We start from the raw sequence: 72,089 nt of genomic DNA on the forward strand, positions 1-72,089 counted from the left end.
TGTTTGCTCTGAGATCAGGAGTTCTCCCAAACAGCATTTTGTATGTTACTTAAGAATGTAAGTCTGCCTTTCCCAGCAGCCCTCAGAGATCACCTGTCATGTATGGCAAACCCAAACCCCAGGGGATTGACTAGATTCCTATCTAGACGTGCTATTCTACCTTTAACAGACACCTTTGGCTTTGGGCCTGGCCCTCAGCTACTCAAGTGCAGCCAGGACTTACTGAAAGAGAATCCAGTAACTTCCACAGGGGCAGGCAAGAGTGCCAAACGTATACTCTTGGGGAAGGAGCCGATAAAGAAGGAGCTTGACATAGTCAGACAGGCCAAGTCAGAACCAGATAACAGGAGCAGAATCGTTAGGCAAATTCTGATTGTGGCCCTGCTTGTGAGCAAAGCCCTCTGAAACATGTTTTATTTTGTAAACCCGGTTTGTTATAAATTAATTTGTAGTGCTGCATAACTTGCAGGTGTATATAAATAAATCATTATGATAATGATGAAATGCACATGCACATAAATGCAGGCTGGTTTCATTGTTTTTGCCAGGGATGATATTGACTCCCAGACTGGCTCTTGGCTAATAAATTCAATATTTGGAACTAGTTCAGGTTGTGAGCTATGTTCTGTACAGCAGCACTGTTATCAGTTGATACTGTTCCAAGTGACAGATTTGTGAGGGAAACAACCTCTGTGCTGTTTTTTTAAATGAGACCTATAAGTTAAAGTCATACCAGGAGTCCAGGATACCTAAGATAATCTAATTTGTAAGTATAAAGGATGAATGTAGTTAATGATAAATTGTGCCCAGCTCTAGTAACAGTTGAATAGTTTAATTGGTATATTTCCGTCTGAATAATGTAAGTAAACATGGTATTGTTTGCATTGTTTAATATATATGTATGGCTCTGCCCCATCTAAATATTAAAACAAATAACTGGAAGAAACTGAATGTGGATCCCTCAGTGTCAATATACAAATATGAAAGCCACTTTTCCTTTCAGCCAGGGACCAAATACATTTATATAGACTTTTTTCTGACATGAGCAAAATAACAATACATTATGCTGAAAACACATTCTGCCTATTGTTTTAAACAATCCATGTGTTCTACTTTATTGTGTATTATAAAGCAGCAACTGAGAATTTTTGTTGCTTTCATACTACACCCCCTGAAATAATCTGTGCAAACAATCCCTTCCTTCACTACTTGTAAGAGTGCTGAGATCTTGCTTTAGAACTCACCTATTTATCAAAGCTCTTTTTTAAATATTCACTATCTGGCCAGTAGATTCATGTAATATCCGATATCTAAACTGAAATAATCCTGTATTTCCCCTAGGTATTACTATACAACCAATCATTTCAACATTCTACCATCCTCATGTATAAGAGAGGTAATAACTTCACATAAATAAACACCACCCATTTATATAAGTAGAAAACCATACCATAAAAGAACCCATATAATCGAATACTAAAATTAAGACCCAGTGTATCTAAATGTATTAAATGGAACCAGTTTATCACCAAAAAATTCTCATATTTAAATCAATAATAAGACCAAAATGAGTTAGTGTTCTTATCTAAAATATGCATTTACTTTCTTTTTTCAAAGTTTTTCTCACTAAATCCCTCTCCAGTCAATTTTACCTATAACAGTAAATCTATGGTTTTGTTGGTGATTATCTTGAGACACTTTGCAACATGATACCATACCTCCCAACATTTTGGAAACAGAAAGAGGGACAAAAATATTTGGCGCACGTAGCGTGGCGAAATTTTTTGACCAAGCCTATTTTTGTAACCCCCTAATTACCATGTTCATTTCATTCAGGTTATGAAAGTTTGAACACATTTCTGTGGTTTTTATGTGTTATTACAGTCTTGCTAATGGTGGTGAATTTCCCGTTAAGATGCAAGTCAGTTTCCTCAAGAGACCTTATCTTAAATTGTAACAAAAGTATCTAAGTTTCTATTCTGGGATCTCAGCTAAAAGCCAATTAAGTTAGAAGATGTATTGGCCTTCGTGACACGGCCCTGACCTAGTTCTCTTCTTACCTCATTAATTGTTCCTTCAGTGTCTCCTACAATGGAGTAGCATCTTCTCCCCTTCCTCTTTCTGTTGGGGTTCCTCAAGGCTCTGTCCTGGGCTCCTTATTTATATATATACTTCCTCCCTCTGCAAACTAATCAACTCGTATGGTTTCCATTACCATCATTACCACCTCTATGCTGATGATACTCAGATATATCTCTCCTCTCCTGATCTCAACCCAGAACCCCTAACTCGGGTCACCTCCTGCCTGTCCGATATCTACTTGGATGTCGCAACGCTACCTTAAATTAAACCTCTCTTAAACGGAAATGGTTATCTTCCCTCCAACTATCCATCATAGCTAACAATTCCAATATCACCCCATCTCACCCCATGTCACTTCCACCTAAGGAACATATCCAAAATACGATCACCACCAAAGATGCTGCCAAAATTCTTATTCGCTCTCTCGTCATATCACGTCTAGACTACTGTAACTGTAACTCTCTTTTAATTGGTGTTCTCCTCCAGAGACTGTCACCTCTCCAGTCCATGAGCCGCGAGGCTCATAAACCTCACCAACCGCTCCTCCTCTGCCATACCACTCCCTACATTGGCTTCTGCTACCTTTCATAATAAAATTCAAATTAATGACCCTGACTTTCAAAGCACTTCATAATTCTGCCCCACCCTACATCTCTGATCTCATCTCTATATAGTCACCCAACTGATTGCTACGCTCCTCTACTGACCTGCTACTCAACTCTTCTGTCATTACCTCCTCACATTCAAGACTTTGCAAGGGCTGCACCCCTCCTCTGGAATTCTCTCCCACAGTCTGTTCGACTTTCTCCCAACCTTTCTGCTTTCAAACGATCTCTTAAAAAGCACTTCTTTAGAGAAGCCTACCCTCACTCTGCTTAACTACCAAATGCAATACCACATACAGTACCACATCTCTCACTCACTTAATTCTGATCTTGCCCACTCCCACACCTTGTGTCTTATTCCCTTCCCTTTAGATTGTAAGATCATTTGCACAGGGCCTACCTCACCTTTTGTACCGGTATTGGTTGTGATGTATGTAACTCCATATGTTCTATGTATGTAATTCAGGTGATTTGGTTGTATAAACACATTTACTTAACAGGGCTGCAAAATATGCTGGCGCTATATAAATAAATGTTAATAATAATAATATGCAGAAATAATAAACCAGGACCATTTATTAGAAGTTAGAACAAGTATCTATGTCACTTTTGAAAATGAGCTGGGATAGCTAAATAAATTCATGTCTCTCCTTGTTTGTGAACAGCAAATATATAAAATTCTTCATGTCTGTTTCAGATGGATCTCAAAGTTTTAATGGTTTTCAGTGTTCTCTTCCTCTTTGCTCCCAGGAACTAGGTAGGTAAAAGCTGCTTCAAAACAGTGAGCTTTTATCTCAAAGTCGTCTAAAACAGTCTGCTTTGCTTTGGATGTTTTAGCTGAAACAAAAAAATGTAGATATGTGATATAAAAATAGAAATGCCATTTATAGGCAAAAAAATATCTTTTGATATAAAGAATTTATATTCCCTGTCAGGGAAGGTAGTGTGAACTAATTAATGATTGTTCACCAGTATCCACATTTGAAAGAAAATAACTCTTTATATTTTCTTCTAACTGTTAACCCTTCTAGCTGTAGGGTTAAATGACAGCTAATATCCATAAAACAGAAAGTGTATGTAAAGTGTATGTAATGTGCTCATTTTAAGTAAGTTTACATACCTTCCAACATTTACAAAATGAAAAGAGTTACATAGACTTGTGCTGCGTGCCGGGAAATTGTTGGCCATGCTCATTTATGGCCACACCCTCTAATTACCATGTCCATTTTACAAAAGTTTGAAGACACTTCTGGGAGTTTTAGTGCAATGTTTTATGTGTTATAACAATTTTACTAATGAAAGTGAATTGCCCTTTGAAGTTGCTAGACTGTCTACCAAGAGACTTGCTTATCTTAAATAGTTACAATTATTTCTTTGCTTTTCTTAAATTGTTACAAACGTATTTAAGTGCAGCTGCTGGCTGTTCTGGGCTCTTATTTTATTTAAATTTCAGAAACTTTGTATCTTTTTCTCTAATCCGTGCAGGAGATCGAAGAGAAAGTCCAGACGGGACAGTTCAGCAAGAAACCGGAGACTGCAGGCTGAGCTGTCAAAATCGGGACTGTCCCGCAGAAAATGGGACAGTTGGGAGGTATGAGTTTATATTAATTTTCTAATTTAGATTCCCTTTAGTATAAGCTGGAAGGCTGTAGTTTGGACACCCTCTATTATAAAGTTGATACTCACAAGCAAGAAATAAAGTCCTCTGTTTTTCATTTAAAACCCCCAGAAGCAGTATATCTGTCTCAGTCTTAAATGATTGCAACTTCACTTTATCTAGAAGAAATAAGAAGGGCATAATGTTAAAACAGACTGAATGGATTAAATCCTTAGTAGTTGTAATATATAGTGAATAAAGTACCCCCTCTTGTAAAATATAAGGATATTATAAGTTACCGAGGAGTTTCATGATCATATAAAAACACGAGGCCGAAGGCGGAGTGTTTTTATACAGGTCATGGAACTCCGAGGTAACTTCTAATATCCTCATATTTTACAACTGGGGGTATTTTATTTATTATAATACACAAGTTTCAGTGAGTCATGTGACAGAAATGACATCAGAACTCACCGTTTATAACTGATGACATCAGAACTCACCGTTTATTAGGATATAATTTACAGGATATTCATGGCTTTTGTGTATTATACGACAATACATTATTACTCACTTCCAGTCGTTCCGTTCTCATATTTCAGCTCCATCAAGATCTTCTCATCCCCTCTATAATGACAAAATAGTTGGGTGTGAAAATAATATGAAAAAAATGTTGCAGAAAATGTGGATCAGGCAACAAAAATGGCAGATTAGGGTTTTCTCATTCATATTGCATTATAGATGTGATCTGTAATTTGTCTATAATTTATCGACTTTTTGCAGTTGTGGTTACATCATAAGCATATATATATTTATATATAATTTCCCCTATTCTATAATAGGCTTTTACTTTTGCAATTAGTAATTTTTGCAGTTGGCATATAGGCAATAGAAAGGATAATATATTTAATTTTTGTCCTTGTCAGCAAAATCAAGAAAAAGCCAAAGTAATATAAGTTTGAAGTTTACTTTTTATTATTTGACATTTTTTAAAGTAATATTACATTTTCTTTTTCAGAGGCCTTTTTTTGCAGATTAATAATTAAGGACTGATTATTCATGATAATAAATAGATCAAGATAGCCTGAACATCTGGATATTCCACAAAAGATATAACCAGCTAGAAAATCTGTAAATATAACTCACACAATCTGGATCTCTTTGACTGTATATGCTTCTTCTGTTTTACAGAGCTCCAGTTTAGCCGAGTACAGCATTCTGATATTGTAATTTCGATCAGCATAGTTTGAAGCTTTGGCAACAAGCCCCCATGTTTCACATCCCTGTTATCATGAAAGGAGAAATAAGAGAATGTAGACAAATAAATATTAAATGTATATATTATTGAATGAATGGTAATGTTGATTGAGGAATTTCTGCTAGTAGTGAAATAGGTCATTTATATTTGGGGAGCACCACTAAAAAGTTTACTGTCAAGCAGTGGCATGACTATTATTCAGCAGATCACGTGACTATGGGGGGCTGAACCGGTCTCAGTAATCTGTGGTACAGCGCACCTTTATCTGTCTCTCATTAAGTGAGTGCTGGGGCCATCTTCAGGAGACTCTCCTGAAGAAGGCCCCAGTTAAGGAGCCGAAACATTGAGAATAAAAGTTAAACTTCACCTTTATTTTTCAAAATGAAGTCCTTGGGAGTGTGGCTTGTTTGTTCACTGTATAATTAGACTTTTTTTTATATATATATATATATATATATATATATATATATATATATATATATATATATATATATGATGTGAATCAACATTTCGTGCCTACCTTTTTGTTGAACTTTTGTTCCTTAAAGAACATATTTACCAGTAGAGTTAAAGGGGTTGTTCACCTTCCAAATTCTTTTTCAGTTCAGTTGTTTTCAGATTGTTCACCAGAAATAAAGACTCTTTTTAATTGCTTTACATTTTCTACTGTTTTTCCAAAATCTAAGTTTAAAGTTGAATGTCCCTGTCTCTGGTGTTTCAGTCTGGCAGCTCAGTAATTCAGATGCAGATTCTGAATTGTTACAATTTTGCAACATTTATATGATTTCTCAGCAGCATTAGCAACTATCTAGAATCAATTGAAACCTCTAATGAAACTCAGGGATTCTGCTCAGCAGGGACAAAGAAATATATCAATTTAGAACAGTTTTGAGGGTCGGCGACCCCCCCCACCACCGGAGCTGCTTTAGAAGGTGAAAAATTAAACTTTATACAATATTAGAAAAATGGTGACAGAAAATAGAAAGTAACTGGAAAAAGTCTTTATTTCTGGTGAACTATCTGAAACCAACTGAACTGAAAAAAGTGTTCGAAGGTAGACAACTCCCTTAAAAAAAAAAAAAAAGAACAAACCTCGATATCTTTTAAATCTTCTGAGTGTTCAAAAAGGTCATAACATTCTTGGGCTAAAATGGAGAGAAATGTTATCACATTACAGTGCTGGTAAATGTTTTCAAATGTACAGCAATGATAAAATTGAAATGTCTGTGTAATCCAGATCCTGCACATACCGTCATTGACAGTACGATTATAGACTGTAATATTAATCAGATTGTTGCATTTGCTCCACTCTAAAAACGAATCCAGCTCTTCTTTTGGGACTGATGCTGCTCTACCTAGAAAGAGAATATTTTATAAAGTTAAGTCTTATTTCCATGTGGAAGATTTGTTCTGAGATATGACACATGATGTAATCGCATCTAATCAACTGCTTAGATTTTGTGTAATGTGCTTGGATTAAAAGATCAGGTTACCAATTTACCCAGTAAAAAATAACAATTATATTGGGAGTCTACCATAATTTTTCAGTTTATTTACAACTACACAACTTACATTCAGTTGACCGTTGTGAATTATGATATTGGTATACCCTAAGATCTACCATAGAGATTTAGTAATTTCATTCTGATAAAGTCTGACATAAGGGTTAACTGAACAGCAATAGCGTAGGACATATGTATAGGGACTCATTTAAAGGGGTGGTTAACCGAACTTTTAGTATGTTTTATAATTGCTAATTTTAAGCAACTTTTCAATTGGCCTTTATTTTTTTTTATAGTTTTTTAATTATCTGTCTTCTGATTCTTTCCAGCTTTTAAATGAGGGTCACTGGCCCCATCTATAAAATAAATGCTCTGTAAGGCTACAAACATTGCTATTGCTCATTTTTATTACTCCATTTTCTGTTCAAGCCATCTCTGTTCATATTCCAGTCTTTCATTCAAATCAATGCATGGTTGGTAGGATAATTTGGGCCCTAGCAACCAGATTGCTGAAATTGCAAATCTGAGAGTTCCTGAAAAAAAAAAAATAACTCAAAAACCATGAATAATAAAAAATGAAAACCAATTGCAAATTTTCTCAGAATATCACTTTCTACATCATACTTAAGTTTAATTTAAAGGTGAACAACCCCTTTAAACCCACATACAAAGTCGTTTCCACGTCCAAAATTTGGACTTATTCACTGTTAGTCAAGTCCCACAAACTTTATTTGGGAACCATATTGCTGTTCCATTTGTTAAGTTTTTATTGTCTCTACCAAGATCTAAGACTGCAATATCTTTGCTTTTTTCAGGTAAATGCAGTAACAACAGGGGTTGCAGGTTTCTTACTTTACCATGAAGCAAATGCCCCTTTTACCAGTTAATCTGATGAATGGAAGACACTTAAAAATGCAGTTGGTAAGGCTTCTACTTTTTTACTAGGCCACATGCTTTTTCCATAGGGTTACATATAACTTGGTAGGAATTCAAACGGGCAGCACTCCATAAAATAAAAGCCTTTATTTCTCACATGCAGGGCAACAGCAGAGCAACGTTTCGAGCCGCCTGGCTCTTTATCAAGTTTGTTGCCCTGCATGTGAGAAATAAAGGCTTTTATTTTATGGAGTGCTGCCCGTTTGAATTCCTAACAAATATCGTATTCGTGTGGAAGGACACGTGGGAAAAGTGCACCCGTGAACAAAGTTGCAGACAAGTGAGTGCGACCTAATTGATTTCAATTACATAACTTGGAAACGTAGCACTGAAGAAATTCTAATGTTGGTACTTCAATGTCAGCACTGCTCATTCCACAATCTATAACACAAAAATGGTTAAACTGGGCAAATCCTCAGGACTGAGGTATTTGTTTTTAATATGTCTTGTTGCGATTGTTTAGCAATGTTAGAATGTACAAAGGTCCCTTCTGATATAGAGTGCATTTATCCTCTGTTTAGGTGTCCAGCTAAATACTTACTGTGTATATACGCTCCATTTATTTCATCATTGGCTCGCTCGTAGCATATCAGAATGTCTGGATGTGGCTGGAATAATATGGTAGTATAAACCTCTTCTAAAACTAGAAAAGGAGTTGGAAAGCATACATTTGATTAGTTAACAGGCTAATCCTCTGCCTCTGCCTGTTAGCACACACACATTCAGTAAGGCAGCGGACCTGATTTTTTAACCAAAAACATTTATTTTACAGTTATGATAAAGCAGAAAATAAAAACTGTATGATGCAATGGGTAAAAGGAAATTTTTTCAACTAGTTCCAATTATTCTTTAATGAGTTGCAACACTGATTTTATGTTTTAAAAGAGATAAGTTATATTGTGTCAGACTTGTCAGCCAGCATGGCAGCTTCAGTATGTACGTGTGTATATACAGGTATCAACTATAGAGGGCTAGGATGTGATTTTATATCGGAGTGAAACACAATATTAAACTTCTCAAGGACAATGAAATATCAAAATGGTAGTAGGCCTGAAGCCTCTCCATGGGCAGTGAGCTCTCTGGGTAGTAGTATTGACGGATGCAAACAACAAGTGTAAATTGAATGTGTAAAATGTTTTGTAATGTACAACTATCTTTCAGTATCTGTTTTTTTTTGGGTAAATGGTGTGTCTCCATAGTGTGCACTCTAACCCTCAAAACATATCAACCCTTTATTTACGGAAGTCACTCTAATTTGCTCCCCTCTCACCCGGTCACCTGTAGTAGCATCTGAATTTTACTTACCCACTGCCACCGAAAAATATTTCATTATATACATGATCACAGTAATACAATATAATAATAAGAATTCTGATCTTACCCTCTGTGGATATGTATTTATAGGCCTGAGTTCCTGGTACTCGTTCATGTCGATAGAGCTGTCCATTGGTGTCTGACATTCTGTAGTTTTTAATTAATAAAAAAGAGGTAATTGTGATTAGTGTGCAACATGAAATGTTATCTGTTATTTAGGGAACCTACAGTACACTGAGATTCACAGAACCAGATGCATACAATTCATAAATATCCATGAAATGAGCACAAGTCCCCAATATGCAATGTCCAATGTTTGATCTGACAGTGGATTACATTGTCTTATAAATACTGCACACACTAGAGGGTATTGCTCTGATATAACTGAGACAATGTTTTTTCTGGCCTGATGTGGCTTGCTAAGTATGGAATGGGTTAGATTCCTGGGGATAACAATAATAGTCTCCTCTGGCCTTGGGCAAGTTGTGTTTTTTTCCTTGTGCCTCAAACACTTTGTGAGCTCCATTGGAAGGGGACTCATTATGACTCAATCTATCACCCTTTGACAAGTGTATCATACATATCATACATACATGGTCTCAATTCGGCACTTGTTTTCATCAACTTTTTTGTATTTTAAGCTTTATAAGCTCCATAGCTTGACCCCAAGCGCATTTATTTAACCAGAAACCCTTCAACTTTAACATGATGGGAACTCTAACATGATACTTACCCTGCTGCAAGTATTTACCCATAATGTTTCCAAGGGTCTTGAATGTCTTTCTGTTCTTTTTCCTGACATAATTTTCCCCTTCCTTTTCTCTTTCTCTCTTGCTACTAAAGTAAATTTGTTTAGCTATTCTATTCTCCCTGTGTGTCTTTCTTTTGCTCCCTAGCACAACCTGGAAGGCTGCTAGAAGATCTAAACCGAATCTGACTAAAACAATATTAGAAGTTTTAATTCTCCTCTACAAATGCAATTGGCCTTGGTGAGGGAACTTATTATTCACAATGTAAGGTATATTATACTATATTTAATTGTGTTGTGTTGGAGTTGTCTTTGCACTGTTCCCCACTTCCTCCCCAAATTTGCTTTCCATGTCCGAGGTGCAATTAAATCCCTTGTGCTTTTATGCGTTAGAAGATGCAGAGTGCAGCAGCACAAACCATGAGCAGGACTGTATGGGCTGTAAGTGCTGTAGCTTGTACTCATTGTAAATGAACCCAGCTTGTGTAGTACAAGCAGAGGTTAAAATTAAGATGAGAATACTTACGGATTGGAGAAGACAGCAAAAGTAAATTCTGTTTCATTGAATGACACCTTTGTATAGACATAAGCTATTTCATCAAGTTGATACTTAGCATTTGGACTAAGAGAAACTGCAATTAAGTTCCACAATCCAGATACCTGTAAATGAAAATTACACATGAAATTATTATAGTCCCGTCATCCACCGTTTAAACAGTCTTTCATTAAATTTTGGTTGTTTTTTTTCCCACAAAGTGAAAAGTATGGTGTGGGTAAATGTTATGGTAAAAAGTAGGAAGGAATAGTCAAATACATCTGTGTAATAAGCATTCAAAGTAGAGGTAACATTTGGTGGTAAACAGAATAAAGGCACTCAGGAAGATTAGAATGGCTGAATAAATGAGACGTATAAAGGACTAGAGATTTTCATCAAAGGGCAAGGAGAAATCAGGAAAAGGACCGAGGGGCATATACTGTATATACAAAATTTAAAAGATGCTGTTGCATGAACAATGTTTCGGCCCTCACTGATTACACCATTGTAGTGTGTGCACGGCTTCAAAATTCAAATTTTGTGTATGTGTGTGTGTATGTGTGTGTGTGTGTCAACCTTTGTTTATTTCTATTTTAAGTCAGGGCTATATTTACTATACAGGCACTCAAATGCCCATACCTAGGATGGCAGCTTCCCAGGCTGCCACCAGATACCCCACACTTTTTGTATCTGTTTAGAGAGCCAATAGCAAGGCCTACTGAGATGCTAAAACATGAGAGGGGGTATTGAAGTGCTCCATTGTGCAATTCACTTTCATGAAAAACCATTTAACCCTTTAAGTTCTGTCAGTAAACTGTAAAATGGATGAGCTTTTACCTTTGGCCTGTGATGACCCCTCCACCCAGGAAAAAAACCCCTCCACCCAATTAAAAAATTGTAATATGTCAATGGGGCTAAAAAAAAAAGATCCTTCCTGGATATTTACATAAAAAAAAACTATAGTTAAACTGACCCCTAAAAGCATAATTATTTAAATAAAAGCTCATCATAGTTCTACAGAAATTTCACAGTTCTCAATTCACTTCACAGGGTTTGTAGGAGAATATTTATCAAATGCTGAACTCTCACTTTCACTTTTATGCTCCTACAAATCCCATACAATTCAACAGAAATTTGTGCAAATTCTCTCTAATTTTCCTTTTGAAAGCTATATTATTTCCTAAGGGTCTTCCATTTCCACTCTGTATACTGTGTTATAAATATAGTAGCCATCTTGGAATAGACAACTTTGGATTTTATTAATTATTATTATTATTTTTTTTCTAAAAAAAATGTTCTAATGTGATCCCCTTTTTCTCCCCCCAAATTCCATGAGTTAAGGTGGCCATACATGGACCGATAAAAGCTGCCGACAGACCGAGTCGGCAGCCTATTGCACTGTGTATGGGGCCCCCTGACGGGCTTCCCCGATCGAGATCTGGCCGAAAGTCGGGCAGCTCTCCGTTGGATCGCGGCCGCATCTGTTCGTGATGGTCCCGCGATCCGACCGCCCTCTCCCGTTCATTAGGATCCGATCGTTGGGCCCTAGGGCCCACGATCGGATCAGCCCGATATTGCCCACCTCAAGGTGGGCATATCGGAGAGAGATCTGCTCGTTTGGCCACCTTTAGTCACAGCCTGTTATATCATACACAATATATTTGGCATTCTTACCTTTGCAGGGTCTGGCAAGATCCCTTGGGGTTCCCCAACACAGTCAGAGGGGCTGCCATGGGTGACTGCTAGGAAACATGACAGAAACAGAAAAAAACTGAGGACACCCATCTCCAGATAAGATAATGACAGTCCCGTGAAATTGCCCCTTTTATAAGTCCTGGTGCTAAAAAAGGACAAGGTGATCATAAGCAAATGTTTGCAGACCAAATATTGATCAGGACAACACAAACAGAACTGCACTTTGGTTTCTTAGTACAAATTTAATCCACCTCCAAAACATCTAATTTTGTTATAATAAAACCACAAAACGTGTCATGTTTTTATTGGATTTATTGAATTTCAAAAAATGGCTCAAGTACAACCCGACAGACCCGTGGGTCCCACGGGTATTGGGCCGGCCCACACATCACTAGGAAGTACACTTCACTGCTCTTAGAACCAGGGGAAGAAGCTGGTACGGGTTTGGCGCGCGTCCTACAATGGCAACATTGGGTCTGGTTAGGGTCAGGTGAGGGTTAAGGTATTGCAGGTCAGGGTCAGGTGTGGGTTTAGTATTTCCTGACACGCACATCACTAATATATAGTATGTAACAGTGAATGGAACTGGAATGCCAGAGCCCAACACATTATGCAAGCATAACAGTGACAGTACAAAGACACAATATACATGCAGGTACCCTATATACATATTAGAAACAGCACAGATTCCATCACCCACCCCCACACACAGTTACACAATAAAAAGTAAATAATGAACTGGAACATGTCAAATTTTAATCCTCTCCTTTCACTCATAACACATGAATACTGAATTAAACTAAAGAATGATACCCATGCCTTATTATGCTATAGAGCAGGCATATCAAACTGAGGATTTGGGGCCACTTGTGAGGGACCTCTTGTTCTTTAAATGGTAGCCCAGATACTTCTCATGCTTTACTTAAATACAGCCCCAACTGTTTACACCATATCAATTAATTTTTTTTGTTATAACGGATTAATTCCGGCAACAGAGCTGGGGGCACCTGAATTTCCGAGAAGGCACACTCACAATACCATACTGTACATCTTCTGCACATGTGATATTAGGCTTGGGGGCATGCTGAGGTTACAGTGCCTAAGATGGCATCAGGGCAAAATACGGCACTGCTTCACAACACATGGATGAATAGCTCCAGATCGACATTGTCACAGGACACTACAGCTGTGTAATGTAGTAAACCACGGATCCTAATAACTGTCATATTAAATTGCTGAGTTAACCATTTATGGAACACACAGCTTTTCCAGTCTCACTTGTTCACACAATTCCCAATAACATTATCATAAAATACAGTTATGGGATCTCTTATCTGGAAACCCTTTATCCAGAAAGCTCTTTTAAGCAAATAATTCTAATTTGTAAACATTTATTTCCTTTTTCTTCATGATAAAACTGTACTTTGTACTTGATGGTAACCAAGCTGCATGAACAGACCTAAGGTATGGTGATCCAAATTATGGAAAGATCCCTTATCCAGAAAACCCCAGGTTCCCAGCATCACTTATAGCAGATCTTGTAGTTGTACAAGGTTTTCCAGACTACTTGTCCCCAACCCCCTTCCTTAAGCTGGCCATAGACTCAAAGATTAGTTTGTTTGGCGACATCGCCAAACAAGCAGATCTTTCCCCGATATGCCACTAACAGCATGGCTATATCGGGGGTAATTCGAACGTTCGGCCGTATGGCCAAACAATCGAATTACAATATGTCAAGGGGCTCCGACGGTTAAAAATCAAACCTTCCCGATCGATATCCTGGCCAGATATCGATTGGGAAGACCCGTCGGAAGCCCCCATACACGGGCAGATAAGCTGTCAAATTGGTCCAAACAACCGATATCGGCACCTTTATCTGCCCGTGTATGGCCAACTTTATTCTCTCCCTTCAGATTAGGCAGCTCAAGTTCTTCCAGGTTTCTGACACAGGAGAATTTAATTTCTAATTGCCCTCTATGGGACAAAAGGTCCTACTTAATCCTAACTCCCTGTACATTGGGTCACTGACTGGCGATGTAGAAACTGATTAGAGTCAGCTCAAATAAACCCTGAATTTTCCAAAAACAGGTGCACGTACCATCAGTGGTCCATCATCCACCAGGAGCAGCCAAACAAAGAAATCTTCGTACAGCACCTTATCGTTAAAAATGCCTTTATTCAAAGTTTCATGGCAAACCTGGTCAGCAACGTTTCAGGCCGATGTGGCCTTTTATCAAGCTACTGCTACTGACTGGCGATGTACTGCAGGGGTCTGACCCTCTCCATATTCCTTGTTGGAGCCTCAGCTGCTCAGATAGCTGGCTTATCCCGATCTCTCACAACCTACATCGAGCTCCACAAATCTGGTCTTCCACTAGATAACCTAACTTGGTACCTCTCTTGGGTGACAGATCTCATGCTCCCTCCCTGGTATAATCCACTCTTATCTTCTTTACATCAGCCAATGAGGAAGGAGAAAACTGCTCTCCCACTTATACAGCCTCCCAAGGGAAATCCCCTTCTGAGAGCCACTAAGGAGAAGCTGCTCAAGGGGATTCCCTACCTAATAGTGTTCTGTAGTGAGTGCAATAATAACAATTCACAAAATATACGAATTAAAATATATCTACCACTTACAATAGTTAATGCCACTTCAGCAGTTCACTAAATGGCTTGTGTTGCAAATGCTAACTGAGCAGTGAGGTACAATGTGTAGAAATAGGAGGTAAAGTTAGGTCCATAAATATTTGGACATTTTGGTTCTGTACATCACCACAATGAATTTGAAATGAAACAACTCAGATGCATTTGAACTGCAGACTTTCAGCTTTAATAATTCAGTGGGTTTAACAAAAAGATTAAAAAGAACTAAAGCCTTTTTTACTTCATTTCAGGGGCTCAAAATTGGACAATTGACTCAAAGGCGGGCAGGTGTGGGCAATTCCTTTGTTATGTCATTATCAATGAAGCAGATAAAAGCCCTGGAGTTGATTTGAGGGGGGGAGCTTGCATGTGGAAGATTTTGCTGTGAAAAGACAACATGCAATCATGCAGTGTGATGGCTTGGGGCGTGCATGGCTGCCAGTGGCACTGGTACTGCCACTGTCGATGATGTGACACAGGACAGAAGCACCTGAATGAAGTCTGAGGTGTTCAGAGACATACTGTCTGCTCAAATCCAGCTAAACGCAGTCAAATTGATTGGGAGGTGTTTCATAATACAGATGGACAATGACCCAAGATATACAGCCAAAGCAACCCAGGAGTTTATTAAAGCAAAGAAGTGAAATATTCTTGAGTGGCCAAGTCAGTCACCTGATCTGAACCCAATTGTGCATGCATTTCACTTGTTGAAGACTAAACTTTGGACAGAAAGGCTCACAAACAAACAACATCTGAAAGCGGCTGCAGTAAAGGCCTGGCAGAGCATTAAAAAGGAGGGAACCCACAATCTGGTGATGTTCAAGACTTCAGGCTGTCGTTGCCAGCAAAGGGTTTTTTTAACCAAGTATTAGAAATGAACATTTTAGTTTTAGTTTTTAATTTGTCCAATTACTTGTGAGCCCCTGAAATGAAGTGATTGTGTTAAAAAAGGCTTTAGTTCCTCACATTTTTATGCAATCTTTTAGTTCAACCCACTGAATTAAAGCTGAAAGTCAGCAGTTCAACTGCATCTGAGTTGTTTTATTCAAAAGTTGTCTGTCCAAATATTTATGGACCTAACTGTATATGTAAAGATCTGGGGAGGGGGAGGGTCCAGGGTACCTTTTTTTCCTGCTGGGTAGGTTGTAGTTCCAGTTTTTGTATTTCACATGTAGGATGTTAAATTTGTCATCTATTACACATGCATTATGTATTTTTTATATACGTTTGTCCTACTCTTCCACAGCAGTGGTAAACTGAAAACAGAACCTTTAAGCTCTGCAGCTCTTATTTGTAGTGGCAATATGACAGCCTTGATTCTCACAGAACAACCCCGTGATTCTTTCAGTTAAAGTAAGGCATTCAGAGAAGAATCAATAAAGCAGTTTGCATGGGGCTGTGGTGGGCTTCGCCTGGTGCATTGAAGGGGCCTATGTGCTTTGTTGTTGCTTATACTCTCTGATGAACAGAGGTTTCTCCACCTCCCCACCAAAACATTATATTTGTGTCACAGTTTTGCTGTTAAACAATGGATAAAGCACTGCACTGAAATTGTGTCGAACTTATAAAAGCAGTCTGGTTCCTGTTGAAGTTATACAATATCTGGCACGAGGTACAGTGCACAGGATCCGTTGACGCATGCTTTAAAGGCGAGGAATAAAGTGAGAGAAAACCAGTTGGTCATATCTACCCATAAGAACACAGATAAACTCTTGCTTTTGTTCTACATTACAACTTGTATTTGGATATTCTTCTTGTACTGCATCAAATTTTAGCATCTGAATGTATATAATTTATGCATTTTTTAAAAGCTAATTTCTACATCTGTGTATAAATTTCATACAAATTGAACGGTGGAGCTCATTTATCAAAAATGGGCAAATTTGCATCTGGGTAGTTACCAACAGCAACCAAACATTCACTTTAATTTTTCTACCCGCAGCTGGCTGAAAAAAAGCAAATGACTGTTTGCTATGGGTTACTGTCCAGGTGCAAAGTTGCTCAGTGCTGATAAATAACCCCCAGTAAAATGCAGATAAAATGTCCCAGGAAATAACATTATGTGAAGAAGTATGTCTCACTTCACTTGTTCTGCCAGTCTATTGAGTTCTTGTGACAAGGCTGTAACAGTCCCAAGCACTCGTTCCCGATCTCCTGCTCGAAGACGACTTCCACATCGCTGAAAGAAGCGATCAGGATGCCATGTTACCTGTTGGGTCCGAAGGTAACGTCTGTATGTAGTAGGGGTTGAAGAGTCTGCGCCTGCTGCTATATACTGTGCCATCTCCTCAGCAGTGCCTCCTCGCACAGGCCAAGGTATGTCATTGTACCCCAACAGATTGGTACCTGACACTTTATTGCCTTTGCTACTATTGTCTTCTCCCATTTCTGTATCTGTTTTGTGAATGATTCTCTGTCCATCCACATCTGCCGGTTTCATGTCACTATCTCTGTCCGAGCCCACTCTTCCAAAGACTTCCTCACACTGTTTTTGATACCGCTTTCTTTGTGCACTGCGCAGCTCATTGGTCATTTGTTTTTGTCTGTCCAGATATTTTTGCTCCTCCAATTTACTGACTGTATTGCCAACAAGACCCCTCTGTGCTTTGGTTCCACAGTCCTGTGACTGGCAATGCCTAGCCTGGTACTCCCTGTAAATACGATCAGCCCAGTCCTCAAAAGTTTCAGGTTCAGGTAGGATTTCCGAAAAGTCATCTGCAGAATGAGAAATATTTCAGTCATACAAAGACATCTGTGAATGTTTTCACTACAGGAGCCCTGCTGAAAATAATGTAGAGCTGGGCATACATGGGCAGATAAAGTTGTCAATCAGGTTGCTCCCAACGAAGTGTGCAGATTATTGACACACATTAGAGGCCCACAATCAAAATTCAGGTCTACGATCAGATTGGCCAGGTTTGGCTCAGGATGTGTGTGACCAAATCAGGCTCAGATCCACTTGGTTGGTGATCTTGCCAAACAAGTGGGTCTGGCAGTGTATGAGCAGCTTATGCTGCAAAAATCATCCTTTTTGTAGGAGCCAAGTGGAGAAAAAAGGACAAATGTGTGTCAGAATGAGACATTTACTGTAGTTAGGGATCTCAGCTCAAATTGTTCTGCATTATATGCATTACTCCCACAAAAGTTTATTGCAAATAACGGATTTAAACCAATCTATATATTCTGAGACGAACATAGGACATTAGTAGATCAAATCCAATAGTTTAAATCACACTTGATAAGGGGTACAAAAACACACACTATTGTGCAATCTTGTGAATATTGTGCAAGCAGTATCAGAGTGGGAATGTTATCACTTCCATCATGTGGTCATACTCAGGGCATTAGCATTCAATGTGCTTGAAACGTTAGTTGTGGTTACTGATGCAGGAACCCTGTAATTATCTGGACATGGTGGTAATTCCAGGGTTTCTAGTGACAATAAGCGCATTCAAGTACAATTCATCAGCAGGCTGGGCAATTGCATTGGCCCTTAGAGCACACAAACAAAAGTTCAAGGAGCATGTTTGGGCATTTTTTGTTAATTGGGTCAATACACATAGATTTGCATCCATTTTGGGCATTGCATGTGCTGTCGTAAATGATGCTTTATATGGGTGAAAAAGTAATTTTGATAACTGATTTCAGAGTGTCTTATACTCATCTCAAAAATTTAAATAAGACAGAGACAAGCATAAAATCCCTCTAATCCTTTTTTCTGTTCTACTGCCACACAAGGCTGTTTCCCCTGCCTGAGTTCATAGGTTTATAAATGCAGCTAACCCCCCCACCTTCCTGTATCTGCACTGACAGGAATGGCATTGGCCTTTGTACAGACACAGAGGGGTCTGTCAGTGCAGATACAGGCAATAGAGGATGGGAGCAGATCAGAGGAAGACTTTGATTGATTCGTAATGTCCTGTTAAACTTCATCTCCTCACATCCTCTTTAAATACAATTCGAGGAGTTATTAATTGGCTCTCTCTTTTCAAAACACTCCACTCAACTGCATAATTTCCTTATATTGATCTCCCATTTTCTAATTATGTCTCTCACCCTCATAAAGTCCGTACATCTCCTGATACTCATCCATGCTCTCTGCCATAATCTTCAAATTCCAGTCTGCCTTATCTGAAGAGGATGGTTCTCTTTGTGTCCATGTGGAACATGCTTGCTGGGGTTGATCAAACTGCAGAGTAAGATATAAATAGTCAAGTTTCCTTTCAATACTCAGAATATATTTTTCCCCATATAAATATAAAATTACTATTTCCTTAAGGCGATATACAAGTGGGTGATTATGTAATTTATTTAAAAGCCAACCATATATGAAGCAAATTGCCTGTTTACAGGCTTTTAGTAAACAGACTTCACATTTAAGGGATACGGTCATCGGAAAACATGTTTTTTTCAAAACGCTTCAGTTAATAGTGCTACTCCAGCAGAATTCTGCACTGAAATCCATTTCTCAAAAGAGCAAACAGATTTTTTTATATTCAATTTTGAAATTTGACATGGGGCTAGACATTTTGTCAATTTCCCAGCTGCCCCTGGTCATGTGACTTGTGCCTGCACTTTAGGAGAGAAATGCTTTCTGGCAGGCTGCTGTTTTTCCTTCTCAATGTAACTGAATGTGTCTCAGTGAGACATGGGTTTTTACTATTGAGTGCTGTTCTTAGATCTACCAGGCAGCTGTTATCTTGTGTTAGGGAGTAAAAACACATGTCCCACTGAGACACATTAAAGGGATACTGTCATGGGAAAAAAAAAATTTAACATTGTTAAATCCCATTGTTCTTTTGTTTGGCTGCTGAGAAATTGACAATATGTCTAGCCCCATGTCAGATTTCAAAATTGAATATAAAAATATCTGTTTGCTCTTTTGAGAAATGGATTTCAGCACAAAATTCTGCTGGAGCAGCACTAGTAATCGATTCATTTTGAAAAAAATGTTTTTTTCCCATGACAGTATCCCTTTAATATAAACAATTTAATAAGCACAGTGCATATACAGTGGAAGGACATGCAGTTCCAGTAACGTAACTAGAGGGGGGCGGGCCCTGGTGCGACGCGCAGCCGGTCCCCCGCCCCCCTCTGTACGCAATTTTTCAACCCGCATTTTAGTGGCGTGCGGGCTGCCGGGGGGCCCTAGCCTACTCGCACCCCCTGCTCCCCTGGTAGTTCTGCCACTGTGCAGTTCACAGTGCTGGACTGAGTTACTTTCTTTTAGCTTGTTGCTGCTACAAGCAGCATACAACTCCACAACTATGTCTGAAGTTTTTTTTCTTTCTAAGAACTACCCAACAAACACTTTTATTTATTAGTAAAAGACTTATGGATCTGCTTACAATGAGATGTTCTACTTGTCTCAGGATTTCTCTTGGGGTGGTACCCTGAAAATTCGGGGCATCCATGGCTTTTGGGCATCGCTTGAGTATTGGGACAACAAGATCTTGGTATGCTGTACAGAGAAAAGAGAGTTAGATTCCGTTGTGAGGGCAATGATCAGGTTGGCACCATATTATGACTTGCCAGTTTTTGGTATAATAGCTCTTCAAACAATAGCAAAATTAGTAAAAGAGTAAAGCACACAATAGCCAGACAGAGGATACATTATCTGATAAATATCTGAGTGAATGGTGCATTGTTGTTTTCCATTTCTGCAATAACTGGGAAGAACATATTAAGCTAGTTAAAACTTTTGAAAAAAAGCTTCATGCCATTATTCAATTTCTAATATCGTCAGGTTTTAAAAGCAGTGCTGAAGTACTGTTCTTTTTCGGTCTAAGGAAAATATTTGCCGTCCAGCGATATGTATGAGCATTAGTAAAGCAAAGGGTCAACCCTACCAACAGCATATTTATACTATATTACCTTCTAAAGTCTGAGCCAGGCCAAGTTGTATTGCTGCCTAAGGCAATACTTGTTGGCTTGGTCACCCCACTCCACTCAGATAATTGTTTTTTCTTCCAGTCTGTCCATAGAGAACCTAGGCCTACCTATAGTTCTGGTCCTGTCTGTAGTGAAGAATGAGTGAAAAATATCTGTGATTATCTCTGTCAAGAGTAATAATCTCCTCCAAGAGTCAATTTCCACTGACAGGAACAGATTACACATAGCAAGTCTGGGGGTCACCCAAAACACCATGAAAAGGGAAGTAACCATAGCAATTGTGTTTTGACTGCCAAAAACTACCAGCGGTCACTGCTCTAAAATATATTTGTAGTTGCACTTTCCCTGTAAACAGAAAATAAAATGATTTGTATGTAGCTTGTCTTTGAGTCTGCAGGCCCAAAGTGCTGTGTATCTAAAAGATGTCTGGACAACTGTCAGTGGGAGGGTGGAGAGGAACAACAGTAGGGGCAAAACAATATTTGCATTTCTCATATACTTGGTGGTACATAACTTATAACACACTGGAACATTAGGAACAGCACCTCACCCTCCTTCCATCCATTCTTTGCCTCCCTAGCTGCCACATGCAGAGCGTTGTTTCCTGCAGTGTCGGTATTTAAAGGGTTTGCCCCTTTGCGCAGCAGGAGCAGGGCGCACGCATCCTCATGAAACGCACAGGCAGCATGCAGAAGACTCAACCCATCTGGCAGAGGCTGGTCTAGGAGCAAGTGCCTGTGCCGGCGGAGATAGGACTTCAGTTTGAGCACATCACCTCGCTGAATATAGCGCAGAGCACGAAACTCCCGGCGGAAAGACATAGATGCTTAGAGACAGTAACGTGCGTTCCAAATGACACAGGCAAGACAGCAGCTTTCAACTTCCCGTTTACGGCGGAAGTAGTTCTTTTTTCTTCCTGAAACATCAGATGACGTTATAGCGACGAGTGTTATCACGTGACAGCTGGGATGCTTGGGTAGGGGTGTTCAGTCATGAACAGGGAAATGCAAGCAGCTGATGTCATTTGTGTAGATGTGCAAATGGGCACAGATCAAATGTGACTAACAGATTACTAAAAGGGCTGTGTATGAATCCCCAAAATTCACAAATAAAGGTTTTATTTGCATTAATTAACTTCAACTCTGCATGTATTTTTGTATACAGACCTGGCTGCACTCTGGTGAAATGTGTATGAAAACACTGGTGTGTGGCTTCATGTCATGCCAGTACATTTTTTAGCAATTGTGCTGCACAGTGGAGATTGTTTTATGTTTTTTTAGGCTTGCTGACCAGCCCTCCTTAGGGTTACCACCTTTTCTAGAAAAAAATACCGGCCTTCCTATATTCTTGCTGTTTTTTCCTATTAATAACATTGGCATCAAGCATAATTTTTACCGGCCAGGCCGGTAAAATACCGGCCAGGTGGCAAGCCTAGCCCTCCTCCATATTTTTCTTCAGCCTACTATAGGGTTGCCACCTTTTCTGGACACCTCCCTATATTTTCACCTATTTTCCCTATTAAGGACTGGCATTACGGTTTTCACCTTTTCTGGGAAAAAATACCGGCCTTCCTATATTCTTGCCATTTTTTCCTATTAAAAACATTGGCATCAAGCATCATTTTAACCGGCCAGACTGTTAAAATACCTGGCCAGGTGGCAACCGTAACTGGCATCAAGCTTTATTTTTATCTGGCAGGTAGCAACCATATCACTGGGTTGTTGCACAAAGTGCAAGGTGTTTTTAATTATACTGTGATTCACTGCACTGTGCAACCTTGCAGTCTGGTGTTTTTAGATGTGTTCCACCACACAGGACTGTGATGTGCAGAATCTTACCTCTGGTGTTTCAACACAGTCCTGTCACTACAGGCTAGGGTTGCCACCTGGCCAGTATTTTACCGGCCTGACCGGTAAAAATGATGCTTGACCCCAATGTTATTAATAGGAAAAAAATCTAAATATACAGGAAGGCCGGTATTTTTTTCTAAAAAAGGTGGCAACCCTACTACAGGCCCCATAATAAACAATGTCCTCTGTTAACTCATGCATCCCTATGGTGGAAAGCATTAAGAAGGATACATTCAGGGATGCAAGTACAATCTCTCATGTGTAAGGGCCCTTATGCTAAGTAGCTAGGGTTGCGACCTGGCCAGTATTAAAAATGATGGTTGATCCCCATGTTATTAATAGGGTAAAAAGATAAATACATAGGAAGGTTGGTATTTTTTCCCAGAAAAGGTGGCAACCCTATAAGTAGTTTCCCGAGGGGTTACATGTTTGAAGCCCCTGTGCTGTTCTACACTGGGAATGTTTGCTGGTGTCACATGCAGGGGAACAAAGCACTGCCCTTAGCTGGGGTAGCTGAGGTGACATGCTATCCTGAACTGGGATTTTCTGGGATGACAGAGTTCAAGTGGGCAAGTAATTGCAACATTTCTTATCTAGGGGGTTGCTGGTGATCCCATTTCCATTTTTGTTCTGACTGGGATTCACAGTGCTGTCAGTTGCATAAATAGTGTGGTATTGCCTCCTCTGTACGTCTCTCCCACAAACATTATGCCATTGCCTTTAGCAGTATGTAAGTATATCTACTTCACTTTTGTATTTGCCCAACAAAAATAATACTCTTCAAGCAAATATAACTATGCATTTAATGAAACCCACTTTTTTCTAACTAATGGGAGGGAAGTCATAGAGCTAATGAAAAGTAATTTATCAAAACTGTGTGCTTGCAATAAGGGGCCAATTTACTAAAATTGCAAATAATATCTTTTTTCCAAATCTTATTTTTTTGTATTTCTCTAAAATGCAAAAAAATTCAAGATGTATCAAAATGTGAGTTAACACACTAAGGGGCCAATTCATTAACTTCGAGTGAAGGAATAGAAGAAAAAAAACTTTGAATTTCGAAGTGTTTTTTTGGCTACTTCGACCATCGAATGGGCTACTTCGACCTTCGACTACGACTTTGAATTGGAGGATTCGAACTAAAAATCGTTCGACCATTCGATAGTCGAAGTACTGTCTCTTTAAGAAAAAACTTTGACCCCCTAGTTCGCCACCTAAAAGCTACCGAACCCAATGTTAGCCTATGGGGAAGGTCCCCATAGGCTTGACTACGTTTTTATGATCGAAGGATAATCCTTCGATCGTTGGATTAAAATCCTTCGAATCGTTCGATTCGAAGGATTTAATCATTCGATCGAAGTATTTGCGCAAAATCCTTCTACTTCGATATTCGAAGTTGAAGGATTTTCATTCCCAGTCGAATATCGAGGGTTAATTAACCCTCGATATTCGACCCTTGATGCATCTGCATCATGAAAACTCACCAAACTTCTATTCATTCTCATGGGATTTTTAGAATTCTTTTTATCAATGGGTGAAAGTTAAAACTCACCATTTGATAAATACAGTTCTAAAAACCCCATAGGAATGAATAGAACAAGGGTGAGGTTTTTATTTATTAAGCTCTAAACTCACATTTTGATAAATCTTCCCCTAGTGTAAAAACCATGAACAAATCCAATACAAAACCTGTCCAATGGGGGGGGGGAAGTAAGGGGGATGTAATTAAAAGTTGCAAACGTTATTTAAAATGGGGTATTTGCTGAAGTTTATCACTAGTGACGGGCGAATTTGCGCCGTTTCGCTTTGCCGAAAATTTTCTGGCGAATTCCCTCAGGCGTTTTGCGAATTTATTCGCTGGCGGCGAATCGCGCAAATTCGCCGCAAATTCGCGCTGGCGAAAAAATTCGCCCATCACTATTTAGCACTGCTCATGATGTAAAACCATTTGCTGTCGAAGATTATATTGTGCATTATGACTAAACAAAGCATTAACTACATGCTCTGGAGTTATGTAATATATTTTGTCGCAAAATACACTTTGCAATTGTAAAATTTTATTACATACACTGTGAATGTTCACAAAAGCCATCTGAAAACTTTGCGATGAAGTCGCTGAGGTCTGTAATCAGTCAAAAAGGACGTAAACATGGTCGCCTACGTTTGCTAGCGTCTTTGCGCAGGTTTTTTGAGCTAACAAAACATATTACATTCCCCCATTAGAGGTTTTTGGATTTTTTTTTTTCGCTAGTAATTGTGCGAAGGACTTGAATTTTTAGAGGTTATAAAGAAATTTGTATTTTTTAGCCCATCCTTCAGATTTTTATTTTCCTAAGGACTTTTTATATTTGTATCTTTTAATAACTTTCATGCCATTCATAGTTTTACCTCTAAAACCACTACAATTCAACCTTTAATAAATAGGCATCCTTGCTGCAGAAAATGCTATTCTTTCTGACTTTGGATCCTTTGGCCCAAAGACCACATTGTCAGATATTTTTCAGTTTGGCCTCACAAATCATTGTATAATTGGGAGTCCATACATCTGATTTCCATATATCTTTCACCACAGCCAGAGGGACATGCCCCGGCTCCAAAGGCAGCCAACACATTTTTATATCAATTTATATGTCCCAAGGCTTATATTTAGTAAAAATACATTATTTTTTAATGTTCACATTTTAAAAGTTTGATACATACTGACCCCACATGGCCCGCCTTATGCGATTCGTACCCTCCGGCACTTAGTCATAGGTGTCTCTGTCTCTCACAAATGTTAATCTTAAATATCTGTTACAAGTATCTCACATGGTTTAGGGGTAAATGTGGCACCTAATTACTTACAAGTTTGCCTCTTTTCCAGTTTTCAAAATGGAGTCACTGACCCATCGAAAAATCAAATGCTCTTTAAGATTACAAATGTATTGCTACTTTTATTACTCATCCATCAATTTAGGCCTTCTACTATTCATGGTCCATTTTCTTATTCAAATCAGTGCATGGTTGCAAGGGAATTTTCCACTCTAGCTACCAGTTTGCTGAAATTTGCTGAAAAAACACAAATAATAAAAAATGAAAACCAGGTGCACAACCGCTCTGTTACTGTAAAGGAGAAACCTTTGCAGAAACACGATATGCTTAATAATTTGGCCAGCTTTACACTATCTGGGACACACCTTAATATCTTCAGAGTCTTGAATTTGCTGCTGGGCCCATGAGTAACTTCCCATTTGGCACAAAACATGTTAGGCTATTCATGTCCTAATTAAGATTTACTTTTACAATTATTTTGGCTACTGCATTACTATTATTGGGTCTCTTCTAATCTATATTGGAATTTTGGAATTTTGAGCCCACACTGATCAGCACAAATGAAACTGCAAACAGAAAAGAGTAATTGTTCTGTGAAGGGGGCTGTGCACAACCCTACAAGGAAGGGTTGAGTAACAAGTAAGGGTAATGTGGTAGATGGGTTTTGAGTTTTTGGTTGGCAGTGAGGTCCAGGTCATATTCTGTGATTGTCCACAGACATTTTTTTGCTGCAATACCTAGGATAGTTTTGCTACCTAGCTTCATCAGTGTAGTTCTGTGTTTACAGTGTTGAGGATACATCTTGGAATTTTCAAAATGTATTTGATCAGAAATCGTGCAAAAATATTTGTACAAAAGAAAAGAGTCAGTAATTTATTTGGCAGAAATATACAGTTGCAGAGAACAATGACCCGCTTTTTTAACCAATGGCCTCATTTGCAAAAGGAAAGTGTGGTCACTAACTCTTTAACCACTCGCTCAGCACCGAGATTGACAGTGCAACATCTGAGCTCATTTCTGCAGGTTTAAAGTTACTTTATGTGTCCTTTATTACTTGTGTTTAACCAACTGTTTTTTCCTCTTAGCAAGTTAACCCTTTAATAAATTATTTTTCCATTTGCTTGTATCATTTCTGGTTTTATGATTCATGTATTTCCCTGTGTTTCGGTACCTTTGTCTACTGTAAATATTAAGAGATTAATTGTTAAATATTTCATCTCTTTACCTTGCTTCTCCCTTTTCTTTTATAATCTCTGAGCAAGAATACAGAAGAGGCCCTGGATTAACAGTACATGGATTAGTGTAGTAACATTGGAAAAATGCCCCGTCAATAAAATGGAAAAAAAAAGTGAAAAATGGAAAAAAAAGTGAAAAATGGAACACACCATAGCAGACACAGCAGACACAACCCCCTAGATTTTCATTTTTTGGTTTTGTCTGTATTTATTTATATAGTTGACAACTTTCACACTGTGTATAATCTCTTTAGACTTATTATTCAGATTCTGAGTAGTTACCCTCTGTGCCAGAAAGTGATTCACCTATTAATAGTCTAATGGAAGAACTCTTGGTACTACGTGGGTACCTGTAGATAAGGATGAAGGTCCACCATACAGTTGGTGAGGGAAGGCCTTGGTAGGGGCCTTATTTTAATTTGTCCCTCTTATATTTCCTAATTTACTACAATCCAGAAATCAAGATAGTGACCACTAACTTGAATATATTTGTTCCATTTCCATTGCATACAGATGCTATCCTACAGAATATGGTCCAATTCAGAAGCCTATATGACAAGGAGATTACTACCTAAAATTCCCTACTTGAAAACAAATCAACTCAGGCATGGCATTCCATACCCATTTGTTGAAATCCTACCGGAATACTTCTGCTGACCACCACAATGTCCAGGGACCATTGGTAGGTCGGGTTTCTGCATTTAAATGATTGTTGCAAAGTCAGTTTGGCACTCATTTTTTTTTGTTCAATTCCATCACCTTTATCTTTATATACTGGTTTAATTATGATGAAACATTGATATGTCTACATGTGTTAAAAAATAAAACATTACATAGGGAGCATTTCATTTTTCAATTATTTTTTTTTAATTAACTGAATTAACCACATGTTGTGGTGTTTTTAGATGAACCATTTTAGATTCAGTACTGATAGGAATGAGCATTATGGCATGCTAATATATTAGAGTTATGTAGATTTGTGCTTAATGTAGGCAATTAGTAATTTTTCAAAATGGAGGCTTACTGTTTTTGTGCTTAGGGTTGCTTAGTAGATTGAAACTATTTAGATTTGTTATTAGGGTTGCAAAAATGTTGTTAGCAATGTGTGGGTGGAAAATAAATTGAATATTTATGGTGTGGTTTATTTTGGAAACATTATTTTTGTACCCGAGTCTCATAGTTTGCAAAACTGCTAAAGGCTAAAAAAAGTGTTTTTTAGTTTATGGATAGCATTTGTGCTGGGAACATTGCCAACTAAGGTGCTTGGTGACCAAATGTGGTGTGTATTGAATACATGAGAATTTTTTTTGCAGTACAAACGTTTCAGTGAGTTTACTAAAGCTGTCAGTACCTTTACTGGGGCTCTAGTTTGTGGTTAGTGTTATATTTTAGCTTCTATTTTTTGTTGTAGAGTGGACTTTGCATGCTTATGACTTTTGTACAAAGGCACCCAGGAAACATTACAGTGTGTTAGAGTAACTAATGGAGCAGGTGTAGTGAGTAGGGATGTAGCGAACGTCGGAAAAAAAGTTCGCGAACATATTCGCGAACTTGCGCAAAAATGCGAGCGGTTCGCGAACGGTTCGCGAACCCCATAGACTTCAATGGGAAGGCGAACTTTAACATCTAGAAAAGACATTTCTGGCCAGAAAAATGATTTTAAAGTTGTTTAAAGGGTGCAACGACCTGGACAGTGGCATGCCAGAGGGGGATCAAGGGCAAAAATGTATCTGAAAATCTGCCTGTGTGTGCTTGGAAGAGATAGTGTAGGGGGAGAGCTGTTAGTGATTTCAGGGACAGATGATAGTAAGCTTGCTGGCTAGTAATCTGCTTGATACTGCTCTGTATTGGAGGGACAGAAGTCTGCAGGGATTTGAGGGACATTTTAGCTTAGGTAGCTTTGCTGGCTAGTAATCTACTGTTCTCTTTAAACAACTGCCATACGTTGACCTTGTAGGCATTGTTTGCCCAGTTTTTTTGGACGCAGCCACTGAAGCACAGTTGCCAGAAAAAATATGCCATATAAATGCTGAAAATAGTCATTTTTTCGCCATACCGTTGACCTTGTAGACATTGTTTGCCCAGTTTTTTGGACGCAGCCACTGAAGCACAGTTGCCAGAAAAATTATGCCATATAAATGCTGAAAATATAAATTTTTTGGTTGCAGCCACTGAAGCACAGAGGCCAGAAAAATTATGCCATATAAATGCAGAAAATATGCATTTTTTTGGTCGCAGCCACTGAAGCACAGTTGCCAGAAAAAATATGCCATATAAATGCTGAAAATAGTCATTTTTTGCCATATACGTTGAGTCAACGTATGGCAAAAAATGACTATTTTCAGCATTTATATGGCATATTTTTTCTGGCCTCTGTGCTTCAGTGGCTGCGGCCAAAAAAACTGGGCAAACAATGCCTACAAGGTCAACGTCGTTGACCTTGTAGGCATTGTTTGCCCAGTTTTTTTGGCCGCAGCCACTGAAGCACAGAGGCCAGAAAAAATATGCCATATAAATGCTGAAAATAGTCATTTTTTGGTCGCAGCCACTGAAGCACAGTTGCCAGAAAAATTATGCCATATAAATGCTGAAAATATAAATTTTTTTGGTTGCAGCCACTGAAGCACAGAGGCCAGAAAAATTATGCCATATAAATGCTGAAAATATAAATTTTTTTGGTTGCAGCCACTGAAGCACAGTTGACAGAAAAATTATGCCATATAAATGCTGAAAATATAATTTTTTTTGGTTGCAGCCACTGAAGCACAGAGGCCAGAAAAATTATGCCATATAAATGCAGAAAATATGCATTTTTTTGGTTGCAGCCACTGAAGCACAGAGGCCAGAAAAATTATGCCATATAAATGCAGAAAATATGCATTTTTTTGGACGCAGCCACTGAAGCACAGAGGCCAGAAAAATTATGCCATATAAATGCAGAAAATATGCATTTTTTTGGTTGCAGCCACTGAAGCACAGTTGCCAGAAAAAATATGCCATATAAATGCTGAAAATAGTCATTTTTTGCCATACGTTGACCTTGTAGACATTGTTTGCCCAGTTTTTTTGGTTGCAGCCACTGAAGCACAGAGGCCAGAAAAAATTAAACCAGTAGGGTTTGCACCCTAGTTTGTAACGGTGGCGGAGGGAGGAGGAGGACGCTAAAGGACAGCTGTGTGTGGAGTCATGAGGCTTGAAGAGAAGGACAGCTGCATAGAAGTCAGAACAAGTCTTCCGGCGTGCAGTAACCCTCCGAGATCCACCCCTCATTCATTTTAATAAAGGTCAGGTAATCGACACTTTTGTGACCTAGGCGAGTTCTCTTCTCAGTTACAATCCCTCCTGCTGCACTGAAGGTCCTTTCTGAGAGCACACTTGAGGCTGGGCAAGACAAGAGGTTCATGGCAAATTGTGACAGCTCTGGCCACAGATCAAGCCTGCGCACCCAGTAGTCCAGGGGTTCATCGCTCCTCAGAGTGTCGATATCTGCAGTTAATGCCAGGTAGTCCGCTACCTGCCGGTCGAGGCGTTCTTTGAGGGTGGATCCAGAAGGGTTGTGGCGCTGCCTTGGACAGAAAAACATTTGCATGTCTGACGTTACAGACTGGCCAAAGGGCTTTGTCCTTGCAGGTGTGCTCGTGGCAGGATTACTGGCACCTCTGCCCCTGGAATGTTGATGAGTTCCTGAAGTGACATCACCCTTAAAAGCATTGTACAACATGTTTTGCAGGCTGGTTTGTAAATGCCGCATCTTTTCGGACTTGTGGTATGTTGGTAACATTTCTGACACTTTATGCTTGTACCGAGGGTCTAGTAGCGTTGCGACCCAGTACAGGTCCTTCTCCTTAAGCCTCTTGATACGGGGGTCCTTCAACAGGCATGACAGCATGAAAGACCCCATTCTCACAAGGTTGGATGCAGAGCTATCCATCTCCGCTTCCTCATTATCAAGGACTGCATCATCCACGGTCTCCTCCCCCCAGCCACGTACAAGACCAGGGGTCCCCAAAAGGTCACCACTAGCCCCTGGGAAGCCTGCTCCTGTTGGTCCTCCTCCTCCTCCTCCACAAAGCCACCTTCCTCCTCTGACTCCACTTCTGGCACCTCTCCCTGCGTTGCAGCAGGTGCCTGGGTTCGTTCTGGTGATTCCGACCAGAAATCGTGCGCTTCCAGCTCCTCGTCACGCTGGTCTACAGCCTCATCTGTCACTCGTCGCACGGCACGCTCCAGGAAGAAAGCGAAGGGTATTAGGTCGCTGATGGTGCCTTCGGTGCGACTGACCATATTTGTCACCTCTTCAAAAGGTCGCATGAGCCTGCAGGCATCGCGCATAAGCACCCAGTAACGGGGGAAAAAAATCCCCAGCTGTGCAGATCCAGTCCTACCACCCAGTTCAAAAAGGTACTCGTTGACGGCCCTTTGTTGTTGCAGCAGACGTTCCAACATAAGGAGCGTTGAATTCCAGCGAGTCTGGCTGTCAGAAATCAAATGCCTGACTGGCATGTTGTAGCGCTGCTGAATGTCAGCAAGGCGTGCCATGGCTGTGTAGGAACGCCTGAAATGGGCCGACACCTTTCTGGACTGGGTGAGAACGTCCTGGAATCCTGGGTACTTGGAGACAAAACGTTGGACTATTAAATTTAACACATGTGCCATGCAGGGCACATGTGTTAAATTGCCTAGTCTCAACGCTGCCAACAGATTGCTTCCATTGTCACACACCACTTTTCCGATCTGCAGTTGGTGTGGGGTCAGCCACCGATCGGCCTGTGACTGCAGAGATGACAGGAGTACAGATCCGGTATGGTTTTTGCTTTCCAGGCACGTCATCCCCAAGACAGCGTGACAACGGCGTACCTGGCACGTCGAATAGCCTAGGGGAGCTGGGGGTGCACAGGTGTGGAGGAGGAGAAGGAGGACCCAGCAGCAGAGTAAGAAGAAGAAGAAGACGAGGTAGAGAGCGATGGAGGAGTAGAGGTGGTGGCAGAACCGCGTGCAATCCGTGGCGGTGACACCAACTCCACTGTTGTTGTTGAGCTACCCATTCCCTGCTTCCCAGCCATTACCAAGTTCACCCAGTGGGCAGTGTAGGTGACATACCTGCCCTGACCATGCTTGGAGGACCATGCGTCAGTAGTCATATGGACCTTTGGCCCAACACTAAGTGACAGAGATGCGGTAACTTGGCTCTGCACATGTTGGTACAGGTGTGGTATTCCCTTTTTAGAAAAAAAATTGCGGCTGGGTACCTTCCACTGCGGTGTCCCAATTGCTACAAATTTGCGGAAGGCCTCAGAGTCCACCAGCTGGTATGGTAAAAGCTGGCGGGCTAAGAGTGCAGACAAGCCAGCTGTCAGACGCCGGGCAAGGGGGTGACAGTCAGACATTGGCTTCTTACGCTCAAACATGGCCTTCACAGAAACTTGGCTGGTGGCAGATGACTGGGAATGGGAACAGGTGGTCAAGGTGGAAGGCGGAGTGGAGGGTGGTTCAGACGGGTCAAGGAGAGCAGAGGTAGAGCAGTAAGATGCTGGACCAGAAGGAGTGTGGCTTTTAGTTTGCCTGTTGCCTTTGAGGTGTTGCTCCCAAAGTGCTTTGTGCTTGCCGCTCATGTGCCTTCGCATAGAAGTTGTACCTATGTGGCTGTTGGGCTTACCAAGGCTCAGTTTCTGACTGCACTCATTGCAAATTACAATGCTTTTGTCAGAGGCACACACATTAAAAAAATCCCACACTGCTGACTTTTTGGAAGTGTGCGATCTGGCGGTAACAGTAGAAGTTGGCGGAGTTGGCGGTATTGGCGGCAATGGCGGGTGCGTTGGCCGGCTGAACACAGGTGCCGATACATGTTGTTGCCCTACTGATCCCTGCGGGCTGTCCTCCCTGCTTCTTCTAAGTCTTATTCTCCTACTGCCTCTCTGACTCTCCGTCTCTCCATCTGAACTACCCTCCTCTTGCTCTCTTCTACTAGGCACCCACAAAACATCAATCTCCTCATCATCATTCTCCTCAGATGCATCAATTTCTTCTGACACATCACAGAAGGAAGCAGCAGCGGGGACCTCCTCCTCATCACTCATTATGTCCATCTCTATCGTGTTCTCTGCCAGAATTAAATCTGGTGTAAGGTCCTCATCTCCTTCATCTTCTTCTGGCAATAATGGTTGCGCATTACTCAGTTCAAGAAACTCATTGGAAAATAACTCCTCTGACCCCAGTGAAGAAGGGGCACCGGTGGTGGAGGAAGTGTTACGTGGGGTGGCCATAGCAGTGGAGGATGAGGAGGATGTTGTGGTAAAGTTAGAAACGGTAGAGGATGGGGTGTGCTGTGTAAGCCAGTCAACTACCTCTTCAGCATTTTGGGAGTTCAGGGTCATTGGCTTTTTAAAACTGGGCAATTTGCTAGGGCCACAGGATTGCATAGCAGCACGGCCCCTAGCACGGCCTCTGCGTGGCGGCCTGCCTTTGCCTGGCATTATTTTTAAAAAAACAACAACAACAACAAAAACTCAGTTGGTTTTTCTGGAAACGATAATACACACAGCTAGATGGCGGGTTGAAGAAAACAGTGTGCAAATAATGCCTACAAGGTCAACGTATACACTACTACAGCGGTGGATACGGATTACGTAAAATATATGAATGCTGCTTGAAAAAAAGTAACTCAAGTGGTTTTTCTAGAGACGATAATATTATCAATATTTAGACAAAATGTGAACAAGCTCACACAGCTCGATGGCGGGTTGAAGAAAACAGTGTGCAAATAATGCCTACAAGGCCAACGTATACACTACTACAGCGGTGGATACGGATTACGTAAAATATATTATGGCTGCTTGAAAAAAGTGACTCCGGTGTTTTTTCTGGAGACGGTAATATTATGGATATTTAGACAGAATGTGAACAAGGTCACACAGCTCGATGGCGGGTTGAAGAAAACAGTGTGCAAATAATGCCTACAAGGCCAACGTATACACTACTACAGCGGTGGATACGGATTACGTAAAATATATTATGGCTGCTTGAAAAAAGTGACTCCGGTGTTTTTTCTGGAGACGGTAATATTATGGATATTTAGACAGAATGTGAACAAGGTCACACAGCTCGATGGCGGGTTGAAGAAAACAGTGTGCAAATAATGCCTACAGGGCAAATAATGCCTAAAAGGTCAACTTATACACTACTACAGTGGTAGTAAAATAAAAAAAAGTAAAATAAAAAAAAAATGAATATTAAAAAAAAAAATTAAAGTTGGTGCTGCTGAACTACTAGGAGCAGCAGATTAGCACACCAGTCCCACTCCCCAACACTGCTAGACTAATAGCACTGGGCTCTTATAGTAGTAGTAGTAGTAGTAGTAGTAAAACAACAAAAAAATAAATAAAAGCAGTCCTTACAAGGACTACTGTTATTGCAGCAGTCAGCAGATGAGATCAGAAGCAGGACAGCTGCCCACTGCAGCTACATACAGAGCACTGCAGTAGAAGGTAGATTACTAGCCAGCAAAGCTACCTAAGCTTAAATGTCCCTCAAACCCCTGCAGACTTCTGTCCCTCCAATAACAGAGCAGTATCAAAACGATTACTAGCCAGCAAACTTTCAACTGTCCCTGAAATCACTAACAGGCAGCAGCTCTCTCCCTACACTATCTCTTCAGCACACACAGGCAGAGTGAAAAAACGCTGCAGGGCTTCGGTTTTTATAGGGAAGGGGAGTGGTCCAGGGGAGAGCTTCCTGATTGGCTGCCATGTACCTGCTGGTCTGGGGTGAGAGGGCAAAAAAAAGCGCCAACAATGGCGAACCCAAAATGGCGAACGTCGCGCGACGTTCGCGAACTTCCGGCGAGCGCGAACACCCGATGTTCGCGCGAACAAGTTCGCCGGCGAACAGTTCGCGACATCTCTAGTAGTGAGCATGAATGTTTTTCTCAATTCAAGAAAAAATGGGTTGAAAAAATGCAAACCCATTATGCAAAGTTTTTTTGAAACCTTTATTAGCCAGGATTTATTAAAGACGAAAAAATGAGAAAAGTCACCAGAAAAGATTTGGAAAGTAAAAGCTTGTGCATTTCTTTAGAAGTTAATGGAAGTTGTCTTTATTTACTTTATTCAAATATATATCTTCCCAGTTAATTAGTACATGCAAAATGTTCAGTCTTATTGAATATTGATGGAATAATGTTATTCCCGCTTATGTGCAATTGTTTTTGACGGAAAACATGACTGAGAATATTCCAAGTTTTTTTAAGGTAGTGCTCAAGGAAACATTTATTATTTGACAGTGGAATTTTGGCCAAAAATCTGACTAGGGGACAGCTCTAATATCACTAGCTGTAATTTACATTTGATGTTCTTTTAGGAAGGACTTTCTGAATCAGAAGCTACAAGTAGCTGCAAGGTTTTACAGCAATTTGAGGTTTCTGAAACACAATATCGAGATGTATTTTGCAAAAAAAAAAACCTGAAAACTCTGCAATAATATGGCATGTAAAAGCTGGTGAGTGGTTAGTAAATTAGAGCTGCTTATTGAAAATAGCAAATAATTAATCTGCTCCTAAATCTTGGCTTTACATGTTACACAGGCATATACACAAAGAGCATTCAGAGAAAAGTGTTTAATTGCTTGTGCAATGCATTCATCATATTCTACCAATTTTTTGTTTTTTAATTTTAACACCGTAAAAAAGTAGTTTTATTTACTTTAGTTCTGTAAAAATGTACACAATGTAGAATGAGAGAATTTATCAACATGGGGTTTATTGTTAATAGTGCATCTTAACTGATGCATAAGTTATCTTCCACTCGTTATGTCTGTTTCTAGGTCGGGATGAGAGTCTCTCCTTATTGATCTCAGCATAATGAATATCCATCTCCTCCGTACTCTGTAAATCAGAAAATGGATCAAAGATGGAGCAAAACATTGTGTCTCATAAATTTGCACCTTTGCACTATAGCAGTACCATTCTTTTGTTAGCACACAAAAGCAAACTAACACTCACGAAAGCAATCCTTCACACACCAGTGCTGTCTAACATGTAAAAGGTAACAGTGTTTGCGATTTTGATGGTATAATCTGTATTACTAAATTACATGGTATACATTGCAAGTAATTAATTCTACCATTTACAATTTTTTTCTTCAACCAATAAATATATTGTTTTTCAGTTGTAATATTGGAGTGTAGGCAGCCATCACAGGTCATTGTGCCGGGTTAGAGCCAGCACTTCATAATGGAACTGCTTTTAGATAAGCTATTTTTCTCCTACTCGGTTTAACTAAAGAAATTGCCACTTGGGTTTGTCGGACTTGTATTTTTACTATAAAGTGATGTTCTCATATCTACCACTTGGTAGGGCAAGGGTGCATTGTTAGCAATACTAGTGTTGGGAGCTGTTGTCTGGTTACCTTTCCATTGTTCTGCTGATGGGCTACTGGGGGTGGGAGGGAAGGGGTGCTATCACTCTAACTTGCAGTGCAGCAGTAAAGAGTGATTGAAGTTTATATTATAATAATGAATATAATACAATCTATTTGCTCTATTGAAAAAAGAATGTTAACGCAGGATTCTACTGGAGGAGTGCTATTAACTAATGCATTTTGTAAAAACATGTTTTTCCATGACAGAATCCCTTTAAGTGCATGCTACAGGTTGCATGTACATAGTATGACACCACCTCTCAACTGTAGTTTAAGGTAAACGCTGGTAGGTACTAGTGCATAGTTTGCTATGCTTGCAATGCTTGCAAGTTGCTATTCTTTCTATTAGAAAAGGCACATGAACAGTAAGATTAAAGGATTGAGTGTACATTGTCTAAATTTCTCTGTCTACTCCTTTTGTGAGTGAGATTGTTTTTAAGTGAATAAGTATAGTTACCCCTGCATCTGCCACCTGGGAAAGACTGAAAAAATAGTAGTCCTACAATATTATTGTGAAAACAAAGTAAGCAAATAAGAAAGGAAATGAACCAAAAGCAGGTATATATACCACACTGCCACTGTATACCATGGCCTGCGAGGCCCCACAGTAGTGATGCTATACCATTCTCTAAAGTAAATACACCACCCAAGGGAAGTGGTAAGTGATTCAGTCCCTAGAAAATAGTAGAAAATTTGAACTTCTTTGTACACTTCTAGTTTACTTTTGTGTTTGTTTACATACATATACATAATTTATTTCATATTTCAAAAAGAATTGTGACAAATGTATAAATATTCCAAGTCGATTTGGGTATTGTGACTTCTAAGAATAGCATGTTAACTGGTTAAGCCACAGGAAGTTTAGATTGATGGAAATGGTGGTAAGTGTAAATTGAATGTGGGGAAAATAATTGTATTATGTTCAGTGCTCAAATAGTAAATTACCCCCTTGTACTGCACAGCATAAATATACTGTAAACCTTGCCTGTGCTTGGAAGTCAGTGGCTTGTCCATAGAGTATGACCCATATGTGATACACTGAATAAAATGTGATCATCCCATATAAAAACAATCTCACCCTGTCTGGCTGGCAGGTGCTCGTAGAGGAAGCAAGAACTTCACTTTGCTTTTTATATGCAGATATCCCTGCAAAAAGAAATATATTTTTGGTGATTTCTTCATTGTGGATTAAGGTAGATCTAAAACTTGACCAGAAAGAAGTAATTCTAAAGATTTATTAAAGGGGAACTATCACAAACAATTAATATACGCTTCAGCATACTGAAGTAAGAAACTTTCTAAATACTATCAATGAAATATTTGGCATTGTTTCTGAAATAATCAAATTTTATCTTCACTATCCCTCTCTCAGCATCTGTTTCTCTTCATTCTGTCTTCATGCAGCAGTTGGGTGTCACATCTAACAAAATAACTGCATGTAGAGAGACATGGAGGCACATTTATTAAAGGTCAGATTTAAAATTCATGTGAGTTTTGTATAACTCTATTATACTCGAAATTCGACTGGGGGGTTATTTATATATAAAAAAAAATCGAATATCTAAAACTCAGACTAATTTTTCCGACCCAAAAACTCGAATTCGACTAAACTCGATACAAATTTTTTCTCCGAAAAAAAATGGAATTTTAGAAAGGCTACTAACATGTCCATATTGGTCCATGGACTTCTCCCATTTACTTTTACATGAACTTGTCAGGTTTTAGGTGGCGAATAGTCTAATTTGAAATCTTAAAGGGCCAGAGTGTGATAAGTCTCAGAATTCGAATTAAAACTAGAATCGAGTTTGGATAATTCACAATTCTAATTTGAGAGCTTTGACCATAAAAAAAATTTGAAAATTCGAATTTTCAATTGGACCCTTACTAAATCTGCCCCATGATGTCTGGTGATTTTAATAGACTGAGCTCTAATACATCTTCTAGGCAAAATGAGTCCCCTTTTAAGATATATTCTAACTGTCAATGAATATCTGACCCCCAACTGCTGCATAAAGAGAGCATGAAGAGAAACAAATGCTGAGAGAGGAATAGTGAAGATAAACTTGATTATTTCAGAAACCGTACCGAATTTTTAATTGATTGTATTTAGAAAGTTTCTTATTTCAGTATGCTGAAGCTTATATTAAATTTTCGATATAGTTCCCCTTTATGAAAATGACACCTCACTATGTGAATTTATGGGTGCCTTGAAATATTTCTCCCCAAATAATTTTCAATTCGTTTTAGGACTTACCATGATATAATTTAATTACCAGTACTATAAGAAGGATAATAATACAAGCTTCAAACCCTTCAACATAATATTGGATGACACATGGTCTTGTTTCTTGTATTCTGCCATCTGAAAAGAAAATGCCTGTGTAAGTAATTCATGCATACATAGATGTATTTAAAATACTGTTTGCAACAGACATTGTTTGCATACAGTGTCTCCATCTTAATTACTAAATAAGAAATGCATGCATAAGAGTACTCTGTAATATTTCTCAAACCCTTTGGCTTGCCACTATTAAGCTGCATATTATTGGTTATTATTCCTTTTAGTCATTTAACATTTGTCCCACCAGGCCTGGCAGTGGTAAGATGACCAGACTAACAATGGCTGCCAATATGTTCACTCTTAGGTGAGTAGGCAAATTATTGGTCCATGCACAGGGCCAAAACTATGACCCAGCCAACTTATATCAGGGCCCAGTCAGATATCAGCATACCAGTTGGAAAATCCTGTTAGGCATGGACAATGTAGGGTTGTGCATATGATAACTTGCAGACCTGCTCCATGTTATCAGGTTGTAAACAGGACAAGCTTTAAGTAAAGGGCTTCCTTATGTCTCTACAGCTTGTGCCAGATTTTCATTTCAGCCCTTGCTGTGGGTAGGAGCACAAGTACATGTGTTTCGGCTCATTGCACATTATTGACATGTCTAATCATAGTAAATGAGCTCTTATGAATATCTGCAAATGTTTCCTTTTACTAATTCTTTTTTATTCAGAACCAATTTATATGGGGACATGTAACAGGATACGTGGAGTGGAACTTGAACTTCTTGTTATGCATAACTAAGACATACACGTTGTTAATTTTGACTGAGAATCTCCAAGTGTTATGCAGTATGTGTTCATTTGAGGGCATGTGTGTGTCAGACAAGGAAGTGGGATGGAGGAAATCCATGGCAAAGCAAAGCTGACAAAACCTAGAATTAAATAGTGAAGAATCTATAAAACCCTACTTGGCTAACTAGCGAGCGTGAGATAAAAATATAATTTCTAATTTTTAAATATAACATGTTATATCTTTTAAAGTGGACAATGTCTGCATGTCATTTTCTGTGGGGTAGGTTTGCTGTGAGGTGTAGGCTCTGCGGTACAGTTGCTAGCTGTGTTCAGTATATGTGGTATAGTTTTCTGTGCATATAAAGCTGTGTGGTACAGTTTCCTTTGTGATTTCAAAGTTTGTTGTCATAGAATTCTTCTTGTCTTTCTGGTCTATGTTTTTACTTTGCAAGCACTGTGGTTCAAGAGAGAATGTATTCACAGTGCAAACTATACCAAAAAAGCAACTGCAAACTTCTGCACACTTTTCTCTGTCTACTTCCAATAAGGAATGAAAGCGCAAACAGATTTGACAACCAAGTGCAGAACTTACATGACATTATTATTATTTTTATCATTATTTTTAGAGTGCTAACATATCGTGCAGCGCTGTACATTTTATTTCATAAGTATGGATAATCTTTATGCTAACAATCGCCATCTTGTACTAATAAGATTGTAGTATGAACCAACATTGACCACATAAGTTGGGCACATCTCCCCAGGGCTGGATTTATGTACATGGCGCCGAAGCCTCAGGGTCTTAGCGCCCGTCATCTGCGTGAACCTTTCCCCCCGCGGACTGCCATTTTCTCTCTGACACATGACATAATCAGTGACATTTACATCTGCAAACGGCACATACAGTATACACTATAGAGTTCATTCAAACAAGAAAGTAGACTTACAGAGGCACAACTTATTTTGATAATGTAATGGCTAATCTGAGCTCACGAGAAGAGGTTATGAGAAAAAAATAGGAGCAGAGCAGACAGCTAGAGCAACGTTTCTATGGAAACTAGCAATGCCATGTCTTCATTAGCTGCTAGACTGGATGGTGTGTTTAGTAATCTGAGTTTAGAAGAACAGAGCATGCTCAGTAGCCAACAGCCATAGAAAATTCCTAAGGGAGGGGACTATGGCATTTATTATCTATATTAATTATAACTGTGAGTTCTACAAGCTCTGATTTATAGTGAAAACCAAATACTGTACTAAATTACCCTTTTAGAAATATGGTAAAAGAGAATTTTCTTTCAGGGACATTTGTAAAATGCAGTGTATCAGTGGCAAGATTCTTTATTATTTAAACATGATTTTAATTTGTATTATTACCTTCTTGACATTGCCTTCGTGTGACCTCCAGACTCGTTCCATTTCCAGTACCTTGCCTTCCATTAGGAAGTTCCACATGACAGCAGTATGTCCTGGAGTCTTTTTCCACCAGGTTAAAAATGGTGATTTGTCGATGCTACTTATTTTCACCCTGTGCTTATAGCATGGATAATTCCTTATATCTGATTTATTCTTACAGCTCATAGACCAGGTCACAGAGTAACTGTTTGACTCCACTTCAAAGCTGCAGTTGATGCTGACTGATCCTCCAGCTTCAGCTCGCATGAGCCCAGGTTGTTCCACCAACAGTATATGCTTATCATGACCATCTTGTAAAGGGGAGATATATATGTGCAATTAGTACTATTCAGGCCGAATGTAATTAGTTAAATTAGCTCAATTATAAATACGACTATTACTATCTTGTTAAAATGAGGAGTGTTTCTTAAGGGGATTTTCATCTAAGAGTTTTCTTTTGGTATCATGTTAGCTCCTTCTTTATGAAAATTAAAATGCCGTCTCACTGAAGGGATTATTATTATTATTATTATTAACACGTATTTATATACCGCCAACATATTGCGTAGCACTGTAAAGTAAATGTGATTATACAACTAAATCACATGAACTATATACATAGATGTTGCATTGTTGCCTCACGAGGAAACTTCGGGCGACTTTGGAAAACGAATCGCCGTGTGTGATTAGCGCCGGCGATTTTTAATTTTAAGCCGGCGCAGAGTCAGGGAAGGTGTTTGGGGAGATTGGTCGCCGCAAAAACGAGGTGATTAGTCATCCAGGCGACCAAATCTCCCCAAAACGCCCTGTGTGGACTTACCCTGAAACAGCAACCACTTGCTAGTATTTACTGGTCACCTGTTTTTAAGTAAACATCTGATTGGCTGCTAGGGGGCATATGTATCAAAGCGTGAAATTAAAGCCCACCACAGAAAAACTCATCCTATGGGCTTTTAAGAAACATATTTAGCAAATGGTGAACTCTTAGAGGCACATTTATCACAGGTTGAATTCATAAACTCCCATGAACTCGAAATTCGTTCGAAATATATTAAAAAAATAGAATTTCTGCAACTCGGGTGAATAGGATCGACCTGAAAACTTGAATTGAATTCAAATCAAATTCGATTCAAGTTTTTTCCTCCGAAAACACACCAACTCCAAATTGAACCCAGGACATCTCCCAATGACTAAAACAGCAATTCAGCAGGTTTTTGGTGGTGAATAGTCGAATTTGAGTTCTTAAAGGGCCAGAGTATGATAAATCTCGAAAATCGAATTTGAATTTTTTAAAAAAACTCGAATCTAATTTGAACAATTCCCTAGTCAAATTTGACAGTTTTGGCTATAAAAAAAACGAAAATTGGAATTTTGAATTCTAATTTTCAATTGACCCTTGATAAATCTGCAACATACTTTCACCCATTGATGAATATGCTTCTAAAAATCCCATATGAATGAATAGAAAGTGGGTGCGTTCTTCTGCGGTGGGCTTTTATCTCATACTTTGATAAATCTACCTCAAGGTGTTTAGGTGTTACACTTTTTAGTACCCCAGAAATTTTGATTTGGGCTGCTGTATTTTGAAATAACTAAAAACAAAACAATTAAGACCAATTTTATATTGTCTTGTCAATCAGACCACAGATTTAATTTTTTCCATATACTCTTCAGACTGCACTGCAATTGTCAATGTCCATTTTATGAAAGTACATTATTTGTTTAGTATTCACTGACTGACACTCTCTAGAGTTACATAGTCTGTTAAACACAAAAATGCCCTAATCCTACTCAATTAAGGATACCGCAACACATCACCATTTAGGGGCAGATTTATTAAAAGTCCAGTTGTATTTTTTTTTAAAAGGTTAATTTTTATTGAATTTTAACAACAGAAAAAATTAGAAAGAAGGAAAGCTAGTTAGAAGGAAAGAGAGAGGGGGGAAAGTAGAGAAAAGAGGTATGGCTGAAAAAGGGACTATCATTGGTTGGTCGAGGTGGCTGGCGACTCGAGCCAAGGGTTCCAAATATTCTCAAATTTCTTCGGGCATCCGCGTGCTAAGTACGTGAGTTTATACAGTTCCAGTTGCGAATTAATTAGTCCAAGCCATCTAGTCAGAGTTGGTGGCGATGGGCCCATCCAGTGCAGGGCAACAACTTTCTTTGCGTAAAAGAAAAGTAACCTCATCAGGCATCTAGTATTTACTCTAGGTATCACGGAGTCAAGGAGACCCAGAAGACAGGTAGCAGGGTTAAGTATCTGGGGAAGATCCAGTTCGGTAGCCATAAAGTTCACAATTGCCCTCCAATATCTAAGTATCACTGGGCAATCCCACATTAAATGCATGAAATTAGCAACAGAAGCACCACATCTTGGACAGCTGGGTGAAGCCATTTTCCCCATCGTAAATAGTTTCTGAGGGGTGAGGTATGTTTGATGCATGATCTTAAACTGTATGAGCCTGTCTCTTACACTCACCAGTGGGACATATAAGTTGTCTATAATTTCTTCCCAATCATCAGGGTCTATACAAACCCCACTACTCTCCCACTTATACTTCACTCTGGGTCGGGGATCATATCTATTAGAAATTAAGTGCTTATATGCATTGGATAGGAGCTTGACCTTGGCGGGTTGAGATATCAATATTTCTATCCCTGTGTACTGTAGGTGTAGAGGAGGGGTTGGGAATTGTGCTGAGCAAAGATGACTGATCTGGTTATAGCGGAATTCGGACAGGTCAGGCAGAGAGAGGATCTGGCGAAGTCTAGGCAGTGCGGGAAAAGTACCATCAGCATATATTTGAGACAGTCGCTTAAGACCAAATTTACTCCATGTTCCCACCTCTGAGAATGTGGCTAAGTGTGGAAAGTTACTATTACCCCATAAAGGTGAATCCGGAGATAGAGTGGTATCAGCTTTAGTGATTTGCACAATTGCATCCCAAGCTCTCTTAGTGGCATCCATTACAGGTAGTAAAGGGCCAAGATCCTTTCGAGTTCTATATAAAGCATTGTGCAGGCTTTCAACAGAAGTAAGATATAGAGCCTCTATTATGGATGCCGGGTTATCAGCGTCAAACACCTTCCAACCAGCGGCATGCGAGGCCTGGGAGGCAAAATAATACAGCTCATAATTGGGAGAGGACAGTCCCAGCTGATCCTGTGGAGCATTGAGAGTGGCTCTGGACAGTGTGGGCGTTTTGTTACCCCAAATAAATTCAGATTGCGTACGGTCTATATCTTGTAAGGCTTTCTTGGGTATGTGGCAGGGGGTATTACTCAGTATATAAAGAAATTTAGGAAGATAAATCATTTTGCATATATTAATTCTGCCTATTAGCGTGAGAGGGAGTTTGGTCCAGTGTGCAAGCGTGTCCTTAAATCTACGGTGTAAAGAGTACAAGTTATGCTGCAAAAATAAAGTCGAATCTTTATGCACCATTATCCCTAGGTACTTAAAATGGTCTGCCACTTTTAGGGTACAGTCCGCAGCCGTCTCTATTGGAAGTTGTCCGTCAAGGGGAAATAATATGGACTTGTCCCAATTAATTTGAAGGCCTGAGAACGTACCAAATTGTTTGACAATCCCAAGTACAGAGGCAAGCGATTCATGTGGGTCAGCTAAGTATAGGAGCGTATCATCTGCATACAATGAGACCTTCTCCTCTATTGTTTTGTAGATGAATCCCCTTACTCCCTGAGATTGCCTAATTGCTATGGCCATGGGTTCAATTGCCAACGCAAATATGAGCGGGGAGAGAGGGCACCCTTGACGAGTACCTCTGGTAAGGTGAAACGGAGTGGAAGTAATGCTGTTAACCCTGATGGATGCCCTCGGTTCACTGTACATCAATTTAAGCCACTTTGTAAAGGAAGGGCCAAAACCCATTCTAGTAACAACCTCCCACAAGTATGGCCATTCTACCGAGTCAAATGCCTTCGCCGTGTCTAATGAGACCACCAGCCGGGAGCCCATGTTTTCATGTTTTAGTTGCAAATTAAGGAACAATCTTCTCAGGTTAAAGCTGGTTGATTTAGAAGGCATAAAGCCGGTCTGATCAGGCTCCACCACCGTAGATACAACTTTAACAAGACGCTTAGCTAAAATTTTTGCAAGAATTTTGATTTCCATGTTGAGCAGCGAGATTGGTCTATAAGAGGAACACAGCGTGGGATCCTTCCCTGGTTTGGGGATGACCACAATTGTCGCGTCTGAGAACGTTTTAGGGAGAGAAAAATTTTCAAAGGCATACATCAGGGTCTCATGTAATTTGGGGACTATCTCGCGTATATGAATACGATACCATTCTATAACAAATCCATCCGGGCCTGGGGATTTGCCGGAGGGAAAGGATAGTATGGCTTCAGCAATCTCAAGAGGAGAAATCGGGGAATCCATGTATTTCGCCTGCTGAGGCGAAATATTCGGTATGGGAATCCCATTAAGATACTCATGAAGGTCAGCATTAGAGTAATGCGCAGTAGAGGTGTAGAGAGAGGAGTAGTATTTACTGAATTCCAAAGCTATCTCAGGAGGGGAGGTCAACATTTCCCCTGTTGAGGAAAGTATCCTGGGGACAGCAGAAGTACCATTGGGAGGACTGGCTAGGAAAGCTAAAGGCTTGCCATTTTTATCACCATACGCAAACGTAGTGCTGGTGGCGTGTAGAAGTTGCTTTTTAGTCAATTCTATCCTATGCAAATTGAGATGCCTAAGAGCAGTAGCAAACTCCCCATGCGTCTGTGTCGTGGGATTGTCAATATAAGCCGCTTCAGATCGGGTAACTGCCGATTCTAGGTGTTGTAGTCCAGTTGTATTTAACTTAAAAAATTTGAGCTTTCTAGGGTATTTTTCAGTCAAAACTTTAATTTTTCCGGGTTAAAAAAACCTTTAATTTTTAGAATTTAGATTTATTTTACCCTAAAGCTTGAATCCGAAAATACTCCAGCTAAAACCTGTTGAGGTCATGTAGCAGTCAATGGCAGAGGTCCCTTGAACCATTGGAAGATGTTAATAGCCTTCATGATGTTTGCATTGTTTTCTGTGGGTTTTGCTCAAAAACTCGATCAATTTGAGCGATTTAAGTTTTTTCGACCTTTGATAAATATCACCCTTAAAGTGTATAAATTGCATTAATATCATTTCTGCTCAAGTGCATAATCTTGCAATCTTTCAATTCTGCAAAGTGGCAACATCCTACATAATACATTAGCAAATTTTCTGATTTCTTGGCACTATGCCAAACTGTCAAAAATCCTGGAACATTAAGTAGAATTTTTCACCAAACTAGGCTCTTTTAGTACAAGGGGATGAATACAATGAGGTCCTGGACCTTTGTCAAACAATTGTCAATATATGAATAATTACAACTGGGCCTATTAAAAAGGAAGCCTTTATTAAATGGCTATTTAGTTGTGTAAATAGAAAAAAAAATCGTTGTAAAATCTTATATTTTTCTTGTTCTCATGTCATTTCAGTTTACCTCCCTCTGATACCAAAGGTCCCACCCCCATCTTGCTTCATTGTTGTACTACTTATGTAATTAAAAAAATAATTTGGTTTGTATTTCTCTGCTGCAATTCTGTTTCAATTGTCTGTTTTAGCATTACATCTGTCTACTTTTGCCTTTTAAGGTGGCCATAAATACAAAGATTTGGTTGCAGGCATGTCCACTTACAGAGCACCTTGCATTCTCATCAGATCAAAGTTGGTCTGTCTGGTCTGCTTAGAAATCCATCTATAAATGCAGCTTCTCATCAAGGACTTACCTTACAGTAACTGCCTCATAGTTACATTTAGGTGATTTTCTGAGAATATGACTTACTGTACACTCTGTATTTTAAGATTGTTATAGCTAGTATCGCAAATGTATTTTATATAATGGTGCTATATTGTAGCTGATGCAGAAACTTTACTCCTGTACCTTAAATTATTTTGTTTGTGTTATGATTTTTCCTTTTATTTAGGTTTTATTTCCTGTTCTAATTTTCTTGTTATTCCTTGATTGTATTACAAAACTTATGTTCAATAAAGGTTACAAAAAAATTCAGCAGATATTTGATTGTTAGGGCCTTGTTTACCTTAGCAACCAGACAGTGGTTTGAATAAGAGACTGGAAGAGGCCTGAATAGAAGTAGAAGTAATACAAAGTGACAGTACAACAACAGCAATTCATTTTTGGCTGCCAGAGTCTGTGATCTGCATTTGAAAGGGAAGGCAGAAGAGAAAGGCATATACTTCAATAACTATAAAAAAAAATACTTCATGCTAAAAGTTAAGGTATAAGACCACCATTTGGTCCTCATAAGCTTCCTGGCCATTCTGCAGCTATGCCTGTTTTATCTAGCACTCATCTTTGCCAATACTTGGCCCATTTTCACCAAATTACCCCTTTCATAGCAGTTTGGGCACATATGGGGTTTACCTTTCCATGATACAGTGGCTTAGCAACTTTCTGATCATTAACTTGTCATTAAAGTATCTTGTTTTTAAAAATGTATTGCTTTGATTATGGTTCTATGAGTCTCTCGGAAATAATTTACAAACCGCACCTAGTATACTAAGCATACAGTATAAGCAAAACTTTATTACAGATAAAGTTTGGAAGATAGTAATATACAGTGCACAAAAGCCTGGCAGTACGTGCGTTTACTCTGCAGGAGAGATCTCAGCCAGCAAAATGGGACCCTCCATTGTTATATGTTCTAATGAACAATGAGCTCATATCATTATCAAAACCATTTGGAACCCACTTCAACAAAATCTTTCTTCTGATGTGCTCATCAGGAACTGGCCAGGTTTCCAATAAACACACCTGAAGCCAAGAACTTAATTTAGCAATACAATTTGTATTTTAGTACATATTCTGCCCCCGGCTATAATAAAGGAAGCTTCTAGGAGATCTTCCAGAAGTCATAAACATATTAGGAACCAGCAGAAGTCATAAATACATTATGTAATTGGGTTCAACAGTTCTTTCCTAAAAAGCTCTTTTATACAAAACTATGATCAACAGTTCCTTCCTACAAGGCTGTTTTGTACAAAACTTTCATCAAAGTATTACTCGGAGCCACTGATAAAAACCTCTCCCATTACATGTATGCACTTGCATATCATGGGTTACTAGTAAAACAAAAAACCAGGGATTCTGCATTGATCAATCCACTTTTTTTGTATGTTTGCAGCAAGTTTGGTACAATCAGCTGCACTTCTTAATACTTCAATTAACCTTGAAGTGCCTTTTGTAATGCACTCCCTAATCAAACACAAAGGCAACAGAAAATGTAAGCAGACCAATTTACTAAACATCATACATCATTTTCACTACTTGATTTTACCAATGTTTATTGTAATTGTATATGAATCAGGGCCTCATGGGGCCCCTATACCTCCTGGGCTCCCCTGCAGCCACAGGGTCTGCTACCTTTGTAGTTACGCCCCTTCCTTCTTGTAAAAGTATCATAGCGCGTTCAATGAAATATTGGGCCTGATTTAATTCAGTCTATGTAAAAAACATTCTTTAAATAGGAGAAGTCTTTCTTATCTAATGAAATCTGGCCCATAGTTTGTAATAGCACATTAAATAAATGATAATCCATGCTATTTTAAATTATTAGTCCCTTAAAGAGATAATGGCACTAGAGTTTTACATATATCATAATATTGGCTTTGCATGCTATTTATAATTTGTCCATAGAAGTATTTGCCTGATGCTTTTACATTACCTATCTGATCCCCCATGTTTCTCTATGAAGGGGCTAACATAATTGTGCAGCAGTAGTCCGTTAGCATTAGAAAACAGGTCAAAAAGGGACAGTTGGGTTGGAAAAACAGTCAGGTTTAGGAACCTCGAGTAACAATTACTTACAAAAGCAGAACTATCGGTGAAAAACCATCAACATGGCCTATAGGTAACTTTTAATGTATATTATAATTTTAAAGAATAGTTGTAGCATGAGTATCACTCTAAGGTTACTTGCATTCTATCTTACTGAAGAATACTTTGTTCTTTTGTTCTGCATTCTATACAATGTTATACTGTATATATTAAATTCAACGAATAGACTGAAACTACCGTATTAATATTTCTGAATATTTCACAAATCTGTAAATCTGTTAAGAAATTGAAGTAGAGACTAACTGCCTTTCTTTGCTTACCTATATATTTTTATATTGCCAGTTACTTACCAGTTAAAACAGCGACAAGAAGAGTAAATGCAAATATATTACGAATTAATAGAAGATAGAGGTCCATTTCTCGGACAGATGGAGCAGTTCTCTTATATGTAAAAATTATAAACAAAATAGTTTATAAACTTTGGCCAACACCTTCTTTCATATTCATCTACTCCACCCCCATTTGTTAGCTATTTACACTTCAGACCTCATGGAAATGTGGTTTAAGTAAGTTGACTGATCATCCTCTTAGCAATATAGTGGACTCTTACTTTAGACAGTCCAGTAGTTATTGAATTATAGTTTCCTGTTCTCTACAACATTTAGCGCTAATGCAGGGGAGACATGCAAATACAGACAAAAAACACCTTGTTTTCTTTGCACAGTCTTAAGGGGCAGACCCTTACTGACCCCAATTTGCAAGATATTTTTTTTAAGCAATACATGACTTTTCCAATCTTTTGTTACCCCTGTCGCAACTTTTTTGAAATCTGTTGATGGCATCAAATTCAAAATAATCATATATTTTTCAGAAAACAATAAAGTTGTTCGGTTTCAACATTTGGTATGTTGTCTTTGTACTATTTGTAAAGAGCTTAAATATTTTGCAAATCATCCCATTCTCTGAAATGTCTTCATTGATTACTCAGCAAGTCCAGTTGTTTTTAGATTTACTTATACTAGATATACCATGACCTGGATGAATGAAAATCTTCATAGTCATACATGCCATTCTCTTTTTATTTACATTTTACACCGTGTCACAACTTTTTTGGAGATTGAGTTGTAGCTTCGATCCAGGATATTAAAATGTTTACAAACATATCAGACATTTTACAAAATGCATAGAAAAAAGAAGAAAAAAGAAGAAAAATTGTTCAATGCACATTCCCTGGTCCCCTGTCATATCAGTAATCTATGCAGATGCATGTATTTACAAAGACAGGGGTTTTTTAGTTACAAAATTATGATCATAAGATTGATAAGCCACCATACCACATCAAGGTAAAACCCATATAGCGGTCCCTAACTATTTACCTCTGGTCATAATTTCAAATGCTAAAGCCTCCCGGCATAAGAGCATTACCTGAAATAAAAGGTCATTTTACAAAATGCTTCATTAACGGATTACATTTAATCTTTAGAATGATTTCCTGATTTATATTTTAATGAATAGACTGAAACTACTATATTAATATTTCTAAATATGTCACAAATATAAATATGTCACGAAATTGAAGTAGATATTAATTGCCTTTCTTTGCTTACCTATATATTTTTATATTGTCCGTTACTTACCAGTTAAAACAGTGAAAAGAAGAGTAAATACAAATATATTATCAATTAATAGAAGATAGAGGTCCATAGATAGAGATGGAGCAGTTCATGTAAACGTTTTTCTTATTTGTAAAAGTAAACTAAATAGGTTATAAACTTTGGCCAACACCTCCTTTCATATTCCTCTACTCCATCCCTATTTGTTAGCTATTTGCACATCATACCTCATGGAAATGTGGTTTAAGTAAGTTGACTGATCATCAGCTTAGCAATATAGTAGTCTCTTACTTTAGACAGTCCAGTAGTTACTGAATTATAGTTTCCTGTTCTCTTCAACATTCAGTGCTACTGCAGGGAAAACAAAAACAGACAAAAAGCACCCTGTACATTGTGTCTTAAGGGGCACACTCTTACTGACCCCAATTAGCAAGATGTTCCAATCTTTTGTTACCCCTGTTGCAACATTTTTTGAAATGTGTTGCTGGCATCAAATTTAAAATGATCATATATTTTTCAGAAAATTGTTCGGTTTCAACATTTGGTATATTGTCTTTGTACTATTTGTAAAGGGCTTAAATGATTTGCAAACCATCCCGTTCTCTTTTTATTTACATTTTACACCATGCCACAACTTTTTTCGGAAATTGACTTTTATCTTGGATGAAAATGTTTACATACATATCAGACATTTTACAAATGCTTCATTAAAGGCTTAAATTTCATCTTTAGGATGATTTCCTGATTAATATAGTAACAAGAACAATTAAAACAATCAGTGCACTGATGCGTAGGACTTCCATTGACAACCATATAGCTCCGAGTTTGCAGGTATAAATTTCTGAAGAGAAAAAAAATTACACAATATTAATATAATAATAGTTTCAATCACAGGTGTTTCTTCATTGCTGTCTTTTAACAACAAATGTTGATAGATTTGCTGACCCAAAAAAATCTCTTGAGAGATTCCTGGGAATATTTTTGGGAGTAATTAAGTAAGGCAAGATGATGGCAAGTGTCAGAGCCAGACATATACAGCAGTGCTTTCTAAAATAAAGCAATGTATAAAAAATTATAAAAACATGAGGTGCAATAAACAACTGTTTAGAATACACACTTTTCTGTATTGTTTTTAGAGCTATATAAAGAAACTCAGCGACTCATTAACTTCCTGTCACCAGATGTAAAATCAAAGAGACTTTAGACAGTTTGTTGGATATTCCCAGGGATTATCATTAGCAATGTAAAGTGTTTTACTCAGTGGTTGGCCCTTTAGAGATAGATATATATATATATATAGTTTATGGGTTTATGAACCCAATGCTACTGTACCTGCTTTACATTGTCTTTGCTTCACCTCCACCCTGGTTCCATTTCCAGCCCCTTTCTTCCCGTTGGCAACTTCCACATTGCAGCAATACATGCCAGAATCACTTTCTGTCAGGTTGAAAATAATCACCTGCCGTTTCTTGTTATCAAATCTCACCCTGTGCTTGTAACATGGATGGTCCAGGAGATTTGATTTATTTTCACAGCCCAAAAACCACATGACAGAGTAAGTGTTGTAGTCAGCTTCAAAGGTGCAGTTGATAGTCACTGATCCTCCAAGTTCAGCTGTCAGATGCTCAGGCTGTTTAACTACCAGCACATCATTACTGCTGCCATCTAATTGGGAGAGAGAAAACCAGCCTAAATGTAAACAGTAGCCATATTCATAAGTGCATTGACATTTCTTAATCTAACAGAGCTGGTTACAATATGTGCTCATACTGGGCTTCCAGTTGACACAATTCTATTTCTAATCTTCATATAAACTTTTGCTTTGCAATGACTGACTGCTTGAAGTTTAGTTTCCCAATATTAAATGGGGAAGTTGATTTATGAAAATCAAAGCAGTTTGTTACTGTCTCTTCCTATTCTCTGCACTACTGTTTATGACTGGTTTTTACTCAGTGTAGCAAGAACCAGCTGATTAACAGAAACATACAAGGAATTATGGCAATTGGAATTCTGGCAGTAGGAGAGATGGCTTTTGCTACAATGCTTCAAGAGTGACTGGTGCAGAAAGGCACAGACAGAATCTGCTTATAGAAGCAATTACATAACAAATAACAAATACCTTTAACCTAAAAACAATGTCAGACTGGGCCAGCAGGACCCTGGGAAAAAACACTGACTCAGACCCTCTGTCCATTGGAAACAATCTCCCGTGATTGTGGCCTCAGTTAGGAAGTATAAGGTATGCATGGGAGGACAGGTTACATATAGCAGCAGCTCACAACAGGGGTCCTCTGCGGTGTCACTCCTGGTGGGCCTGGGACACCACAGTCCATATCTGGCTAAACATGTTTAATCAGCGCATGCTGGAGAGTTATTTAGAATAAAAATGTTTCATTACTTTAAAAGGTTCCATTTAATATTTAATTTTTTTTTTCATATACGCACAAATCCATACACTAATGGGCCAATTTACTAACATTCGGATTTCTATGTTTTCACAAAACATATTGTTTTCTAAAACATAAGGAACAACGCTTATAATCAATTTAACCCAAAAAAAAAAATACTACATTGATTGAAAGAAAATATTGAAAAAATAATACGAAATTTGTTAAAATCAATCATACATTTATTAGAATATACAAATTAGTACACCTTAATTAATCCAATTAATAAAGGAGGGAACTTAAATGACTTAACCGGTTAAAAATTGGTCAAAAGTTGATCAAATGCACAAAAGTTCTAAAAGGATAAACATTAAAAATGAGAGAGCAATGGTAGTGCAAAACCTCAAGTTCGAAGTTTTTTTTGGCTACTTTGACCATCGAATTGGCTACTTCGACCTACGACTACGACTTCAACTTCGAATCGAACGATTCAAACTAAAAATCATTCGACCATTCGATAGTTGAAGTACTGTCTCTTTAAAAAAACTTTGACTACCTACTTCGCCACCTAAAACCTACCGAGCACCAATGTTACCCTATGGGGACCTTCAAAAGAAATCCAAGTGCAGGACAAATCCACAGCAGTTTACTTTGACTGCAAAATTTTATTGGGAATGTGAAGAACACAACGGGGCAAATTCACTAAAGCGCGAAGTGGCTAACGCTAGCGCAAATTCGCCAGCGTTACGTCATTTCGTTACTTCGCTGATTTACTAACGGGCGCTGGCGTAAATTCGCTAGCGAAGTGGACCAACTCTAGCGCTACTTCGCACCCTTACGCCAGGCGAAGTTGCGCTATGGCGAATTCACTAACTTGCGTATTTGCATGAACGTTAACTCTTGTGCCAGACTTGCCTTCGCCAACTGAGACCAGGCGAAGTGCAATAGAGTAGATAGGGCTTGCTTCCCAAAAAGTCCCAAAAAACGCTGGCGTCTTTTCCTTTTTTTAAGGGTGATAGGCTGAAAAAGATCGTACATTTTTTTGGGGGTACCCTCCTTCCCCCCTACATTTCCTAACACATGGCACCTAAACTATACAGTGGGCACATGTATAGGGCAAAGTAACAACTCTATTTTATTTTATGAAGGTTTCCCAGGCTTGTGTAGTGTAATGTATTTGCTGCTACATATACGTCCATTGTACTTTAACTTGGCGCCGTATGCAAATTAGGCATCGCTAGCGTAACTTCGCTTTGCTTGACGAATTAATGCTAGCGCAACTTCGCTACCGTTCGCCTCCCTGAGCGCAACTTCGCATTTTAGTGAATTTGCGTAGCGCTGGCGAAACTACTGGCGAAGTGCAGCGGAGTGTGGCGAAGCTGTCGCCAGGGCAACTTCGGATCTTAGTGAATTTGCCCTGAACATGCTTTCAAGTCACATTCCCAATAAAATTTTGCAGTCAAAGTAAACTGCTGTGGATTTGTCCTGCACTTGGATTTCTTTTGATTGACTCTATTGGGGGATTGACACAGGATACCCCGCAGGATAACCAGAACCAAGCAACTAAACGGTGAGCTGCAGCCCATTTATATTCTATGGGGACCTTCCCCATAGGCTTTCCTAGCAATTTCTGGAGGATTAAAATCCTTCGAAACGTTCGTTTTCCTTCGATCGTTCGGTCAAACTAAATGCGGTAAATCCTTCGACTTCGATCGAAGGATTTTACTTCGATGGTCAAATATCAAGGGTTAATTAAACCTCGATATTCGACCCATGGCAAATGTGCCACCTGGTGTGCTAAAAAATATGAAAACCTTTAAAATTCTATTACTAGCGAAGAAAAATCCAATAACCGCTAAAAGTTTGAATGGTCAAAAGTTGATCAAATATTCATAAAATAATAAAAATCCATACAACATTAAACATGAGAGAGCAATGGCAGTGCAAAACTTCAAGTTCAGACACCATAAAATTTAAAATTCAAAGCTCTCAAATAGAGGAAAGGAAAATAGTAATAGCCACAATCAAATAGTATATATTCCTGCCAGGATTAAGCAATTTACAAACTGTCAGGGTTTTGTTTTTTTTACTGGCGAGTTTCTCACTCTGGGAAAGCTGTGTCTTTGGCGCCAGTGAAGGACACTAAACCCTGACAGTTCGTAATTTGCTTAATCCTGGCCGGGATATATAATATTTGATTGTTTGTATTTTCCTTTCCTCTATTTGAGAACTTTGAATTTTTAATTTTATAGTGTCTGATTTTTATTCTTTTATGAATATTTTATTGACATTTGACCATTCAAACTTTTAGCGGTTTTTGGATTTTTCTGGCTAGTAATAGAATTTTTAAAGGTTTTCATATTTTTTAGCACATTGTTCAGCATTTTTTTACATTCACAATTTTTATATTCGGATCTTTTAATAACTTACATAGTAATTATGTTTTTAGAGAAAATTAGTTTACAAATTAATTGTAGTTTAAAAAAGCTCTAATACTTCTAAAATTTTTCCTTTAATAAATGGACCTCCCATTGTTCAAAATCCATAGTGTTAATAAAGCTTCTTTAAACATTTCCTTATACATATATATTATTCAAAAGCATTGAAGCACTCAAGTAAAGGATTCATTCCATTGTTGTCCTCAGAGTGGAAGCCAGAAATGCCCCTGCCTCCCTGTCACTGCTTCTTATAGCACTGCGGCATACTGAGCACACAACAGAGATCAAGTGGACAATGTTTCCATATCACTTTGAACCTCATGCTGGATTTATTAAACCATAAAATTTAAATAATAATTGTTGTATGCCTCTGTTTGTTTTATTGTTTACAAAAACGAATGCTACAGTGTGCCAGTACACTTGGGAATGAAAGAAATACAATGTTTTAGCACATTGAGATGTTTTTGTATAACGTAGCAAGGAGCTTTATAAGCAGTTCAATTCTAGCTAGAATTAGAAGTGTTGAAGGTACATTGGGGGGATTTTTACAAGACAAATCAGTTTTATCCAAAGCAAGATCAAGGCACTTAAAGTGACAAAAGCATCTGAAGGATATAAAGCTAACTTAAGTTATTAAAAACAGCAGCATGTTCTATCAAGATTTAAAGGCAGCTGAACAAAGAATGCAGTCTTTAGAGTTTGTAAAGGTACAGTCAGAAGACAAAAAGTAAATGGCAGCCTTCAAAGACGAACAGCAGTTTCCAACTACTTCTGCAACTACAACCAGGGGAGCTGCTGCTATGAGGTACATTAAGATACTTGCCTCAGATGGCAGTGCTCCACAAGTTACCAGGGGTGCTATTACTAGTAACTTTAAGAGATGAAATTAGGGTTTTTGAATCTGAATTTCAGCTTCTAGTGCAGAGAGTGCATTTGTGCTCTCTGCACCAGCAATGTGCCCCCTCCCCACTTGACCCACTTTGGCACTAAAAAAGTACAGTAAGTGCAAGGGAACAACTGTTGGTAATGGTGGGGGCATTGGCCAGGCCATCTTAGGACGGCACTGGGTACCAGATTTCCCCTGACAACAAAACAAGTGTAAACGTTTAGCGTGGACCAAACAATAATGAAAGTCAATTGTTGAAGACTGGAATAAAGGCTTATTAACAGATGAATCAAAATGTAAAATGTACAGTTGCAAATGAAGGACTTATCTGAGGTGAAGGCCATATGAGAGGTTAAATCATGATTGTATACATTTGCAAGTGTGTGTATGGTTCACTTAGAATATGAAACTTACTATACACCGACTAACAACAAGTTGGAAGCTTATGGTCAAACAAGCAGGGATCTTCCTATGTATGGCCAAATTGACACTAAAACTATATATATATATATTTAATTTTTTTATTCATTAGGCAATAATTTTTGAATGCCTACTCAGTTAAAAAGAAAATAATTAGCCTGCCAATTACTTACCAACAAATATAGGAAGATAAAAGATGGCAAGTACAACAAGGCTGCACAGCTGTTGCATGCAGAGTTCCATTCTTGTGTACAGTGTGATATCAATGCAACCTTGTACTTGTACAGCTACCACTTTTTTTTCTTCCTACCCCTCCCCCAGACCATATTCGTCACTTTCTGCTCTTATTGCGCTTCAGACATCACGGAAAGTGTGGTTAAATACTTAAACTGCCCAATACATTACTGCCGTCAATAGTTCTCTCATCCTCAAAAACCAGATTTGTTCATTTCTGCAGAGTCTTGAGGACCAGTGGGGTTTTAATTTACTTAGTGTTCCAGATTCAGACAAAATCATTTATAGATTAATCTCCCTATCTGGGTCAAATATGACAGTTTAGGGCCAAATCTATCCAGATTGCCCCCCCCCACCACTACAGTGAGGTGATGAGTGGGGAGGAGGGGATAGTGGGTTGACAGGGGTGATGAGCAGGAGTAGTGTTTTGCGATGAACAATGGCGATGCTCAGAGCCTCCTGCTCAACACAGCATTGCCGCACTAGGGCAGGTAGATGGGGTATGTGTCTAGAACCCTCTTGATGTTGTGTCATAGACACCCGCCTCTTCTGCCTACCCCTAGTTTTGGCCCTATATGACATAGTCAGTAGTTATGGCTCCTAAAAAGTAAAGACTTCTGGTGTGACATTTGTCCAATCAAAAGTATTTTTAAAAGTGTGAAAATCAGGAACTGATAAACTATGGGGCAACACATAATTATTACAAAATAATTATTCAAATGTTACACATTTCCAAGATGTAACAAATTCACATCTCACATTACAAATAAGGGCTTAAATACATGTCAAAACTACATGTTCTCTCGCAGAGGTGGCCAAACGGTTAATAAGGATCTACCAGTAGATATTCAGCTGATCAATAGATTTTGATCAGAGCACTGTATACAGATTCACCAGACTGTCATCCTGTTTGCTTTCTTCTTATTTATGCCGATGTTTCAAGTACATGAAAAATAGTTGTTGTATGTTTAAATATAGCAATATATATATTCTGTATCAGTATCCTGCAGTGCTGTAGTGGTGGTAGATCATTATGGGGCATATGACTAAAAGAAGATCATCTGTAAAGTCTGGGAACCCATGTCCTATTGTCACATACCATATATTGGGACAGTGCTAAACATTGATCACAGTGGTGGGTAGTAGAAAGGCTTTACTGGCACAAATTTCTACTAGGATGTCATTCATTACTTTCTGATTTAATTTTATCCCCACTAAAATGTCTGTCTCTCTGGAAAGCTTACTATAAAATGAATGTACTGGAAAGGAAAATGACTTACTCTGCTGGATTGCTCATTAAAGTTTAAATAATTTTTTTTTCCTTATTGGGCCTTTTTATATTCATCAGTCTAATAGAAGCTAAATAGTAAAACAAATATCTTTTAGTTACTATGGGTTACTCTATTAAGGGAGATTTGAGTATTAGAATTTAAGCATCACTGTGTTCTGGTCACTTTGGTGAGTTAAGAGGAGTAAAGGGGCCTTCATTGCTAAAGCTTAGTATGATTTAATCAGTAACAGTTGAATAAAAAGTCTGCACCATAGCTTTTAGATACACGTTGTCTGTGAGAGTGTGCCTATTTGAGTGTACAAACATACCTGACTTTATATTCAGGCGCCTACTCACATTCTGCTCAGTTGCAATACTCACCCTGAGCTCTTGATGATATAGTAGTGGTGCTGTGCAACTAAAGAAATCACCCTCTCGTCTCTTCTATAAAAAGGTGGTCGCTGCTCCTCTTCTTAATTCATTATTCATATGGATCATCATTATTTGCCAGGATAATGTACCTGATATGTATATGTAGCAGAGTGAGGTGCTACAGCTGGGACTGATTAACACAGGCTAGTCAGTGTCGCAAGGGAGATCTGACAGAAAGAGGTCTCTGCACCCACAGTCACCCACGTGGATGTTTGTTATTCTGCTGCCTTTAAGTTGAGTTTGAATTGTTGTTGCTGCAGATTTTTGTTGTTTGGAGGTATTTTTGCAAAACCAGTAACCAATCCAGGTAATCAGATTGGAACAGCTCTCCAACCTAAAGCAGCATCAACTCCAGTCCAGAGACAGCACCCACATCTAGACTTCTCCTATTAAAAGTGCGGTGATCCAGAGACATTTCTCATGACCTTTGAAATGTAGTCAGTGCCCTAAAATGGCCTGAGAACCAGTGGGAGATTTTACTGGCACCACTCCTGTCTGGTGAAGCACAGTCAGCATGCAGAAATCTCCCAGCAGAAAGGCTATTGTCTACCAAGAAGTATAGTCTGCAATCATGGACAAATTGGACCTCAGCCCAGCGGTATACCACCAGCGGTTCCGGTCTGAGCCATATTCCACACAGGTCCGCCCCAGAGTTTTAGCCTAGAGGCTGATGGACTTTTGCCCCAGGTGGATCCAGTCTGCAACAAAGACTACAGATCAGTTGTGGTTCTGGAACAGTTTCTGCTTGTCCTGCCTGCTGAGGTACACCGGTGGGTCAAAAGGCACCAAGGTACTACCCTCTTGCTAGCTGTACAACTAATGGAAAATTACCTATAAGCAGAAGAGGAACTTGGTCCAGGCAAAGTGACAATCATCGATAGAACCAGTGTCATCCCTTCAGTGACAGGCATCTCCTCAAACTGCTGCCCTTATGAAAATGAGTTTGCTACAACTACAGCAACAGTGGTCATCAAGGAAAGTGTGTGTTCCCCTGTGGTAAGGGTGTAGGTCATGGGAAACAGGTTAACAGGATAGTTGATTCATGTTCCGGGACCACTCTCATTCTGAAATAGTTCATTTCCCCCCAGAGCTCACTTCTGTTTATAATATTGAGTGTATTCATAATATTGAGTTATTCATGGGGATGTAAAGAAATACTCTACAGTCCTGGTAACCTTAAGGGACAGTGACCAGCCAGTATCCCTTTGTGTTGCGGTTGCACCCTAGCTGCCTACTCCTGTGATACCAACACCTTCTCCTGTGAAACATGTGTACAAACAGTCAGGTCTGGACTGAGAATTAAAATAGGCCCTGGCATTTCAGGTACACAGAGGCCCAATCAGCCCCCACCAGCCCACTAAATACTGACTTTCTTTGGGACCTTACAGCAGCCCCTCTGGCATTTGCCAGAACCCACAGGTGTGCCCATACTTTACTAATACGAGGTCTACTTTTTTTTTTTAATATATATTTATTTTTATTTGCAGGTAAAAAAAAAAGACAAAGAAAAGAATTGTACACAAACATGGTTCTAGATTCGTAGTCACTGGGAGTGTCCCAGCCTACAGAAATGTTTAGACACATAAAACTTACACATTATCTTCCGAACCGTACAATTACGAGGTCTACTTTTAGTGATGATGTCCCATTATGATCTACATCCATAAAAGCATTGTTAGCATTCTGTTCCATGGAAAATATTGCTTAAAAATAGTATTTTGATTTGAGAGAATTTATATTGCTATATTTAACGAACAACTATTTCTATGTAACCGTAACATAATAAATATCTGATTGAAAAGAATGAAATAGGACAGTGATTTAGACAAGCAGTTTGTAGACAGTGACTTGAGATCTACTGATGGTTTTGAAATAAATGATGGTTCCTACTGGTAGATCCAGGATCTACCAGTAGGAACCATCATTTATTTCAAAACCAACCCTATTTGTGTACTCTTATATGCTCTGTACACTCTACCATTGGGTCCTCTCTCTCTCTCTCTTTCTTTCTAAATTCAGAAAGAGAGGACTGGGTTAAACTACCCCTGTTTTAGGGTCTACTGCCTTGGGTCCCAAATCTTCCTGTAAAAAGGCAGTAGGATAATGATGTTGTTTAACTCAGTCCTCTCTTTCTGAATTTAGAAAGAGAGAGAGAGAGAGGACCCAATGATAGAGTGTACAGAGTGTATAAGAGTACACAAATAGGGTTGGTTTTGAAATAAATGATGGTTCCTAGGGAGTTAGTAAGGACTGTGTTTAACTTTGGCTCATACAGTTCTCTGGGGTGGACATTTGGGCAAAGGTAAAACTTTAGATTGCAAACTTGCATGGATTGTCTGGCCAGGTGTATAAAAAGATGTTGATACTTTTTGTACTGCATGCTCAGATTGCAAATTGTCCAGTCAAAGAAATCCAAAACCTGCCCATTTAGTAGATGTCCCCACTGACAAGGGTTTGGGCTCACATCTTCCCACTGGTAAAGGTGCAAGATACCTATGGGTCAGCAGCCCACACATAAAGTGGAAAAATACCCAGGGGTGGAAATTGTGTCTCACCCATATCCCCTCCCTCACAGTAGGAAAGTTCTTGTGAGGAAGGAGCTGGCAGAAATGCTTAAGCTCTACAACACTTTTCATTTAGGGCCAACACAGGCCTGGGAAGTGAAATCAGAAGACTATTTCCTTTCCAGACAAGGGTTGGAGAGTCAGGCTTCAGCCTCAGAAGTTAGGGCCTCTCACAAACAGGGGAGGTATGTAGCAGAGTGAGGTGCTACAGCTGGGACTGATTAGCCTCCGGTGGCTATTCAGTTGCCCTTAAACCCCAAGCTAGTCAGTGTCTCAGGGGAGCTCTGGCTAAGAGACACAGAAAGAAGTCTGGGAACCTGACGCAAAGGAACCTATGTGGCTGTAGAAGGTTGGTAATTCTGCTGCCTTTAAGTTGTATTTGAATTGTTGTTGCTGCTGAAAGCCATTTCCGTTGTTCAAACTGTTTTTGGAAATAGACTGACTTTATTTTTACCTGTTTGCTGCTGGCTGAAATAAATGCCATTTTCCTTTGAGACTTTTGCTGTCCTGAGACCTAAGCTGTTCATAGATGCAAAGATATAGTCGTAAGAAACAAAGATTTATTTAATAAAGAGATACTGAAAATGTTCTTTATAGCAAATATTTAATTAAAGAAATGCTTGCATTTGACGATATGAATACATCAGTATCGAGTTTTAGGAAGATTTTTTAATTAATATAGCAACAAGTATGATTAAAATTAAAAGTGAACTGATTCGTACAACTTCCATCAACAGCCACAGCAAACTGCATTCTGTAAAAAAACAGAAAGATCATTACTTTGTGCATGTGTGTGTGTGTGCATGTGTTTGTTTGTGTGTATGTGCAGGTGTATAGAATAGCATAGTAAATACAAATTAGATGAAGAGGAGTCATTTGTATCTGATTCAGCTTTACAGCCTCCACTCATTAAAGGAGAATTTGACCTGTTGTGGAAAAAAACCCGTACCCCCACCCCAGGTAGACCCCCCTCCTCCCCCCCAGGCGGAAGATGGATGCGTGCAACTCTGCTGGAAGAATCTGCAGTGAAGGGTAAGTATGGAGTATGGGGCATTTCCCCAGGGGGGTAGTTAGCCTGGGGGGAGGAGGGAGGGGGATCTACCTGGGGTGGGGTACGGGTTTTTTCCCCCACAGGTTGAATTCTCCGTTAAGGCCATTAAATCATTGGACTGCAAAGCTCATCTCCCTTTTCTCAGGATCTTAAAGTTCTACCTTCCTCCTTAGGGTAAGGGCACACGATAAGATTTGGGGAGATTTAGTCGCCTGGCGACAAATCTCCTCTTCTTCGGGCTACTAATCTCCCTGCCTTCCCGCCGGCTAGATCGCACAAGGAAACTTTGTGCGACTTAGTCGCCTCACAAGGGAACTTCAGGTGACTTCAGAAAATAAAGCGCTTCAAGTGCCACCCGACCCGGCGATTTAGATTCGAGCCGGCGGGAAGGCTTTTCAGGGAGATAAGTCGCCGGTCGACTAAATCTCACTGAATCTTCCCATGTGTCTCTGCACTTAAGAGTAAAGAAGCATTTCATCTGATTCCAGCAGAATGGCAAAAAGCATCTAAGATTTTCCTCATTAGCTACTAGTTATTCCAAAACTTTAAGGAGGCTGGATGTAAGTCTTGTTATTCTCTCCAGAGTGTTGCTATCCCAGTCATTTAGGCAAAGAAGATTATGCTACCTATTGATGATTCTTCAGTTCTGAAAAATCCATTGGTTAAGAGAATAGAAAGTGCACTTAGAAACTATATCAAGTAACTACAGTGTCAGTAGTGAAAATGGTACACTCGTGTATAGACAGCCTAGATAGACCAGTTACAAACAGTGTGGATAGAGCCGATATTTCCATGAGTCTTGATGATCTCAAGTCAGCAGTAGCCATTATTTTGGAGGCAGCAGTGGATCAGGTTTATTTGGCCTCCAGATCTAGTGCAGTTTCCATTTCAGCAAGAAAAGCTCTCTGTTGAGATCAGAAGTTCAGAAGTAGCTTCTAAAGTTAGCCTATGTAATCTGCCCTTTGGTTTGGTGACTGCTTAAATAGACGGAGGAATCCCTTTTTTGGGTTAATGCCACACAAGGTTGAAAATCGGCCTGCTGAAATACTCTTAAATATGCAGGCCAAAAACCAGCCCCTACGCAGGCATTGGCCTCCTGTCCTGTCTGCATCCAGAAACCATTGTGTCGGCTTAAGCATACACACCACAGACGGTGGATTTCGGAACAAGAATTCAAACTCTTGTGTTTCTTTGCTGAAATCAGTCACGTGTGCCTGCACCCAAGTCTACACAAAGGTTCCAGGGGCAAGCAGGACAGTAGGCTAATGCCCACGCAGCGGCTGATTCTGGTCCTGGGTATTTTAGCAGGCCGATTGTAGCCCCCATGCACAGCCAAAAGCTATCAAATAATCTCAGCATGGTTTATTAAACCATTAGCCTTATAACAAAGTGATAAATTGAGCATTTGTAGGTATTTTAAAGAGAAGATATTTGAAACAATAGCAGGGGTTCAAGGTATGCCATCAAAAAAGTGATTCAAATAAAACAAACTTATTGCCCTGCATTAGTGCAACTGGTATGTTTTCTTCCGAAACACTTCTATAGTTTATAAAAATAAGTTACAGTTTAGCCATGAGGGAAGTCATTCAGTCTAAAAAAGACATTGGTTAAATGGCATAGGTTATTGGAGAACAGATAAGCTCTGCAGAATGCAATGGCATACACCGGAAATACCAGTTGTATTGTGCAGAGCTTATCTGCTATCTGCTGTGTAACCTGTGCCTTTTCTCCTTTTTCAGATAGAATGGCTGACCCCATGGCTACACAGTAGCTTAGTTATATAAACTATAGTTGTATTTCTGGAGCAAACGGGTCAGTTTAACCAGTGCAGGACAACAGTACATTACATTTTAACTACTTTTAAACACTTTTTTAAACACTTTTTTTGGTGTTACTGTTCCTTTAAAGTAAACGAGAAGGAACTTGAAGTGTGTTTAATGAGCTCCAGAAATAACTACAGTGTGGTAAATTCAGACAGTTCCAGACTGGATCCGTGGAGACAGTCAGTATTTAGTGGGCTGGAGGCATTTGGGGAGTGATGGGCGATTTGTGCCGTTTTGCTTTGCGAATTTCCAGTGAAATTTGCGAAACAGGGAAAATTTTTCGAAACAACGCGGTTTTGACTCCGGCGTCCGTTTTTTTTGGATGCAGCAACTTTTTTTTTGCCGGCAGCGATGCGCACAAATTCGCCCATCGCTACATTTGGGCTTCTGTGTACTTGAAATGCTAGTGCCTATTTTGAATCCCAGTCTGGGCCTGCATAGGATGGTTTGATAGTGTTCTGTAAGATACAAAAGAATAAGTCATACCTGTTGCACATTGTTTTTGCATCACATGCACCATGGTTCCTTTTCCAGCCTCTTTCTTGTTACTAGATTCGACACTGCAGCAGTATTTGGCAGAATCATTCTCTGTCAGGTTGCTAATGGTAATTATCCGGTGGTATTGATCCTCAAAGATCACTCTCTGTTTGAAACATGAATGATTCTTGAGGTCTGTTGCCTCCTCACAAACTGACCATGTGACAGAGAAAGCGTAGCTCTCATTAACAAAGGTACAATTGATAGTCACTGACCCTCCAACTTCAGCTGTCAGGCGCTCAGGCTGTTCCACTTTCAGCACATCATCATTATTATTACTGCCATCTTGTTGGGAGAGAGAAAACAATGTAGCCAGTGCCATTTTTCAAGACTAATCTGGTTACATTAAGGGGGGTTATTTATAAGTTTTGCATTCTGTGATTTTCAAAACATGGTGTCAGTTTCTTTATCTGGTTTGCAATATTTTGTTATGTATTTGCTGTAGAAAACAAATTAAACATGGAATTTACCATTCATTTTTGCTTAAACAAGGGGATTATAAAAACCTTTTCTGTAACAGATCTATATACTGATTTTTTATACTGATCTGTATCTGAGTCTCAAATACTCTCTGATTTAATTTCTGGGTTGCTCCAAGATTCTTAGATTTTGTGTTATGCATCTATAGTGATTTTTCAACACCAAAAAATATATATTTTCATTCATTTCCATGTATAACTAAATTTTCCACTGTATTTTGTTTAGTGTATGCTTTTCAAATAAAGGCTGTCGTCTTAGAGAACTTCAGCATCAAACAGCATTTTTGTTAAGTCAAAAAAAAAAAAATGTTTTTTCAAAATGAATCAGTTAATAGTGCTGCTCCAGTAGAATTCTGCACTGAAATCCATTTCTCAAAAGAGCAAACAGATTTTTTTATATTCAATCTTGAAATCTGACATGGGGCTAGACATATTGTCAATTTCCCAGCTGCCCCAAGTTGAATATAAAAAAAATCTATTTCCTATTTTGAGAAATGGATTTCAGTGCAGAATTCTGCTGGAGCAGCACTATTAACTGATTCATTTTGAAAAAAAATTATTTTCCCATGACAGTATCCCTTTAAGAATGTTGTGGTAACCCAGATATTCATGAGATTTATTTAGAGCGCATATCAGTTTAGAAGCACATATTTTAGATCCAAATGATTCCCAAAAAAAAGAGCTGGGGCGTTTGTCCAAATTTGTCCCTACCAAGAAATTTTAACATATAGAAACATTGGTTAGAATATGTCAATTTCTTACAGAAAGAGGTTTTTTTCTGAGCATAAGAAATGTATATTTGATTTATCCTTTATGAGTCTTTTTTGTTTTATATTCATTTTGATTTGGAAAACAATCTGAATAACTGTTCTGCATGATGGGTAACGTGTTTATATGGCTGTTTATTTCCTATTAGATTGATTAGATTTTGCACATGCAAATATTTCAGCTTTTTGTGAAATGCTTAACTGTCCTCTCTAACCTTCCATTAACACAATGGTAATTGACAGACATTGTCACAAAACTGACATTTAGCACTGATAAGCTGTTCTGGAGGTATTAGACTGATCCCACCAAAGACACTGAGGGGTTTATTTATCAAAATCCACAGTTTTCAGATTTTTTAAATAAAAAAAGTGCGACCGAACTAAAATCTACGATTTGACCTTATTTATTAACAAAAAAACTCTGATCGGGAAAAAACGCAACTTGTTTTTCACGTTTGATGCCCAAAAACCACAAAAAAATGTAAGTATTCGGGGAAAAATCAGCATTAAACCCCGAAAACTCTGTACTGGCATATATTTCGGACTTGGAACAGCTTTGGGGCATAATAAATCGTGAAAAAATGTAGTCTTTTTTTTACCATAACTTTTTCGGGTTTTCGGTGTCCAAACGGACACCAAAAAAAATAAATGCACGTTAATAAATAACCCCCTGAAAGTAAAATATGTTTTTTTTGCGCAGGAGTCTAAAGAAGATCAAGTATGAATTAAATGGGTGAATATTATAGTTGCCCACATACAGGAACAATTGTAAAGATCAACTGATCTGCCAAAATATAGATTTCAAGTTTGGTCACAGATCAGTCTAGTATTCTGCTATTGTGTTATTATGTTTGGTACCGTTGCTCCAGAGTTTGATCAAGCTGAATGCTTAAAAGATTAGATCTACACAGATAATCATTCGGTTCAACTGTAAATGAAGCAATTGCAATTAATTCTAAATCTATATCCAAATCTTAAATGGCTACTTTACATGACTATTAAGCAAAACTACTATTTATTAAACTGTAGTGCAACCTGGACAATGAATGCTTCTCATATAGCAGAGCAAACAGAAATCTATTTACACTGGCCAAACTAAAGAATGTGTGAAAGAACCCTTACTTTATAATAAATAATACATTATATGTGTTACTTACAGTACTTACCAGCTTTTCCAGTAATGAGGAGTACTGATAAAATAAACCCAAAAGGAATTTGGAGTTCCATTACTATGGTAAGAGAAGCATGTAAATACAGAATGAATACTAAATAACTAATCTGCAGCCTCCTCTATCATATTTACTCCTACTAAGTCCTCCTCCTTTGCGCTTCAGACGTCACAGAAATTGTGGTCACAGATGCTTGCATATTAACTGCCCATTAGAATATTTCAAAAAACTTTTCACCTTAGCACAGGAAGTCCATTTGTATTGCCATTTAAAAAGGAATAGGAATTTTCTGTTACATTGGGCATGACATCTTTTGTCTACCAGGAGATAATTCTAACTTCCTGCACTGGTCACCCAAGACTTAAATATTTTAATATTGTAATTTTCCCAGGATCTCCCAGACAGGCTCCATGTAGTATCATGTGCATGTGGGCCTATTTCCACATTTAACTGTTCCTGGTTTGACACATTGCTGGCCAGCCCCAAAAATAAGCCAGTTGAAGGTACTGGATAAAGTCTTAGTTACAATTACTCAGTTGGTAATAATGAGGAATTATTTTCTAAATTATAAAAATTATAAATTCAATTATAAATTAAATGTTTAGAATTTTTATGGAACTTGGGCTACTTTTATGTTGCTTGACTACTTATTTTGATGGGTAGAATGTGTAGCTATTGCAAATACATTAGACTGGCCCTGTGGCTGCTATTGGACCCAGAACTAAAGGGGTCCTTGTTGGGTTACTGACTTGTGAAACAGTCTATGTGCAAACCTAGAGAGGCGTTTAATCTCCGATTAAGATTTCAACTGAATACTAATAATTAATCTGTATCCCAAATTGTATCTGAACCTTTATTTTCATATGCAAATGAGCAAAAAAAAAAACTTAAAAATTGCAGCATGCTGAAAAGAAAATGTCCAGTTGTCAAGTGGTTGCAAGTTGTATGATATTAGGGCTGCCTATTCAGTTTGGCAAGAAGGGGATTTGTTTAAATTCTTAATTGAGTGTGGGGTTAAATTTATCCCTAAAAATATATGGGGTGGGGTAATAAAAAAGGTTTTGGTGTGTGGCCCAGTAACTAGTTAACCCCCTGTACACGGACACTGTTATGTTTTGTAGTTCATATATTTGTTGTTATTTATAACAGCCCCACCTTGTATTTGCATGCACCTCTTATTGGAAACATCCGTTTTTGGAAGTGATGTGACTGGGTGTTAATGAAGGTCTCTGTAAACCAGAGTAAATATAAAAGCACATGTGTAGTACAGGTATAGGATGCCTTATCCTGAAACCCGTTATCAAGAAAGCTCTGAATTACAGAAAGGTCGTCTCCCATAGACTTCATTTTATCCAAATAATCCAAATTTTAAAAAAGTATTTCCTTTTCTCTCTGTAATAATAAAACAGTACCTTGTGCATGATCCAAACTAAGATATAATTAATCCTTATTGGAAGCAAAACCAGTCTATTGGGTTTATTTAGTGATTTTATATTAAACTTAAGGTATGAAGATCCAAATTACAGAAAGATCCATTATCCGGAAAGCCCCAGATCTCGAGCATTCTGGATAAAAGGTCCCATACCTGTACTTAATTTGCATATGCACATATTTTACTAGCAATTGGGCACACGTTTTTGAGAGTGCAGTTCTGTGTTCAAGTATTATATAGTATATTCAGACTTGTTTCCTGTAAGTGGAGGTACCTGTGTTGTGGCTGGTCTGTGTAAATGTGTAAAGTCTGATATCCTGTTATGCTTAGGACTGTACTTAAAAGCCATAGTTACTAAAGATCAGCAGATGCATCATTAGTAATGAGAAATATGAAACATGATAAAAGGGCAAAGCTACTGATGAAAAGGAAGGGTACATCTGCACAGCTGACATTTATGAAGATATAAATAGGTATATACCAACTTGTCTTGTTAAGTGTCCAGAGTAAACTTTTCATACTGTGCTGATGATTAAATCTTTGATATATTTTGGAATTAAAAATAAATAAATAAATATATATATATATATATAATAATGCACATGTTCCGCACTTCGAAAAACAAAGGCTCAACCTGGGCGCTAATCCGAATAAAAATGGATACAAATGCAGGGTGGCAGCACTCCAAGGATTTTGCAACAAGATAAGGTGTCAAAATTCTCCAGCATGACGTCATTTCGTTACTTCGCCGATTTACTAACGGCGCTGGCGTAAATTCGCTAGCGAAGTGGACCTACTCTAGCGCTACTTCGCACCCTTACGCCAGGCGAAGTTGCGCTATGGCGAAGGGGCGTAACTACGCTAATTCACTAACTTGCAGATCTTGCGCCAGACTTGCCTTCGCCAACTGAGACCAGACGAAGTGCAATAGAGTAGATAGGGCTTGCTTCAAAAAAAGTTGAAATTTTTTCTAAGTCCCAAAAAACGCTGGCGTCTTTTCCTTTTGTAAGGGTGATAGGCTGAAAAAGATTGTACATTTTTTTGGGGGGTACCCTCCTTCCCCCCTACATTTCCTAACATATGGCACCTAAACTATACAGTGGGCACATGTATAGGGCAAAATAACAACTCTATTTTATTTTATGAAGCTTTCCCAGGCTTGTGTAGTGTAATCTATTTGGTGCTACACATACGTCCATTGTACTTTAACTTGGGACCGTATGCAAATTAGGCATCGCTAGCGTAACTTCGCTTTGCTTGACGAATTAATGCTAGCGCAACTTCGCTACCGTTCGCCTCCCTGAGCGCATCTTCGCATTTTAGTGAATTTGCGTAGCGCAACTTCGGATCTTAGAGAATTTTTTTTTTACTAATCTTGTATTTTCAGTTATGTGGCTTTTTATTCATCAGCTCTCCAGTTTGCAATTTCAGCAATCTGATTTTTAGGGTGCAAATTACCTATGCACAGATTTAAATAAGAGACTGGAATATGAATAGGAGACGACCTGAATAGCAAAATGAGTTATATAAAGTAGCAATAACGATACATTTGTAGCCTTATAGAACATTTGTTTTTAGATGGGGTCATTGAAAGCATGAACGAATCAGAAGAATAAATAGTTAAAAAATTATAATAAAAAAATGAACACAAATTGAAAAGTTGCTTAGAATTGGCCATTCTATAACTTACTAATAGTAACATTAAATTGCCATTGTTGGTGTATAGTTTTGCAAAATACAGCATTTATCTGATAAATAACCCGGACATTAGAGGTTAGAAGAATCAGATGAACATGGTGTATTACACACAGCTCTTAGATAAATATTTAATATATATCTTGATGGGACAATATGACTAAAAGTAGCCCCCTCATCTGTAAAGTCTGGGAACCCCGGATGGTCACATACCATATTTCTGGACAGTGTTAAATGTTGATCACAGTTTGGTGGTTGGTAGAAAGGCTTGCTGGCACATGTTACCTTGGATGTCATTGATTACTTTCTCATTTTATTTTATCCCCAGTAAAAGGTACTGGATAGACTGCTGGATTGCCAACAAATTCTGTTTTCCTTTGTCTTGTGCAATAAACAGCAAGTCCATGGGCACAAGTGCTGTGTAAATGAGCACTATGTGGGCTCTTTAGCTCTTGCACTTGAGCCCCCTGGGGACATAAATGACCCCTTTATTTTGTTGCACATCTATTCCTACTGTTTTTTTTTTTTTTTAAAGAAAACTGAAAATAGCCATTATAGCAAATCGTTTATTAACAAATGCATGCATTTGATGTAATGAATACACCAAGTTTGCATTTTAGGAGGATTTTTTAATTAATATAGCAACAAGGATAATTAAAATAATAAGTGATATGATTCGTACAACTTCCATCGACAGCTGCAGCAAACTGCATCCAGATGAAAGACCTCTAGAAAAAAACAGAATGATCATTACTATGTGATTGTGCAGGTGTATGTACTGTATATATATATATATATATATATATATATATATATATATATATATATATATATATATATATATATATATATATATATAATACACAAAAGCCATGAATATCTTGTAAATTATATCCTTATAAATGGTGACTAGTGAGGTCATCAGTTATAAACGGTGAGTAGTGATGTCATTTCTGTCACATGACTCACTGAAATTTGTGTATTATAATAAATAAAGTACCCCCAGTTGTAAAATATGAGGATATTAGAAGTTACCTCGGAGTTCCATGACCTGTATAAAAACACTCGGCCTTCGGCCTCGTGTTTTTATATGGTCATGAAACTCCTCGGTAACTTTTAATATCCTTATATTTTACAAGAGGGGGTACTTTATTCACTATATATCTCTCTTCCAGGTGAGTATCCGCACTCCAAAATCAATCTTAATGAAGGCAGGGGTGCACGGTAAATCTCGTATACACCAATGTTTCATAGACCAGCACTCCCTTTGATGTAAAACAAATAATCTTTTACTGCATCTTTATCCAACGTTTCGGTAACCTGTTGGGGAAAAAGGTCCCAACAGGGACCGAAACGTTGGATAAAGATGCAATAAAAGATTATTTGTTTTACATCAAAGGGAGTGCTGGTCTATGAAACATTGGTATATATATATATATATATATATATATATATATATATATATATATATATATATATATATATATATATATATATATATATATATATATAATATATATAATATACATGTGCAGGTGTGTATGTGCTACTCATTTACCACTTGGTCTTAACTTTGAATTTGATGTTACACATTTTATTTAATGTATATTATATATATTTTCAGTAGTTAATGAACACTAAGGGGCATATTTATCACGGATCGAATTTCGAAGTAAAAAACTTCGAAATTCGACCATCGAATTTGAGTACTTCGATAGTCGAAGTATTTTTTCCAGTGAAAACGGCCATATTCGATCAAAGTAAAATCGCAAGATCGAACAATTTAACCCTTCGAATCGAACGATTTGAAGGATTTTTTAAAAAAAAAAACTTTGACTTTTCAAAACTTGCCCAAAAGCCTCAGATAGGTTCTAGTAGGTCCCCCATAGGTTGAACAGCAATTCGGCAGGTTTAAGGTGGCGAAGTGTCGAAGTCGAAGTTTTTTAAGGAGACAGTACTTCGATTTTCAAGTGGTCGAATTTTCGAAGGTTTTTCAATTCGAATCGAAGTCGAATTTGGCCTATTCGATGGTCGAAGTACCCAAAAATTACTTCGAAATTCGATGTTTTTTAATTCAAATATTCATTTCGACCTTTGATAAATCTGCCCCTAATTGTAATATATATTTTAGTGAAAATATTTGTACTTGAGAACAATTTAGATGATTATAAATTAGGGATGCACCAAATCCCCGAATCCTTCACAAAAGATTCGGCCGAATACCGAACCGAATCCAAACCCTAATTTGCATATTATGGGGGAAGGGGAAAACATTTTTTATTTCCTTGTTTTGTGACAAAAAGTCACGCAATTTCCCTCCCCACCCATTTGCAAATTAGGATTCGGATTCGGTTCGGCCAGACAGAAGGATTCGGCCGAATCCTGAACCGAATACTGGATTCGGTGCATCCCTATTATATATCTGTTCAAATTGGAGCAATTACCCTGTTTAATATTAATATTTT

At 38.6% G+C, this 72,089-nt stretch overlaps 2 protein-coding genes across 2 annotated transcripts; both read right to left on the reverse strand.

The window, feature by feature from the left end:
* Window positions 1–3,245: 3,245 nt before the first annotated feature.
* Window positions 3,246–12,377, reverse strand: LOC121397052. Its single transcript, XM_041572888.1, has 10 exons — window positions 12,252–12,377; window positions 10,569–10,702; window positions 9,362–9,441; window positions 8,522–8,623; window positions 6,793–6,897; window positions 6,635–6,687; window positions 5,431–5,567; window positions 4,859–4,911; window positions 4,374–4,463; window positions 3,246–3,524 (listed from the first exon to the last, which is right to left on the reverse strand). The coding sequence occupies exons 1-10, from the start codon at window positions 12,360–12,362 to the stop codon at window positions 3,400–3,402; spliced, it is 990 nt and encodes a 329-aa protein (XP_041428822.1). The 5' UTR covers window positions 12,363–12,377; the 3' UTR covers window positions 3,246–3,399.
* A 4,254-nt stretch (window positions 12,378–16,631) lies between these two features.
* Window positions 16,632–21,729, reverse strand: nfkbil1.L (NFKB inhibitor like 1 L homeolog). The gene is made up of 4 exons (XM_018230155.2): window positions 21,358–21,729; window positions 20,264–20,376; window positions 18,972–19,104; window positions 16,632–17,630 (listed from the first exon to the last, which is right to left on the reverse strand). Exons 1-4 carry the CDS (start codon window positions 21,626–21,628, stop codon window positions 16,993–16,995), a joined length of 1,155 nt encoding a protein of 384 aa, XP_018085644.1. The 5' UTR covers window positions 21,629–21,729; the 3' UTR covers window positions 16,632–16,992.
* Window positions 21,730–72,089: the final 50,360 nt, after the last annotated feature.

This window comes from Xenopus laevis, chromosome 8L, assembly GCF_017654675.1.
Source record: "Xenopus laevis strain J_2021 chromosome 8L, Xenopus_laevis_v10.1, whole genome shotgun sequence".
NCBI classification, from domain to species: domain Eukaryota; kingdom Metazoa; phylum Chordata; class Amphibia; order Anura; family Pipidae; genus Xenopus; species Xenopus laevis.

What these genes read in the sequence shown, in the direction of transcription:
- LOC121397052 (XM_041572888.1), bottom strand. Translation starts at nt 12,362, where the DNA reads ATGGGTGTCCTCAGTTTTTTTCTGTTTCTGTCATGTTTCCTAGCAGTC. An exon ending in GTCAAAGAGATCCAGATTGT is followed by an intron (nt 4,912 to 5,430) that starts GTGAGTTATATT and finishes TTGTCATTATAG; the next exon opens with AGGGGATGAGAAGATCTTGA. An exon ending in GAGGACTTTATTTCTTGCTT is followed by an intron (nt 3,525 to 4,373) that starts GTGAGTATCAAC and finishes TTTTTGTTTCAG; the next exon opens with CTAAAACATCCAAAGCAAAG.
- nfkbil1.L (XM_018230155.2), bottom strand. Translation starts at nt 21,628, where the DNA reads ATGTCTTTCCGCCGGGAGTTTCGTGCTCTGCGCTATATTCAGCGAGGT. An exon ending in GACAAGTAGAACATCTCATT is followed by an intron (nt 19,105 to 20,263) that starts GTAAGCAGATCC and finishes CTTACTCTGCAG; the next exon opens with TTTGATCAACCCCAGCAAGC. An exon ending in GATGTACGGACTTTATGAGG is followed by an intron (nt 17,631 to 18,971) that starts GTGAGAGACATA and finishes CTCATTCTGCAG; the next exon opens with ATGACTTTTCGGAAATCCTA.